This window comes from Sebastes fasciatus, chromosome 5 (genome assembly GCF_043250625.1).
Source record: "Sebastes fasciatus isolate fSebFas1 chromosome 5, fSebFas1.pri, whole genome shotgun sequence".
Lineage (NCBI taxonomy): Eukaryota > Metazoa > Chordata > Actinopteri > Perciformes > Sebastidae > Sebastes > Sebastes fasciatus.
In genome coordinates, this window is record NC_133799.1 from 28,335,038 (window position 1) to 28,405,208 (window position 70,171).

The 70,171-nt window shown below is 42.6% G+C and overlaps 2 protein-coding genes across 3 annotated transcripts; one reads left to right on the forward strand and one right to left on the reverse strand.

Moving 5' to 3' along the window:
- The first annotated feature begins 15,531 nt into the window (after positions 1-15,531).
- Positions 15,532-18,977, forward strand: igfbp1a (insulin-like growth factor binding protein 1a). The gene is made up of 4 exons (XM_074636291.1): positions 15,532-16,165; positions 16,677-16,849; positions 17,384-17,512; positions 17,820-18,977. The coding sequence occupies exons 1-4, from the start codon at positions 15,586-15,588 to the stop codon at positions 17,928-17,930; spliced, it is 993 nt and encodes a 330-aa protein (XP_074492392.1). The 5' UTR covers positions 15,532-15,585; the 3' UTR covers positions 17,931-18,977.
- A 565-nt stretch (positions 18,978-19,542) lies between these two features.
- igfbp3 (insulin-like growth factor binding protein 3) lies at positions 19,543-46,219 on the reverse strand. Of its 2 annotated transcripts, XM_074636292.1 has the most exons (5): positions 45,564-46,219; positions 40,999-41,252; positions 36,763-36,882; positions 28,902-28,980; positions 19,543-23,785 (listed from the first exon to the last, which is right to left on the reverse strand). In XM_074636292.1, exons 1-5 carry the CDS (start codon positions 45,925-45,927, stop codon positions 23,379-23,381), a joined length of 1,224 nt encoding a protein of 407 aa, XP_074492393.1. In that variant the 5' UTR covers positions 45,928-46,219; the 3' UTR covers positions 19,543-23,378. The 2 variants fall into 2 exon arrangements, with proteins under 2 accessions (XP_074492393.1, XP_074492394.1); XM_074636293.1 differs by lacking the exon at positions 28,902-28,980 and having other exon boundaries at positions 23,518-23,785; positions 45,564-46,117.
- Between the last annotated feature and the right edge of the window lie 23,952 nt (positions 46,220-70,171).

Here is a 70,171-nt window from a genome sequence, read left to right on the forward strand (position 1 = left end):
AAAAGACACGGGTGTGATCAATAACATGAATCATGGCTTCAGTTGGCTCACTGGCTCATTGGGACAATAAATCGACCCATCGTTCATGTAATTAATTACACATATGGATTTCTTTCTTTGCTCCCCCAGTTAATCGACGTCACCTATCACATCACTGCAGTGCTTGAAGTGGAAAACAATATGTGGCAGTACTCTCTTATTGACATGTTGGCGTGTGTATCGGCTGCTATCAGCAATCTCCTATTTGTTCATTATTTCTTTAGGCATGTTATACTGTGTCATCAATCAGCTGTGGTTTTATTGCTATTATTATACGTGAGCTATGCATCTTCTATAGCAGGCCTATAATACTCCAATACTATTCTAACTGGAACATTATAGGGTTAAAGTGATGTGTTTGTATGTTTACCCAGAGTGTTAAAGTGCTTTCCTGTGTTATTTGTAGCCTATAGTAGGGTATCATTCAGGTTTCAGGAGCAGTGTCAGGATGTAAACATTCCAAATGTGTCCCAGTTCATTTCCGTTTGCAGTGTATGTGAATGACATACGCTGACAGGAAGTAAACATGGACCCGAGCTGTTGCCTAGCAATGCAATTAGAACACATACACAAAACTTAACAAGAAAAAACATGGGCGCCTGTCACTCTCACTATCTAATAAAGGCAAAATGGCCAAAGAAATAATCTTAAAATACCCCCCCAAAAAACAAGAAAAAACATAAAAAAAAAAAAAAACAACGATATAATAAAATGACCATAAACCTCAACGAGAAGCACCAGATCATTCATGACTACGTCTTTAAAAGACGAGGAAATACGTCAGCTCCTTCCAGAACAACTTTTCTGATCTGCCACCTCACAATGACTGTTGGTAGAACGCAAACTGAACTCTGGTGTCAAATTCTTTAATTTTTCTGATGAGGACAGTCTTTCTATCTATGGGACACTGCAGGAGTGTGAGAAAGGTGTCAGGAGCTCAGTGGGTTTTTTCTGTCTCTCTCCTCACCCCCCAAGAGAGGAATCCAACAAACGAGGGGGGGGGGGGAGTAAAAGGAAAAAGAAAGCAAAACAAACGGCCTGTATGTAGGGCTTTATCATTGTGTCTGTTTGTGTGTCGAGTTGAGTGCGAAGGGATGTTTCAAGTCCTGTCGCAGGAAGAACCGACTTCCAAACATTCATCAGCGATGTGAAAATGTGTGTGTTTGCTGCAGATGTGTGTGTGTGTGTGTGTAGAGTAAAGCAGCTGGAAGTACTGTGGCATGCAGAGCATCCTGAGTGACAGGTTGTCATGGCAACACAATAAGATCATGCCCTGACATGAAACCATCGGGGTTGTGTTTTCCAACGAGTAAATAATAAACCAGTCGACCAACCTCCTTCTTCTTCTTCTTCTGTTAGCTTTGTGATTCATGCTGAATGTGTGCAATCACTTCAGAGGACGTCAATACTCCACTTTATGTTGATAACCCCAGAAATGCACAGCCAGTGTGTGTGTGTGTGTGTGTGTGTGTGTGTGTGTGTGTGCGTGCGTGCGTGCGTGTGTGTGTGTGTGCGCGTGTGTGTGCGTGTGTTTACCACCTGCTGGACTCTCAGATATGATCAAACAACATATACACACTCACACACTCTGAGATAAGCGAGCGGAAATGGACCTTTTTAGGCCTCGTTTGCAGCTGTGGTGGTGGAGCGGAACGTTCGTCTATCAGCAGCCTGAGTCATGGCGAGGGGAGAACGGGGTAGTGACGCAGCCGAGCGGGACGCTCTGCAGGGTTAACGATAGTTTTACTGCCCCCGCCCATCCCTCGCACTGCTTACCCAATGACCCTGTGTGTCATAACATCCCTTACTGTAAACCCTACTGACATCTGGACAGTGGAGCGTGGGAGGAAAAACACCCCCCCCCTCATTGCGTAAGTGTGTGCGCATGAGTATAACTTTGTATATGTTCATTTTTCAGTAGCATGCGTGTTTGTATATCTCCGTTGTTTAAGTGAGGTGCGTTTTTGTGTGTGAGTGAGGCCAAACAGGAGGTGAACTTTCAGTTCAACAGCAAACATGTATTACGTCTGCAGCGTGTACCTGAGAACAAACAGGACTTTCTCGCCATGGAAATAGGAGAAAGAAACCCTGGTCTCCTGGATCAGTAGTTCCTAAATTGGGGGGTCAAGACCCCTAAATGGGTTGCAAGATAAATCTGATGGCTCGTGAGATATTAACAAGATAGGAAAGCGGAGGAAAAGACATTTCTGCAACTCAAAAATTAGCTTTATGGTACCATTTTCAAAACAGACAACATTTATAAAGGGTTGATAAGCTGTGGGCTAATTAATGGCTTTATTAAAGGTTAATAAATCATTTGCTAATGCTTTTTATTACACGGCTGATGTTGGACTCCGGCGGACCGTTTGTCTGCTATATGAATGTGATTTAAAGTTACAGTATAAGCCAGTAATAAAATAATTTTTTTGGTCGCCAGGTTGGCTGGTGTTTATCCTACTCCAGTATTGTTTTTATAGTGCTTTAACTCATCAAGTTTGACCACTCGCCATAAATCTATCACTCAAGTTTGTGTGTAAAATCCTTCCTAAGTTCGTACAGTAGTAATTACCGGCTAGTTTCAAACTAATGATTTACTAAATAAGGCTACAGTATTAACACTTAAACCTGCAGTAGGCAGAATGTTTTTGGCATCATTGGGCAAAAATGCCATAATAATGCTGCTTTAAGTAATGTCTTAAGCCAATTTATAGTACCCAACTTTCAAAGTCGTCAGATCGCTGTTCTGTTCGCACTACACATCTGTCTTGTAATCAGGAGTCTTGAAGTTGGTGTGGTTTTCACACTACATGATAGACCGGCGACAGGGGTCACACACTACAAGATCTTTCACTGGGAGGAATCCCCGATGAGTATGTCGCGTCTCCAAACTACATTTTGTCACAAAAACACACGCGACAAGTGACACGGGAAATTATGTAATACCATGTGCGAGACAGGATTTTTTCTTCAAGCAATCCGCGCAACTTTCCTTGTAATTGTGCGTATTGATGTTGTCGTTAGCACTTGTTCAAAAAATAGCTTGTTTCCACACGTCTTTACTATTTATAGATCCAATCCCAATGTCCCCCCTAAGGCCTGAAGTCCTGAACCCTCAGGCCGTAAGGCTTGAAATGGTATAAATATGAATGGGACAGCACTTTGTGGTGACATATCACGTTACCTTGACGATGCCAATTGTGAGTTTTTATTTTACGTTTTTTACTACCTATTTGAACGTCTTCCAGGTTCTTCCCTTATGAGAGGTAACTGTCAACAAATCTATTTATTTATTTTTGTCAAACTTCATTAAGCAAAATTAAAAGAAATGTTTGATGAATAAACCAGGTGTGTAATATAGTCTAATGCTGCATTCCTCTGATTCCAGGTGTTCATGTACCAACTTAAATCCTTAATGTTAATGTTTCTGTGTACATTTAAATATGTTTGGCTGAACTCCCATGTGCTGTCCCTCTTTTTTTTTTAATCCTCCAGGCTTCCCCTGGTAACCGTGGTAACCTTGTGTTTTGTCACAATGCTATGAATTGTGGGTAATTCCCTCAGGCAAAGTCTGCTGAAATGCGCATTTACGGAAATTGTTCATAAAGGGCTCAAAATGTCAGCGAGGGAGCCCTCAAGGAGTTGAAGATTTGACAGCGGGACGGCCCTAAACCCTCACGGACATTGCAGGAACACCTCAAAGTCTACGAGTCTGTGACTGTGGACATTGGGATTGGGTCTTTAGTCAAAGTAGGTCTGTGTTGCAAATGCAACACATACAGTAAATTTCCTATTGCTAGAGGGACCCTTCCACCAGATTTTCCGAAATCTTTGTAGAGTTTTAATGGTTACAAGCCCAAAAGTCTGATCACCAGTGTACTGGATCATCCAGCGCCAGCAGCAAGTTCAGACGTACAGACTATTTACTCTACTTTTAGTCTCCCAAGGCTATCACACTGTCAGGCGCGGAGCACAGTTTAGGGTTAAAGCACATGATTCACCCTGAAGGATTGCTTTTTAGATTTTATCAAGTCCATATGCAGGGATTAAGCGCTCAAACGCTTTCAGCGTACAGAACTGAAAATCCAAGAAGACTTCCAAGACTTCCAAGAAATTTTGTGTCACAACAGAGTTTCTTTAAAAGTGAGAAACAAAACATCTCCTGGAGGCCTCCAACGAAAAGCCCAAAACAAAAAAACTGATTAGTTGAGAAAAAACATCCTCCCACGAGATTGTTCCTCATCAAGGATTTCCCCAGCGCAAGAGTGTTATTCTCTGTCATGTACGTTATGTTTTCCCCGCGAGTACATCAGCACAGATACACACAGGGTCAATGAACTCCATGTTGTGTAAGAACAGCAGTGACCCTTACTAACCCTCTGCAACAGCTCCTGCATGTTTGGTCTCTTCTGAACGTCCACGCAGATGGAATGTGACGTGCTGAGAGAAAACACCTCAAAACACGCAAAAAATTTCATAATAACCTCCGAAACAGAGCGGATCACGGTGTCCTGAGGTAAACTGATAAACCCTGTGGAAAACAGATCTAGAGAACAATACTTTGACCTACAGACTGACAAGGGACGTCCCATTGCTAACATTACATAAGAACATATTTTTCCTTTCCTCCTATTTTCTACCCAGATAGTTTGGGGGGGGGGTTTGTCCCAATTTTGAGATATCTGCTTCCCAAATACAATGGTTGTAATTGGAAGTTGTGATACTCAAAGTATTGAAAAAATATATTATAATATATATAGTATTGCCATTTAATTTTGACAAAACTTCAATGCTCTGAGGAGTGCAAATTAAATTATTATTATTATCCACCTCCTTCGCTCTCAGATGCACTTCATAAACTGCAGTATGCCTTTAATATTTTGCAGTCTCAGCTCACTCGTCTCAAGCTTGTGTTGAATTCAGACTGAACAAAGGTGATGTGATCTTATAATGCAAGGAGGAAGCCTTCAGACATTGTGGATATTATTACAACTCAGGGGCCAGCTCGTTCACACGGAAAGCTGTATGTAAGACACGATAATGCGCAAGGTATTTAGCGTGCAATAAATAAGCCTTTCTTGATTTCCGCGTGTCATTTGTACGCCATGTATCCTGTACTGACTGCAATGTAAATGCATCCACGTATAAATGCTAAGGCAAGAGCTAGTGATGTAGAATAAAAAGTTAGAAAGACCACTTATGGTGGATGGGAGAGGAGGAGCATGGGTCCAACAAACACAGGACTTTTAACCAGAGGCCGGTGTTCGAGACCAGTGTTTTGTTTTATAAGTTACGTTAGCGACGTTTGTCACGTGACGATTGTCACGTTTTTTATTGACGTTTGTGACGTGTTTTCCGTAGATGTGTTACGTTGTTTCCGTGTGTATTTTACTCTGTTTACGTACTTATAGTTTACGGGGCAGCTGTAGCTCAGTGGGTTGAGCGGGTCGTCCTTTAACCACAAGGTTGGCGGTTTGATCCTCGGCTTCTACTGTCTGCGTGTTGACGTGTCCTTGTCCTTTACAACCGCCAATTTCTCCTAGGTATGGGTTAAATGCAGAGGTCAAATTTCATGTATGTACCTGTATGTATATGACGATTGTAATAACGTTTGAGTATAAGTTTTATTTTAAGCCCAAACATGACGTTTTCCCTTAATCTAATTAAGTCATTTTGTTGCCTGAACCTAACTGCTGACGTTTGCCAGGTGTACTGCTATGTAAAGATATAGAGGAGTAATGTCTACCTGAGCAGAGAATGAAGTCTCTCTCCTTCTGTGTGTGTTCTGAGTTCACGGGCGCCGCTCTGCACTGCTCTCATACGGCGGTTACAGCTGATAACGCAGTCCCAACCCACAGCAACTAAAATTGATTACGGTGATTTATTGCGCATGAACACATGTATGAATTAGCATAATGTACCCACGTGTTCAACTCTGTTTAACACAGGGAACCAAATTAAAACCACTCACTCGTCATTGTGCTTTGTATTCTGGACTTGGCTGGCCATCTCTGCCCATAAATCAACTGGGGTTGTTGGTATAATCTGTGCAAACTTCCATCATGTTTCTAAAAAACTTATTTTATCTTACAAATGTCATCTCAGATCACAATACACATGTCTGCTGTCTGTCCCTGAAGAACAGACACAACAGTCTGAAACTGATTAATCTGGCAGAGTTAAAGACTAAATTCTACTTCTAGTCTTGATATTGTTGTTTGATTTTATTATTGTTTTTTAATGTCGCCAGATTATATTTTATTTTGTAATATTTTGTCTGCAACTTTTTATGACGCTGTCTTGGCCAAGTCTCGCTTGCAGAAGAGATTTGACGTAAAAAATAACATATTTAGGAAGGCATCAGAAGTCTCAAGTTTTAGCACATAAAACCGAAACTATCCCCACAGCCAGACACCATTAGAAGAAAGGGGAAATCTTTTTGGAAACTGCCTATTATACGAGAGATACTTTTTTTTTTTTTACCTTCGTGGTGCCTCAAAACGCTCATCTGAAGCTCATTATGTGCATGTTATGATCTGTGAAAAAATTTACTCTTCAGTGCAAAACTACACTCCTCCTGCCTGTACTGTCATTCCATGCTGCACAATTATCTGCTCCCCTTGGGTACAATGAAGTTGAAAGTGAAGTGAAGTGGAGCCAAAGAGAGTCAATCCAGTCAACATCACAAAGAGTGGCGTCTGTAGCTGTTCCTCGCTGTAGATGATCTTTCAGTCTTTATTCACTGCAGAACACTCTTTGATGTGGATGTTCTGGACAGACTGTTCTATTGTAAATTCAGACTCACATTTGATGAAAGGAAAGGGGAGGAGGACAGAGAGTAAAGTAACAGCGAGCTTGAATGGAAAACTCAAACTTTTTCCTGCATGGGGACAAAATAATGGTAAATCCTACCAACACAGCTCCCCTGACCCATTCATGAGATTGTTTCCAGTCAACTTTGCCAAGTGCAATCCTCTGGCTCGGACTTCCTCCTACTTCTCATTAGAGCTACCACGAGAGAGGGAAGCACTGCAGCTAAACACACACACACACACACACACACACACAAACACACACTCAGAGAGAGAGAGAGAGAAGGAAACTAAACACAATGGCTGCTGGCGCATGGGAGCCTGGATTTCCTGGGTTTCCCACACACAAGTGTACAATCACAAGCTCGCAAACATATACACTTATTCGAAAACACACAGAAACACACACACACAAATGCGAACTATCTTACAACATGCCAAGACGCTGCGGTCTAACGAATAAATCCATCTCCCAATTCACCATATTAAAGCAGCGAGAGTGTCCCGAGACCTCTCCGCCGTGAATGACCCCGGCTCTGTTTCAGTGTTTTTCTCCCAGACCTCAATCTGTGATCTGCGTTGCCTGTTTAATAAGACATGGATTATCCGATTAAGGAAATCTTGTGAGAAGGAGAGGAGAAGAAAAAGAACAACTTTGCCGGGGATTAGCGTCATTGTGCCCGCTCACATCACATTCCTGGCCGCTGATTCTCAGCCCTGGGAGAGGACACTGGTTAACCAGACCACGCCACTGACGTGTCCTGGGACCGACAGAGCTCCCATCTGCACCAGTACAGCAGCTTTAAATATTCATCGCTCTCATCTACGTGGTGTGTTTTAATGAAAAAACATTTTGGGGGGCCAATGTCCTATCAATCCTTGCTTTAACCCATAAACCCTCCTAACCCTAATACACCTTGTGATGCAAACCTTTGTACCACTGTCTGATAATTTAGACTTTAAAAAAGGCTCTTTAATTCATACGTAACACCCCATTAATGGGTCGTTCAATCACTTAGCCCAATTATTGACAACTAATTCCCAATTAGAAAATGGATTATAACTGCTGACCTGATGGCTTATAATCAGTGGGCAACCTCCGGCTCTGAAAAGTGAGGCCAGTGCGGAAGTGCCTTAAACTTGCATTCTTTCTTATAGCCAGCAGGGGGCGACTCCTCTGGTTGCAAAAAGAAGTCTGATTGTATAGAAGTCTATGAGAAAATGAGCCTACTTCTCACTTGATTTATTACCTCAGTAAACATTGTAAACATGAGTTTATGGTCTCAATCGTTAGTTTCAAGTCTTCTTCAATACAGCATGATGTTCATTTAGTAAATCATAGTCCCATTTAGAGTCAAATACACCATAAAGCAGGGTATGCTTTAGGGCGTAGCTACCTTGTGATTGACAGGTCGATACCACGGCATTGTCTGGTCTGGGAGTTGTCCACATTTTCGTCTTAGGACTTTAACCCTTTCTTTCACAGTGTGTTTTCAGTTCATGAAAGATAATTGTAACATTTTGGTTGCCTAAAAATGTCTTATTCAGAGTTGGGTTGTACTTAGCTCCTTCCTCTTGTGTCACTTCTGGTTACAAAAACCCAAGATGGTGACGGACAAAAATGCTGAACTCGAGGCTTTAAAACAGAAGTCCACAAACCAATGGGTGACGTCACAGTGACTAAATCCCCTTCTTATATACAATCTATGCTTATGGAATGAGAAACCTCTGAACTTTTATTTGTGCACTGTTTACATTCATGTTAACTTGCTAACAGTCTTCTTCTTCACTGCCCTTGTTGGTGCTTTGCTACATTTACTGCCACAAACTGTGGATCAGCAGAATAGCATGTAACCAAATGTGACTTGTGCATGTGCGTCCTAATGTGTGTGCTGAATACAAACAAATTTGGGACCCACAATTAAAAGCCCAGTGGTAACACCGCCAGTGGTCACAAACACCACAGGGTACCTTTAAAATCATTTTTTGAATGAATGTTTTTCCTTCAAGATGAATGGCTGAGCATGATTTGTCTGAAGTTGTCTTTTTGTCTGAAGTTGTACCTCCAGCAACATTCCCTCTTCCCCAGGTCATTCTCTACCTGTCTACCAGATGCTCTCAGACTTTTCCACCTGTCCCAGTCACCTGACTTAGTGGGCTCTTCTAAAGGTTAGAGAAGCAAGCTTGAGACCGAAAGGTTTACGGTTCGATCCCCTGGACCGGCAGGATAAATCTGGGTGGGGAAAGTGAAAAGCAGCGCTCGCACCGCCCTCATTACCACCACTGAGGTGCCCTTGAGCAAGGCACTTAACCCCAACTGCTCCAGTGGATGTGCTCAGTGGCCAGCAAATCAGACTGTGGTTGTACTGGGCAGCTTCCAGGTGTGAATGTGTAACGGTGTGAATGTGATCAGGCGTTCCTGAAAAAAACTCCTCCTGAATAAATACAGGTTTTAAAAACCTGTCTCGGACATCCAGCCACTCCCTGCTGTGGCACTCCCATCACCTGGTCCTCCACCTGCTCACCTGTTCTCCATTTCCCTTACTAGTCAGTCAGTACAGTACATGCCAGCCCATTTTCCCCAGTCATATTGTCATTATTGTTTCATGCCGCATTTGCTTTCGAGCCACCCGTACCTGCAACCTGAACCTGAACCTGTACCTGTACCCACTGTGGAATAAAAACACAGCAAAAGTGCCCTCTTGGATGCCCCTATGGTAGAAAAAACATGATGCAGTGCCTTTTAGGGTGCCCTACATGCTAGAAAACTTTCTGTGCTCTGGTGCCCCTTTAATTTTTTTTCCCCCTGCCCCTCAGACAGCCTGAGTCCGCCACTGCCTGTACCTGAACCTGAACCCTTGACCCTGGAACTTGTACCTGCCTGCCTGTACGTTTCCATACGTTCACTTAACTCAATAACTCCCGGAACTGTTCCCGTCTTGTCTGATTGTGTATGTTTATGTCCTCCTTGTTGCCATTGTTACCGGCTGTTACACGTGTTTAACCACCTGTCTCGTATTACACCTGACCCCTCCTCACGAGTGACGGAGGTACATAATAATTTATATATACGTTCACCTCAGAGAGCCTCTGGGTGTCAGCCTGTGTAGTATTCACGCAGGTGTGCATTCTTTCTGTGGGCGTGATTTCAAACAACCCTGTTTTTCTGAGCTCATCTGTCGTAGATACCCCCCTTTTGACGCCCTCCAAAGGGCAAGGTTTAAATGGGACCCGGAGGGTGTGTATTTGCGTGTGCATGCGTGTGAGTGTGTGTGTGTGTGTGTGTGTGGGTGTGTGTGGTGGGGGGGTGAGCAGCTCCTGAGACAACAAGACTGTTTTTCCCGGTGCTCTTGTCAAAGGTAAACATTCCAGTCTTGGGACGTTCAATGCCAAGCGCCGTTTGATCTCCATCATGTGACATCTGAAAGAGATGGGAAAACCCTACCCCTCCTCCCCCCCCACACACACACACCTCCAAACCCCCCCTTATCATCGCTCTCCCAAACACAAACCCTGCAGCAGCCATACATGGGCTTTGTGCTTTTCCTGTCGGGGTCTCGGGGCTCCGATTGATCCCGCTGTGTACATGTGTTTTTGAAAAAGTAGGTCTGTCCCTGACCTGAGATAACTGTGCTCTGTTTGACCCCTCCGCCTCTCTGATCTGACAGCACAAAAAAGTCAGCTACCACATGTGGCTCCTCCATGAGAACACTCCACATGTTCTAATCCCTCATGCCTCTCCGTCTTTACATCAACCTGCTAATTCCACAGACAATCTCAAGCTGTGCTTTACATCAGCCGGGCATATGAGGCCACATATCATAAAATATCACAGACAGACAGACAGGGTTTACACTAGAGCGGAACCCTTCTCAAGGAGAGTTAAGGACATGAAAATAAATGACCCGTCCATACCACATTTCAGCTCGCAGCGGCCCCGGAGTCCACATTCCCTCGCAAGGACGCCGAGTGCTCAAAACACAGTTCAACTGAGGACAGACTGAGATAAATATACTGCAAGTACATCATGAAACACGTAAATGGAGTCGTAAAGTTTAGCACTTCAGTGACAGTGTTTTATTTGAGCAGATGTGTTAGCAGTAGTGGAACAAAGTATTCCGATTCTTCACTTAAGAAAAGTAGCAGTACCGTAATACAAAAATGATCCTTTACTGTCCTCTAGTAAGTAAGTAAGTAAGTACTGTATTAAGAGCTATATACTTTTCACTACTACGTAAAAGTAAAAGTACGCAGACTTCTAAACTACTACTACTTTACTCAAGTACTGTTCCTATCCTAAGTAAGACTTAAAGGTACTTGTACTTTAATTGAGTATTTCCATTGAATGGCTACTTTATACTTCTACTTCACCATATTTCAGGGGAAAAATAAAACACTTTTTACTCAACTACACTTATCTGACAGTAGTTACTCGCTGATTCATATTTTATAAAAAAAAATGTATGATCTATAACAATTAAACCCTATTGTACAACAATGCTATACACATTATCAGTAATGATATAATAATATCATATGTAATATTATAACACTCACATGGGCATTGTTCTGCTGCATTTCGAGTACTTTTATTTTGAAATCTTGACATTTATGTGATAATACTTCCATACTTTCACTGAAGAAATATTTGGAATGCAGTCTTTGGCCGACTTTAGCTTTTAATGAAGTATTTTTACACTGTTGTACTGCTACTTTTACTCAAGTAAAAAATCTAAATACCTCCTCCACCACTGTCGGCGTGTTATATCATTATACATACATATGATACTACAACGTAAGTATGTGCAACTGTCAAAATAAATGTAGTGGAGTTAAAAGTGCATCCTTTTTGAAACGCAATGGAGTATTTAGGTGAAATACAAGTATACCTCTTCCTCCCGCTGTAAACTAGTGTTTTCATGATGAGAATTGGGCCGTTGAGTTATGCATTAAAGGACTTCCTGTTCAGTGAGAGTGAGAGAAAACAAACATTTGGACATCCTGTAGGACATGCTGCATTGGCCGCACATCTGCACACATCACATGAATTATTGATAGAATGGACTAAATAAAACCCTTAAACCTCAGTGTCCCGCCAGTAGACCAGTCATTATGAACTATGCATGCCGTGCAGCCAAACTTTGTTCCAACCCACAAAACTTTATTCTATGTTTTAGTGGCAAACGGGTTACGTCAGCCTGGTACAATGGAATGGTACAGCCATAAAGACATTATCCAAAAGTTAGTAATGTTTCCCACACACTTTTTTTAATTTACACCAGAAACGTTTGTAACTGATCTGTAATTGCTATGGTAAAAAAAGAAGCCATTTTCAAAGGGGTCCTTTGACCTCTGACCTCAAGATATGTGAATGAAAATGGGTTCTATGGGTATCCACAACTCTCCCCTTTACAGACATGCCCACTTTATGATAATCACATGCAGTTTGGGGCAAGTCATAGTCAAGTCAGCACACTGACACACTGACAGCTGTTGTTGCCTGTTGGGCTGCAGTTTGCCATGTTATGATTTGAACATATTTGTTATGCTAAATGCAGTACCTGTGAGGGTTTCTGGATGATATTTGCCATTGTTTTGTGTTGTTAATTGATTTCCAATAATAAGTATATGCATACATTTGCATAAAGCAAGCATATTTATATATATTTGCCCACTCCCATGTTGATAAGAGTATTAAATACTTGACAAATCTCCTTTTAAGGTACATGTAGAAGCAGTAATACCACGATGTTCAAATACTCCATTACAAGTCCTGCATTCAAAATGTAATTAGGTTAAAGTACAAAAGTATTAATATGAGTAATATGTTAATGAATAGTACCCAAACTAGACTAGCCCCTTTCACAGTGTAATGGTAAAATGTAACTAAGTAAGTACTGCACTTGAGGCCAATTTTACTTTGTTTGAGCATTTCCATTTTATGCATCCCTGTACTTCTGTTTTAGATGTGTACACTACATTGTACTTTCTACTGTACATTCACCTGAAAGCTGTACTATAAGTACTCATTATGCAGACTAGCAGCCAAGTTTAAGGTACTTTACTTGATTACATCCATTTTATGCTACTTTACACTTCTACTTCACCACATTTCAAAGGGAAATGTTGCAGTTTTTACTCCACTTAGGCTATAATTATTGATGCATTAAGATGTAAGCAACATTTCAATGTTTTCTTTGATACAGGTGGAGCTCATTTTAACTACTTTATATATTGTTGGGTAGTGAAATCTATAATGAGGGAAATGTTGAGGTACTTTCACTTTACTTGAGCATTTCCATTTTATGCATCCCTATACTTCTATGTTAAAGGTGTAAACTACATTGTACTTTCTACTGTACATTTACCTGAGAGCTGTACTATAAGTATTCATTATGCAGACTAGTGGACAAGTTTATGGTACCTCTACTTCCATTTTATGCTACTTTGCACTTCTACTCCACTACATTTCAGAGGGAAATATTGCCGTTTTTACTCCACTTGGGTTATTATTATTGATGCAGTAAACCTGCAGGAGGCAGAATGTTTTTGGCATAATCGGGCACCTCCTCATGGCTCTGTTTTCAGGCTTTAAAAATTCTAGCCTGGAAGACTTTGGCCAATCACAGGTCATTTCAGAGAGAGAGCATTCTTATTGGCTGTTCATTCAACGGAGGCAGCTGTCAATCACTCGCGAACTCCGATCAAAGGGTCAAACTAGGCAGCCCTGATAGAATATGAATCAATATTCTGTTACTGTAATGCCTATTTCTCTCCTCAAATGTTTTCAGAAACATCTTGTAGTGTACCGTTTAGCTGTAAAATGAGAAAGTTTGCTCCGGCTGGTGGGCGGTGCTTGGTATTTCCTCAACTGATCTCAACATGGCTGTCAGGTCACAAACTTTCTCATTTTACAGCTAAACCGTACACTACAAGATGTTTCTGAAAACATTTTATGCAACGAATAGGCATGAAAGTAACAGAATATTGATTCATATTTGATCAGCGCTGCCTAGTTTGACCATTTGATCGGAGTTTGTGAGTGACGGCAAGGCTCCAGCTCTGCTCTGATTGGTTGTTTTACTCCGGTCTTGCAGATGCCATTAGGAGCACTGGAGGACACAGAGGCACATGATTTTTTTTCATATTACCTGTCTCATGCACTACTGTAAGGTTAAAGTGACCGTATTATAAAAATAACTTTTTTTTAGTCGTATTTGCTCTATTTCTACCCACTGCAGCTTAAGCAACGTTTTAATGGTGTCTTTCATACAGGTGGAGCTCATTTGAACTATTGTTGGGTAGTCAAATCTATAATAATGTATAATATTTTATGAACTGATCAAATCTTTTCAGATGGAAATCATAAATCTATGCATTATTTCCCTCTGAATTGCTATGAAATAGAAGTGCAAAGTGGCAAATGGGAATACTCAAGTTAATTAAGTACCTGTACTTGAGTCAATGTACTTCATGTACTACTCTCCCCCATAAACCTGAGCTGAACTGAATACACCTTAACACAGAGATGAAGATGTTATAGCATGTGGGTATAATAAAACGCTCTCACGCCACATCAGATTATAACACTATAAACCTCATTAGCCCGGGGGCTTTGAGGAATACAAATCTGAGCATCACGTGAGAGTGACTGTTGTTAACACCAGTTAACAGATGATGCAACACTTTAAAGCAATTGCATGGATCACACAGTAGCTGCTACAGCCAGTTGCATCAGAAAAAAAGTCGAGGTCATTAATAAAAATGAGGAAAAATTAGAGATCAGGGTCTCTTTTTTACAAACAGAGGGAACAACATTATCACATGTCAGTGACAGGACAACAAATGCTTTTTTGCATCAAGCCGTGAAAACGTGCAGGTTGTCCAGTGTGGGACCATCAGAGCCTCCACAGAGACCTCCACAGAGACCGCGGAGAGGCAGAGGGGTACGTGTCTGTGGCCATGTCAGCGCAGCAGTCCACCATCCAGAGCTTTTGGTCTATTATTATCTCAGGAAACGGGGTAATTACACCGGGACATCTCCTGGAAATGACCCAAAAGCTTCAGCTTCAGTGCGCGCCAGAGGGACCGCGAGGACTCTGACTCACTGCGCGTAAACGGTGACCCCTCATTTGCGCATGCTATTCCTTAAAAAAAAAAAAAAAAAAAGTTTATTATCCCTCTGCTGAATGCTGAATGATGCTGGATGCTTTCTTTCCCATCATGGAGCATTATAGAGCCGGTGGTTCGAAGCCCACGCGCTCTCTCTCTCTCTGCGCGCGGCGTGGGCGTGCGTAATCTGCGCCTCATTAATAGTTTTCCCCAAAAGTTGTGTAAGGACAATTAATGGAGGAACCTGTGCATGAATAGACCACGTTGTTCTTGTGTCAGGAAACAAGGAAAGTGTTTCACAGATCCATTCAATCAGCTCTGATGTCTCATTTCAAACTCGTGGAAACAAGCACAAAAGAAAATAAAACTCTCTTTCTCTGTTGTTTTAGTGTAGCACGAGGGTGAGAACAGGTTGTGGTGGGGTGGGGGGTGGGGGTCCTCGGTTGCAACATCAGACCCTTGGTGTCGTCACAAAACCGGCGATACGTGCAAGCGCCGCCTGTTTCCAAAATAAATATTGACGTGATCGTTGTATTCAAATGAGCTCGCATGACCGGACACCGGCCGGCCAATCAGAGCCCATCGTATCATCACACCTTCTTTTCACAAATCATTCATAACGCCGATGATGCGTCAAACACTCACACAGACACAGAGAGAGAGAGACCCGGCTATAAATACGGCTGCGCGCAACGGACAGTTAGACATTTTACCCAAAATCAAAACGAAAGACACAACTGAGCAAGAAACCAGCCTGCTTCTATCTACACATTTACCGTTAGATCCTCTCTCTATACCTTTTGCTCTTATACATTTCCAGCTCTCTACTATGTTGGGTGGATTACATCTGCAGCACGTCGTGGTGGTGGTGGTGGTGCTGACAGGGACTCTGGGGTCCCCGGTGGTCTCGGGTCCAGAACCGATCCGCTGCGCCCCGTGCTCCCCGGAGAAGCTGCTCCTGTGTCCCGCGGTGGCGCCCGGATGCGCCGAGGTGCTGCGGGAGCCCGGCTGCGGATGCTGCCTCGCCTGCGCGCTGCTGGCCGAAGAGCTGTGCGGAATCTACACGGCGCCGTGCGGATCCGGGCTGAAGTGCAGCCCGAGACCCGGAGACCCCCGGCCGCTGCACTCACTCACCCGGGGACAAGCCGTGTGCAGCCCGGAGACCAGCACGGAGCCAGAGACCACCACAGAGACCCAGACGCAAGGTAAGGCCTCCACATTTAGACCACATCTTGCAAAAATTCTCTTGCAATCCCCCCCTAAAAGAGACTTGGCTTGTCTGATCATCAGTTACATCCAGTCAGCTCCTGCTTCACATTCTTCTTCTTCTTCTTCTTCTTCTTCTTCAAAGGTCTTTTTATTAATTGTCAATAATCAATAGAACAGTCACTATACAAGGAAAGTTCATTTTTGTTTTTCCAGAACAACACTCACACAATCATACCTGATAACAACAAACACACAGACAACCACAGCTGGCCACAAAAGACCTAACTGATTCTCAATCCTGGATACATAACATTTAAATTGTAGAGAATACAACACAGGGAGAGTATCCACAAATAAGTCATGAAATAAGAAGAAGAAGAAGAAGAAGAAGAGAAAAAATAAATAAAAAACATTTAAAATATATACCTACATACACATATATAGACATATATACACATATACACATCCACATTCATTCATTTATTTGTCCCTTCATCTCTTCTCCAGACCAGGGAGAGCCAGAGGTGGAGATGGAGAACGCAGCCGTCGTGCCATCGGAGCCCGGCTCCAGCCTCTACCTGCCCGGCCACACTAAGCCCTACGACCCGAGGGCTGCTGCCGACGCTCAGGAGAGCATGAAAGCCAAACTCAACGCCATCCGCAGGAAACTGGTCGAACAGGTGAGATCCAAAACAAAAAAACTGTGTGTGAAATGTGTGAAATCCCCCCTGTGTGTGTAAATATGTTACTATAAGTTTTTTGGGGGGAGGTTTTTAAGGGAAGAGGGCTCGTGCACCACAAGGGGGAGCTCGTGTGCTGTTTGAGGAGAGATGGATGGGGGGATGCTTGTTATTACACGTTTTAAATTGATGTCAGTCCCACGTGCTTGCTGATAGATAATAAAGCATTATTATTATTTCAGTGTGTTGGCACCCTGTGCAGGTACAGAGCTCAGTTTTCCGGCAATATTTGCACTATCTGTTTATATCATGTTTATTTTTGTTTATATCTTATTTTGTATATTGTATATTGGTAGATTTTTTATTTTTTTTTATTCTTATCTTATTCTAACGTTTTTATCTATTCTTTTGTTATTATATTGTTTAATTGCACCAACAAAACCAAAGCAAATTCCTAGTGTATACCTCTTACACCTGGCAATACCAGATTCTGATTCTGATTTAACCCTTCTTTCACCTTTCTCCTCTCCACAGGGGCCGTGTCACGTTGAGCTGCAGAGAGCCATGGACAAGATTGCCAAATCCCAGCAGAAATTGGGAGACAAGTTAACCAGATTCTACCTCCCCAACTGTGACAAACACGGGCTCTACAAACCCAAACAGGTTGGTGTCTTCTTCAGCATGATGTGTGTTGGATTCATGGTCTCCACTGAGCATGAAAACTGAAAGTTGTGTGTGTGTGTGTGTGTGAGCCAAGATTATGTCAACCACAATGATTGTGTGTGTGTGTGTGTGTGTGTGTGTGTGTGTGTTGCAGGCAGGGATCTGTTCAGCACTGTTTGCTCATCCAGAGTGTGTTTTGTTTGAGTGTGATGTCACCCAGTTGGTGCTGCATGCATGACCGTACCTGTGTGAATGAAAAATGAAAGCAGTTTGAATAACAAAATGTTTGTTTCTGTTTCTCCTGCAGTGTGAGTCCTCTCTGGACGGACAGAGGGGTCGATGTTGGTGCGTGAACTCCTGGAACGGCAAGAAGATTTTAGGGTCGACCGACCTGCCTGCAGACGCCGAGTGCCCTTAAAAAGAGTTCAACCACTGATGCAGATCTCACAAAAAAAAAGAAGAAGCAAGCCACTGATTTTTCCTTTTTTGATATAGCTGTTTATTTATTGATCTTTGTCCATGGTGGTGTTTAATTCAGGTACACTGTCATTACGGAGCCTTTTGAGGTCCCAGCCACCCTGAACCCCTCACCTTCCTCCCTCCTCTTCAAACACCCGTCCCAAAGAGAAAAAAAAATCTATTTTTGTTTTTCCTGAAAAGATTTTAATATTGATGCATTTCCTTCTACTCTTCAGCCTTATTTATTTTCATTTTATTTGTAATTATTTTATGAGTATTTATATCATTTTTTTGCCTTAATGTTATTATTATATTATTATTTTTATGGGTGTATAAAGTGTATATATGTATCTTGGCCCTGAGTAACTCCACCGCTGAGTTGAGCTCGCTCTACCCTTAAAGGAGTTGTCTGGCGGTTTGGTTTTTGAGGCAAAAAAAACAAGCAAGAACAAAAGCACTGAGTGACCAAATGTCATTTAGAAGTATTTCTAAATGTTTTTATGATTGATTTTCACATTGTTGCCATTGTTATATGTCTTTTTTTTGTTGTCTTTTATTTTCTGATGTGACACATGATCAGCTCTTGTCAGTGAATGCAAAACTCTCAGTCAGGAATCCTCAAACAGTACTCAGAAAACATTTCCCATGGTTCCATGGGGTTGCAGATGAGCATGACGGGCGGCGCCTCCCTGCGCCGCCTCTCAGACGGGTATTTCTACATTTACCTACCTCCGATATTTATGTGTCTGCTGTCAGTTGTGTTGATGTATTTGTCGAAAAAAGAAGATTTTACTTTACATGTCTCTCTGACCAAGAACACATGACCACAAAGAGCCCACGGTGCGCCACGACACCTCTGCTCTGTATCTACATGCTGCTGTTGGAGAGAGAATTATTGTGTGTGTGTGAGTCTATTCCAAAGTGCTCACACGTGTGTATGTACACTTTTGTAATTGTAATGTAAGATGAAAAAAAGGTGATATATTTAATAAAAACATTAACCTCAGCTCTGCGCTCCTGGCCTCTCTTTCACCTCAGGCACTTTGTGCACAAACATCCATAGGTGGCAAAACATGAGCATCACAACAGCTCCATCAGGACGTGATTATGAAAGTCTGCGTGTGGATGCACTCCTGCACCGCATTTTTCTATATTGGGTGTGTTTGTGTGCAGTGTTATCGCGGTGCTCTAAAGTGGAGGTCCTTGTCTAACTTTAGGCGGTTCGCGGGGACATGCAGCTCCGCGCTGCCTTTTGACCCGCTCTCTGTTTGCCTTGGTCGGGCACAGGAATTCGCCTCAACCTCTCGTGCCCACTGCCAGCCTGCCTGGCACCACCAGATTTATTTTTATTCTTTACAAATTGAACCTTTGCTTTATCCTTATTGACACATTCCAAAGACTGAGGGGAGCCTGATTGCATTCAAAGACTTCAACAGGAGCAAATTTTGTGTCCTGATTTCCTGCAGAAATGAAGCCTAGATGATCGGCCTATTAGTTGCTGATGACAACACAGGCCTGTTTCTTTCTAATAAAAAAAAACCCAAAACAAGTCAAGGAAGAGAAAACAGCAGAGCTCTTAAAATGTGTTCACTTTTTATTTAAAAAAAAAAAAAGACATTAAATACAACTTATATTTTGAATCATTTCTTTTCTCAGAGAAAATAATAGCTGTGTGATTTCCTAGTTTAGTATCATGAAAAGCTTGAATCAAAATAACTCTTTGAAGGATAAAACAAAAATACATTTACCCGTGAACAGAGAGATTCTTAACGTGACCAGCAGGGAAAAATAATAATAAAAAGAAGTGAAGAAGTGACATAACAGAAGTGTGACCCTGGCTCTGCACTAAGAGGCGGGATGGCTGGGTGTGCATGGAGAGAAGTGACCTACTGAGAGGTGAGACGTTCACTGGCCTTTAAGAAGAAGCAGTGAACTACTGTAAGATGACCAGAGACCTGAGTGCCTGACTGACACAGATTTTTACCCGAGGCTGAAACTCGCCTGCCGGGCACGGAGCTTACAAATGACCCTGCTGAGCGACAGAAGGAAAAAGGTTCATTCAAAAATAAAAACATTCATTAGTGATTATATTCCCCAAAATACACTGAATCAAATAGACTTTGCTGTGCAATCGGTGAGTCACTGAATTGTTCATAAGAAAACCTAGTTTGGATCAGCTTATAATTCTTTCTTAGATAAATAATTTTTATTTTTAAGTACTGTACATGATGTCTAGTCAGACACATAGCTGGCCAGGAAATAATAATAATAATAATAATATATATAAAAAGACACACTTACAAATATTAGGGAGGGAATAGCTTAAACATATTTGTATGTATGTTCCTCCCCGTATATCAAGTCTTTGAGTAGGTGGGATATAGCACCAACAGGTTGGTTGTAGGTTGCTGCTCTCTATTAAAGGAAGTGTAGAGCCGATTTCATGCTACCAAGCTACTGGGCAAGCATTCTTTGTCGGCGCTCTCTCCACTTTTCAAGTCTTTACACAGGATGTAGGAGAGCATCGGGCAGGAAGCTCCTCGGGGAGGACCCCGCCTCCTCCCTCAGACCCCCTACCACTTGTGTGAATGCATATTTGGTGCTGCGTCCACCTTGTGGAGATTTGTTGGCATACGATCATACAAGCATTTTTTTTTTCAAAGAAACAAAAACAACAACAACAAAAAAAAAGAAGAAAAATAGTTGCATTGAATGGAAAATTTTCTGAGGGGTGTTCGCTAAGTTTGCTGTCAGAAGTCCTGGTGTAGCTTTTTTTTTTCTTCTTTTTTACAGCCCCTCCTCCCTGGGTTATTATTGTTTTCTTACAGTATCACACTGTTTCATCTGACATTACCTCGAAGGAAAGGCATGCAGATGCAGATAGGTCCAATTGTCTTTTAACTGCATGCATTGACGAGTACCGGCGCAGCTAAAGTGCTTTAAGTGCTTGTGCTTGGGCTTGAAGCATAGGGGCAGCTGGCACCTGCGGCGGGCTGGGCCGGTCACAACGGGCTCCTCCCGTTCAAACAAGCCTACACCAGGTTTGCACCACTGACAGGAAGAGGACCGGAGGTGGGGCGGGGGTGCTGGAGCGGGGACTAACAGCTCCGATTAGTGGGTTGGAGACGGGGGACGGGATCTGGCACACAGACGAGGACAAAGTTTTAGACAGGGGGGGTTAAAGATGTGGGATTGGAAGACCGGAGCTGCATTACGGACACGGGACACAGGAGAGCAGGTTAGAGGTGGGACAGAGACAGAAGTCAGACTAAACTGATCCCTAAGACTGCAGGGCGGCATGTGAGCACCTCATGACAATACTCCACCATCAATCTCTCCTTTGAGTTTCAAATACTCGCCATTCACAGCCGTTACAGTGGACTCCACTTGCAACCCAGAGTAACACAAAAGCATCAAACGTCCAAGGAAACTTCTCAAACCACCTCTCCACTTTCAGTTTGTATGAGCGCTATGTTCCGTACATTCATATCGTTGCCAAATTATGGCTAAATACACAAGTTCTCTTTGTCGCTAGCGCCGTTAGCTATTCAGCTGTCCGTCAATCGCTACTATGCGGCAAACATAAACAGCTAACTGTGCTAGCCTAGCGACGACGAGAGCTGTCCCCTCAGCCGTACTTGGTGGCTTGATAGACTGAAGCACCGTTTTGTGTTTGCTTCATCATTCAATCTGATGTTAGCTGTTATTTGGGGTCAGCGTTGCCAAATGGGAAATGTTAAACTATCGCACCAGAGGCTTAAAATTATCGTATTTTGAGGAATTATCATACGCGAGTCATAACCACGAGAACAAATAGGCGTAAATGTGTTATTTAAACGGTGGTTAGCACTGCCGCCTCACAGTTCAAACCCGGCTTGGGGCCCCTTCTGTGTGGAGTTTGCATGTTCTCCCCGTGTTAGCGTGGGTTTTCTCCGGGTTCTCCGGAAAAGGATAAAAAGATAGATGCACATATTTGAACAACTTTTGACACACCTATAAATCTACCCACATCGTTTTTTCAAGCTGACATAGTTATGATGCGTGGACGGGAGTATGTGTCCATAAGTCTGACAATTTTTGTAATAGCCTACTATTACAAAATTAAGAGAACGACAGCCGTGCTTGTGGGTCACGTTCATCCACATCATAGCCTACACCAAGCATGATTGGCTGGAAAGAGGTCGCGTGAGAAAAGATGTGTAAACACAGACGTAGGAGCCATATTTTCTATGCGGAAATTAATTACAATGAGAATAAGCGTCACAAAATGGTAAAATTATCGTACTTTATGGCACTTTTGGCATTATTGATCGTACACAGGGCAAAAATATCGTACAAATACGATAGTTATTGTACATCTGGCAACGCTGTTTGGGGTCATTTTGCGCTAACCAATGAGTAGCGAGCAATGTAATCCATCAGCGTCTTTCATTTTGTTGACATGAAAGCTGTGGGTAGCAGATGCTAAGACAGTAACGCAACCTTCTTTTCGGATTAAAGAGCTTTTATTACAGCTGTAACCAAGCTAATATTTTGGCACATTTTGCATCTTAATCCACAGTTGATCCGTTCCTTCAGTATGTTCCAAACACTCATAGTCGGAAGTAGCGTTCTTAGAAACCTGCTGGAGGCGTGGTTTCAGAAGTTTCTATGGATGTTTTCATGCTGCTTTTGCAGCGTAGCAGCCGCTATCCTTCAAACGAAGGTGTAAGCAACCAATTTTTCAGAGCCACAGTTGAAGCCTGCAGAGGACGAGTATTTGATACTCAACAGGTAGATTTGTAGTGAAGTATTCCTTTATTGGAGGACTACAGGGGGTGAAGGGGAGGGGAGGCATGGAAAGGTCTGGTTTTAAGGCACTGTAACTGCATGGTTTGCCTCTTTTCCCTTCCCACTAACAGGGGCGAGGGACAAGCAAGAGGCGGCGAGGAGGGGCCCTCGGTGCTGGTTAACAAGCCAAAGCCCTGCAATCCCATAATCCTTCACTTCAAAATTGACCCTGAGCCAGTAAGCGTTATTATTCTTCTGCATTGTTTAATGGTAGCAAGGGCCGGGGATCTCTAAACTGAGCTTTAGTGACATACAGTATTTACACAAAGAAACACTTTTGGGAACTCGCACGCCATCTTGCACCGATATGCAGCTGTGCGCGCGTATGTTATGCGGGTGCTCACACATTAAGACACACACACATACAGACTCACGGTTACACGCTCACAGACGGTCACGCACAATAGAAAACGGTGGTGGTGTGTTTTTTTTTTCCGGGTCACAGTCACAAACGAGTCCTCTTTAAAGTGAGTGGAAAAGTCCCTCCTTCCTCTCTCTCTAAAAGAATAGTGCAGATGGTAGGATTCTCTTTTTCTACATCTTCTCTCTCAGCTTTCAGCTTAATTGTTTGTTTGTTTTAAAGAAAGGATAAAGGTTCCCTAAGCACAGGACAGATAGCTGTGATGGACAGGAGGCTTGGCCGGGTCGCCGAGGCCGTGCTCCACCCCTCCCCCTCTAACTCTCCGACAGAAATGGGACCTGAAATCAAAAGGTCCAGAGCCCCCTTCAAATGTTTACATAAAACTACATGCAAGAGCAAAGTAGGCTCTTTCTCTCTCTGTCTCCCCCCCTCCCCTCCAACCCACCCCCTTATTCTCTGTCTTCCTCTCTCCGTCCACTCGACGTCCCTCCGTCCTCTCATTTGCTCTCCAGGTTGTAGCACTGAGTCTCGCCCCGCTCCCTGCCGTCGAAGCCCGGCAGAGGCTGCCCGTATTTGTCCACGCACCAGCAGTAGCCCCGCCTCCTGCCTTTGGATGGACGGCACTGCAAAAAGAGGTAGAGAAAAACAATTAGTATACTGCTTGGTTGCTTTTACTAAATGCAAAGATTAAAGCAGCAGTAGGTAGAATCAAATACGATTTTTAAAAAAGTTATTTTTAAAAAAAACGTCACTTTATCCTGACAGCATGAGACAGGTAATCCGAAACAAATCATGTGCCTCTGTGTCCTCTGGTGCTCCTAATGACATCTGCAAGATTTCACAGAGCAGAGGAAAACAACCAATCAGAGCCGAGCTGGAGCCTGCCGTCTCTGAGCAGCTGTCAATCACTCGCAAACTCCCATCAAACGGTCAAACTAGGCAGCGCTGATCAAATATGAATTAATATTCTGTTTCCCTAATGCCTATTTCTAGCCTCAAATGTTTTCAGAAACATCTTGTAGTGTACTGTTTCCTCAACTGATCTCAACATGGCTGCCGGGCCACAAACTTTCTCATTTTACAGCTAAACAGTACACTACAAGATGTTTCTGAAAACATTTGAGGCGAGAAATAGGCATTAGAAAAACAGAATATTGATTCATATTTGATCAGCACTGCCTAGTTTGACCGTTTGATCGGTGTGAGTGATTGACAGCTGCCTCCGTTGAATGAACAGCCAATAGGAACGCTCTCTCTCTGAAATGACCTGTGATTGGCTAAAGTCTCCCTAGATTCTCTGAAGACTGAAAACAGAGCCATGAGGAGGGGCAGAAGTCTAGTTTTCTCTCAGAACACTTGAATTACGAAATGATGACCCATGATGCCAAAAACATTCTGCCTTCTGCAGGTTTAACATGTACAGCCTTCAGCAAGAAGATTTGCACAGACAGGAGGCACCAGCAGGGTGTGGACAAACATCACTCAACTTGCTTCCAACTTTAGTTTCGAGGCCGCAGGAAGAAAAGTCTGGCGGACTTATCACTTTGAGACACGTTGTGAAAACAGATTAGCGTTTCCAAGGTGAGGAACCCCGACACAGCTTTATCAACACCACCTTCAACCTGCATGCGTGTATTATAATAAGACTCTATCTCTCTCTCTCTGTTGGCTTTTTTAGATTTTGGATGCTTGTGAGGAGGCCAAGTCATGCCTCAGCAGAACTCTTAATAAGACAAACATCTCATCGATCACGGAGAGGAATGCCCCGCTGTCTGGAGCTGCCTCCCAGCTTTCATGTGCAGAAACTACCGGAGATTAACCACCGCAGATGATGCAGCTGCTCGCCTTGTGAAAGACGATAATAAATGCATCAAGATCAGAGCGATGAAAGAGTCTCGCTCGGGTGTCCACGTGCAGCCAGCATGCCGTTGAGTTTGTCCCCTCTGTGAGCTGTTTATTTACAGTATTAAGCTTATGTGCTCCTGACCAGTGGGGGTAAATGATGAAAAAGCAGATTATTTTCGATAGAGAGGGGGCGGAGGGGGTGGGAGTGGGGGTGGGGGGGGGAGGGGTGAGGAACGCACTGAGTGAGTGAGAGTGAAGGAGTGTGAAGGTAAACATGGAGTTGCTAAAATATTTGCCAAGGCCAGTTGGAGGGCTGCAAGGAAACCAGCGCTGCTATTCTGGGAAACTGGCAGACGCTCAAAATCATCTGGAGCTGATTATGGCCCGCACGTACACGAGCGCACGTGCGTGTACGCACATAAACACGCATCAGTAAACACACACAAACAAGAGTTGTATCTACTGTAGGTATGCATACCCCCCACCTGCACACGCACGCACACACACGTACGCAGTAATACCAGATATCCCACAGGGGGCAGTCCATACAGTGTATATATGTGACTCTGTTCACCAGAACACTGGGTTTCAATTGAAACAATGGCTCTGAGGTTTAACTGCTTACTTTGAGCATCAAAGGACCAAACCAGTGGTTTAGCATTTTTTAGATCATTTACTACGAACCACTTGCCTTACCAGGCCGCCATTGGTTGCCATCCATTTCTGTACAGTATGAAAATGTATTAGCACACTCTTGAAACTTGCTTGAGTTCTACAATCCATAAAACATTCACAGTCTACATTTATTACTGTCTGAGTTACAGAGTTAATGCAGGCTTTGCAAATTAATCTTAACTTAATCTACACTACCTTGTATTATTACACGACCCTCTTGATTCTGATTGGTCAATCACAGCGTTCATGGGTCTATTATTTCTTTATAGCAGACCGTTGCTATGTATAACAGACCGTTACTAAGGGCACAGTTCTGATGTCGGACTCTTGCGGACCGTTTTTGTGTCAAATTATTGATTTCTTAAGTAGCCGTGTAACAAGCGGGATAAAGCACAGCTATTGGGTCATTGTTGTGAAATAAACCCCTTCAGGGCGATGCAAGACCCTGTCGGGGTTTATTTCACAACAATGACCAGCTCGCTGTACATTATCCCTTACATGACAATCTAATCCTGACAAAACTATGTTCTGTAAACTGTTCAATGTGATTGATCAGCTCAAGCAAATTTCATGAGCGGACATTTTCATATGCTACAGAAATGAAGGGAAACCAATGGTTGCCAGGGACGGTGGGGAAAATGATTTTCAGGTGAGGATCTAAAACCTGCAAACACAGTACTATTTAACAGTGTTTCCCATTAATATTTTATGGAGACTGTCGGGTGTTAACCATCAACATTGGTCCTTTGTTAAAAGCTTAAAACAACCAATATTCACGTTTTCCTGACAAGCAACCCCTTGCGGTTTAGGGCTGTGTATTGGCAAGAATCTGGCGATACGATACATATCATGATACAGGGGTAACGATTCAATATATTGCGATACATTGCAAACCTAATTTTAGGAAATTTGTCAAAGCATAAAGAACACACAAGAAATACAACATTTTAGAATAGGCACAAATAACTCATACTGCATGCAAAATACTGCATGTGATTATCATAAAGTGGGCATGTCTGTAAAGGGGAGACTCGTGGGTACCCATAGAACCCATTTTCATTCACATATCTTGAGGTCAGAGGTCATGGGACCCCTTTGAAAAAAAATTTAGCCTAACTTTGGAGCGTTATTTAGTCTCCTTCACAACGGTTTTCTAGTTTCACATGTTGCCCGTAACTTAACTTAACTTAACTTAACTTAACGCTACAACCTCCAAAATATCGAATAGCGGCTGTCAGATTTTTAAGAGATTCATTAAAAATCAATACATATTCTTGGAGAATCGATACAGTATCACAACACATGATATCGCGATACTCATGTGTATCGATATTTTCTTACATTAGGGGGCTATTGCGGTTGAATAATGATTACGATTATGATAACGATTACATTGATTTGGAAGATGCTTTTGTCCACAATGCATTCATATTTTCCCATTTACATACTGTACATTGGGAGCAATTTGGTTGAGTGTCATGCTCAAGGAGGAATCAGACCACAAACCAGCTCAGAAGTAGCACGACAGAGTTTGCACAAGTGCAAAACAAACAGACAGCGTTGCATCATTTAGCACACTGGATAGCCAAGATATAATGAGTTGAGGAGCAAATGTGATATAATAGCTGCTTTTCTGAAAAGCTGATGAACACTGACACTGGGAAATAAAACAGTGGTTTATAGCCGACACGCGGCAACTTGCGGCGCCGTGTCAAGACGCCGCTGGCGTGTTGGCTTACATTGATAACATTGATGACTTCAACATAAGAGACTGCACAGAGAAAGTGGTCGTTGACTGTGGTGACGTAGTTTAAAGAGCAAAAAAACATATAGGGCTGGCGGGAGGGGAAGTGGATGGGTCCAACGACCACAAGGCTTTTTGTCCAGGGGACCATTGTTTGTGTCCCGTGCGTTACGTTTCACTTTCGCGTTACATTCAGCTGTTCACAAAGTTAAATTTAATTTTTACTTGAAAAATGTGGTAATTTCAAGCCCAACCATGATGTTTTTTCCTAAACCTAACTAAGTGGTGTTGTTGCCTCAACCTAAGCAAGTGTTTTTGTTTGAATTCACAACATTAAGCATATGTTTACTGCGACCGTAAAGTGAGGCCAAGGGGTCATGACAAAGTGTCAGTATATGATGAGTCAGGATGAGAATGTGTTGGCAACTTGTGTCGCATGTTCTACCAAAGAGTCAACATCGGTTTATATAGGTTGTTCACGTTCTTTCCAAGAGTTGCATAAGAAGATCGATACCACTCTCCTGTCTGTACGTTAAGTATGGAGCTGTAGCCGGGAGATTACTAGCCTAGCTTAGCATAAAGTATGGAAATCAAGGGGAAACGGCTCGCATGGCTGTTTCCAAATTTTAAAAACACACCTACTAACATCTCTAAAGCTCAATGCACTCGATTGCTTAAATGTAAAAACAACAATTTGTGGTTTTACGGTGAGTTGCGTGCTGCAACGGTTTCTTGGCGAACAACAGAGCAACGACTTCCCAGAGTGCAGCTTATCCACCACACAGAAGTGCCGGGCAGTGTTGTTCGTTAAGAAATCAGTCACTGTAACTCTCTTGGGAGATATTTTCCCAAAATGCCAAAAACAAAACTCTCCTAATACTTACGGACTGCATTGTAGGCGGTTGTGCAGCGGCCCGGAGATAGACAGACAGACGGGCTTTAGAGTGTGACCAGGTGTCTGTTTCCGGCGTAGTCAACATCCAGCCTGAGTGCATGATCAAAGGCAGCTTTATAGAGACAGAGGCCTATTAAAATACCTCGCCAACAACTACTGCAGCAGTCTGGGGGCAAGTACGCAGCCCAACACGCCCCATTCTCACACACTAACATCATCAAGAGATTCTTTTCAGTTTTCCTCCTACCTCTCTTCCTCCTCCTCCTCCTCTACTGTCTTACTCTTTTTTCTGTCTCTCCTCCCTCCGTTCTCCCTCACGGTACCATCGTCTGAGTCTGCGGCCAACTTCTATTTTAGCCCTGACCCAGTGGACGAGTCTGCGGAGAGGAGCTTAACATTGTGTTCCTCTGCTCTGGTTAATGATGATGGAGTCCTGTATGTGCCTGGTGTGTGTGTGTGTGTATGTGTGTGTGTGTGTGTGTGTGTGTGTGTGTATAGGAGGGTTGAAAAGCCAAAGGAGAAGCGGAAGGGAGAGGAAGAGCAAAATGTGCATGTGTGCATTCCCCTGTTGCTTGGCTACCTTTGAATTTCCGCTCAGTCTCTTTCATCTGTGAACTATTAGCAGTCATCTCAAGCGATCCTTTCTTTACTGCTTCAATCTACACACATGCACACACACACACACACACACACACACACACACACACACACACACACACACACACACACATATGTTGTAGGAGAATGCCAAATGTCCGTTGAGAACTGGATGTCACTTTACAACTGAGACAGATAGATTTTCAGTTTTTTACAAAACGTTATGTAAACATTATGTTTGCACTGGTTTCCTGTTAAAATACAAACTAATCCTGGTACCTCAAAGGAATACTCCACCAAAAGGCTCGAAAGGTGGCTCGGATAAGTTTGTAGCCTTATTTGATTCATGACGGTGACAATAGATTCCAACAGTGATCCAATTTCACATAAAAAATTATAAAAACATTCAACTTTTAAAAACAACCATGCAGCATATTCCACTTCTCCTTTGTCCATTTGTTTATTCACTGTGTCCCAAACATTCATATTTTCTACAAAACATAATATGGGTTAATACGCAACTGTCATTTGTCGCTAGCATGTTTAGCTGTTTATGTTTGTTATTTGTGCAAAAGTAGGCTGTATTCAAAACCGACTATACTAGTACCACATACTGATTTGGCCAAAATGTAGCATGTAGTATGCAGCATGAAAACAAAAGCAAAATCTCCAGTATGCCAAAATACCCGGATGTCGTACTGATTTGGAAAAAATCTCCAGTATGCATTGGACCAGTCTACCTCGCCTACTGTATCCCACAATGCAAGCCAAAAACGGCACATTTTTTAAAACATTTTGCGTAACTATTTCGTCACTAGATTCACTTCTAAGAACTTTTGAGGCGAGAAATCACCTATGTAAATTTTGAAGTCAGTTTTACGAAAATTGATTTTGAATCGAAAAATTGCTCCGATGTATTCAGAGCTGAGAAGCGCCACAAACTGCTGTGACAGCAAGCGCCTGTATATTTTTGTCCAGTGCTTTAAGAGCTAGTTTAAAGGCTAAAGCATGGCTGCAAAATAAATCAATTTAACAGTTTAATCTGCATACTACTGACAAACGCAATATGTAGTATTTACTGTAAACTGTATACTACTGTATACCACTAACACATTTTGTCAGTAGTATGTTGTAGGCGATTTTGAGCTTAAAGAAAAGAGAACTTAAAAAAATATAATATTGAAGCCATTTTTTTTTTTTACGTAAACATAAAACATATATGCATATTTTTGTAAGGATCTCTGAAATTATTTTTTTTCTAAGAATTTTGACCAACATATGTAGTGAGGAGGGTATCCGAATAAAAAGTGACCTTAGACATATTTTTGGAATTTCTTTACTACATTTCCTGTGAAGGCTCTATTTGAAACACAAGCATAAATGGACAGAGGAGAAGTGAATTATGCTGCAGTAACATTAATCGCAGTAAAAGCTTTAAAAGTCTTTTTTTTTATGGACATTTTGATCTCTTTTTTTGCTATGAAACTGGGTTGCTTTTGGAATTTGCTGTATCCATCTTGAATCCAAGCTGACTGCAGTCAGTGTCCTTCATAAAGAAGCAAGCTACAAAACGTTCAGAGCACAGTGAGCAGTATATACTCAACACATACATATGTTGGAGGGATATTCCTTTAAGGTGCTCACTAGTCCAAGCATCTTGAACCACAGAGTCTGAATCTCGGCTCAGGGGTCAGCTCAGTTCTCGTGTCCCATATTCTCAGCCTTACGGCCCCGACGCCGGCCCTGCGTGGTCCACATGACCGTCAGTAAAAAAGGCCATTTCATCCGCCCCGCACGTTCATAATGCTACCTTTATGAGGCGTGTATGCGTGTGTGTGTTGTGCGTATGAATGCGTGCTCTTGTGATGCTGGTCTTTATAGCTAATAGCAGCGCCGCTGGGCTTCACAGACATTAAAAAGAGCCTGGTCTGACCACAGGATAAACACAAGCTCATAAAATGCAATGTGTGTGTGTGAGTATAGGGGCGCACATATATGTATTTGTGTAAAAGAGGGTGCATCTGTGTTTGTAAGTGCATTGGGAGTAGCTGCAGGATATTGCTTTTTCTAAAAAATAGTTTAATGAGAGTCGCAGTGAATTCAACACCAGAATAATTTGTGTTTGTTTTAGAAGAATGAAGCCACACAAACTTTAAAATAGGAGCCTAAATAATCAATGCAAGTTATGACTGGATGTGGTGACTTTGGAAAGAGAGATTGTACGACATGAAGGACACTTTTTAAATGGGACATATTTAGTCGATTCTCTCTTAAAGGAACAGTGTTTAACACTTAGGGGGTCCTCTTCACAAAGCCGGCCGCCATGTTTTCTAAAGTAGTCCAGAATGGACAAACCAAACACTGGCTCTAGATAGGGTCATTTGTGTTTTCGCGTCCGCCACCGTAGTTTTCCTACACGCTTGGCACACAGGAGTTTCAGTTGGTTGCAATCTGAAACCTCACTGCTAGCTGCCGCGAAATCCTACACACTGCACCTTTAACGGAAAATGAATCAACGGCAAATATGATTACCAACTAAGTCATTTATCTACTAAAACTACCAACTACCAATTATTTGCATTTCTAATGTAAGTTATTTTGCTCCGTTTCAAATTATTCTAAAGCGTACACCTTGAAGTTAAATGATTGTAAGAAAAAAACAACAATAGATTAATCAATAATGAAAGTGATTATAGCTGAAGCCTTACACATATCACGATGCGCCATCAAACCTCAAAAATGTTGAATATACACTGAAATATGTCCATAAAATCAAGTAACGAACAGTATCAAGAGTTGACATCGATTGCTTGGCCATAACTTATTCTTTGATAAGACATTTCCTGATATAAATCATAACTTTTTAAGTCCTTGCACAGTTGCCTGTCTTAAGACATTATACACTGATGCATTGCTATTTGCAAACCACGGTATTGATTATCGGTACCGAAACTCAGTTACCTTATTGGCACCGGTATTGAAAAATATTACTCTAGATATTATGCAACAGCCACGGTAAAAAAACGTCATGTCCCCAAGTGAGAAGGAAGGCGAGGTGGATTAGAAATCCAGGGAGGGAACCGAACGAAGGGAGAGAGACAGAGTGAAAATAGCTGTCTGGGTCCCCGGAGGTTGGCCAGTTATTATAAAGCCATTGTGGTCGGTGTGTACGTTTCCACAGATCCTTCTGAGTCACGCTCAATAAGTCAGTCCTTATGGGCCTGGCACTGTCAGGACCCAGTGGGGGAGGAGGGATAAGAGTACGCAGGCAGGCACCTGGCTCACATCCTTAACCCACTGCCTCTTCCTCCTCCTCCTCCTCCTCCTCCTCTTCCTCTCAACACACACACTAAACTCTGAATGAGTACACAGAGAGAGACGCAGACACTGTCGTCCCATTCACAACCCTCTGTGGGGTGATTCCTGGCCAAACAAGGAAGGAAAAGCCAGGTGGGCGGAAGGGCAGGATGGACAGAATGATGGAGCGGGCAGGCCGAACAAAAGATGGGTGGACGACTGTAGGCAGGGCACAATGGGGGTAATGATGGGTGGGTGAAATGATGAATAAGAGAGAGAGAGCCTGAGAGAGAGAGAAAGAGAGAGAGAGAGAGAGAGAGAGGAAAAGTGAGAGTGAGACTTTGACGGGTGTAATGAGTGGGTCAGTGTTGGGCATGCATGGCCTGTACTGGGATACTGGGCCAATTCATATAACTGCTGCTAAAAATAGGTTTCTCTGTAGCCGAGGTAGGGCTAACACTGTTCAACCTTCTCCTACGGTGCTGGGGCACTCATATTACCAGCAACATATACACTGACAACCACACACAGACATGCTTTTGACTTTTTCCTCATGATAGTTGACCCTTAAAACAATATTTCTACCCCCTGATCAATCCTTCTAGCATCAAAACTCACCCACCGTAGTCTTAAAAAAGTGCAAAGTTGGTACTTTTGTCCTTAATTTAGATTACAATGGATTCCAATAGTCACAAGTATTCTGAGTGGAAAAGCATCAGACTATTTCTACAACTTTCCAAAACCAACATTCACGTCACAAAGCAGCACATTCTCACTTCCACCTCGTCAAATACTGCCGTTCGGTCGGTGCCCATCGGCATCGGAGACCAACGCTCGGAGGTGCCCTTTAGCGACTGTAAGCAGCGAACCGGGCTTTCAATGAACGCCAATGTAAACCCACCCTGGGCGTTACTCAACAGTCCGAGCACACGACGTAGAGACCAACGCACGGGGTGCCCCTCTTGCATTACTTTTGGACGGACCAGGGACGGCGTGTCAATATATCTGCTTGTTACATGCATAGTGTCCTTTCAAAGTCATCTTCCTTTTTCACGGGAAGTTAGATTTATGCAACATAATCCATTACAGTTAGGGTTAGGAAACGTTCGTGGTTGACGTTAACTTCACCGACGTATGACTCACTTGACTACCGAGTGACTAACCGCTCACAGGACTAGCGATCCCGTGACTCACAGGACTATGTGACAAAATAAGTCACCGGTATCCTGGGTGTTAGTCCTGTGTTTGTTTGACCCATCTACCTCCCAACCACCCTGAGCAGACTCTCACGCTCCTGATACTACACCATGTGCTCGGACCATTAAATAACGCCGCGGGTGGTTTTACATTGGAGTTAGTTGAAAGCCCGGTTCGTTGTCAGTTCGTTCGTCAGTATCCGATGCCGAGGGCACTTACCAAACGGTGGTATTTGACGAGTTGGGAGTGAGAACGGGTTGCTAAAAGCGATTGATCAAGTGTGCAGAGTTGAGAAAGTCTGCAGGATTTCACAGCAGAGCTTCTCAACCCATCTTTGAGTGAGGCCGCTCTGAACAGCTGTAAACACTTTTCCTTCAGACACGGTCAGACGACACATCGTACAAACTACATTGCGTTTTGAGCGTACCCCACACTTCTCCACAATCCATCCCAGTATATTTAAATAGTCATTGTTTCCCAGAACATGGCTGAATAAAAGCGTGCAGTTAGCGGCTTAACAACCCCACTAGGCCAACGTAGTCACAACAAGTGCCAAATGTGAAGAGCTACAAATGACGCATGTTGTTGCAACATACTGAACAGTAGACAGTAAGGAGGCAAATTATGCTGCCGGAGGGGTTTCAAAAGTTTCCGATCCTTTTCTTCTGCTGTGAAAACTTATCACCGCTGGATTCCATAGTAACCGACATGAATCTAATTCTACCACAGTTGCTTTTCTCTTCCAGAAACCCAGAAACCTTTTCAGGAACTTAGGACTCTTTTATGTTTTTCAACCAGATGAAACTGTTTCCAGTGTCTGTCCCTGCCCATCAAAAGTCCTCTCTCTGGAGTTAGCACTTCCTGGTGGCCCTGCAACTGTCGGTACAGAGTACTGCAGTACTTAATATCACATAGTGGTCTCCCTGATCAAACACAAACACGCCTCAAAACTGCTTCAACATCTGTATTCATTCAAAGCAACAGCAACAAGTGGCTGTTGCTAATATCCCCATGTGGAGTAGGGATGGGATTAAAACAATGTAATGCAGCTGTACTATAGCCAGTGGGCTACCTCCGGTTCTGAAAAGTGAAGCCAATGCTGAAGTGCCTTAAACTTACATTCTTTCTAAAAGCCAGCAGGGGGCGACTCCTCTGGTTGCAAAAAGAAGTCTGATTGTATAGAAGTCTATGAGAAAATGAGCCTACTTCTCACTTGATTTATTACCTCGGTAAACATTATAAACATGAGTTTATGGTCTCAATTGCTAGTTTCAAGTCTTCTTCAATACAGCATGATGTTCATTTAGTAAATTATGGTCCCATTTAGAGTCAAATAGACCATAAAGCAGGGTATGTTTTAGGGCATAGCTACCTTGTGATTGACAGGTCTCTACCACGGCGTTGTCCGGTCTGGGAATTGTCCGTGTTTTCGTCTTGCAACTTTAACCCTTTCACAGTGTGTTTTCAGTATATGAAAGTTAATTGTAACATTTTGGTCGCCTAAAAATGCCTTATTCAGCATTCAGTTGTATTTAGCTCCACCCTCTCATGTCACTTCTGGTTGCAAAAAAACATGATGGCGATGGACAAAATGCTGAACTCGAGGCTTCAAAACAGCAACCCACAAACCAATGTGTGGAGTCACTGTGACTACGTCCACTTCTTATATACAGTCTATGACACCAGCCTAAAAACGAGTGAAAGGTTGTCCACGTCTGCAGATCCCACACAATGATTCTATGTTATTGTTTCTTTGTGTGTGAAAACCGTTGCCGTTATCTACTGTTATCTAATCCGTTATCAGGAATGCACAAAAGGGACTTATGTAAAGTTCTTATTTTACTTCTTATTGATCCATCCTTCCTGGAACTGTGTTAGTGCCTAGTTTAATTCCTGGTACTATTTGGTTAAAAAGGTCGATATGAAAGATGAAACTACCAGCATTTAGCAGCCACCTTTCAACAGTTAGTATTTGACATCAAAAGATTTCGGGGTGGGGTGTCACTTTCAGATACTAAGCCAGCTTGTGTATCATGTGTATAGTTATGCCCCTTTTTTCCTCTGCTCAGTCCTTCACCCATCCACCCCCTCACCCCTCCCTCTAACCCCCCCCACCCCCCTTTGCTCCCTTCTTTTCACAGTATTGTCACCCTAGACGGTTCACACGGTCTCCTCTTCGCTCTGTTTCCGGTCATAAATCTCTGCAACACACCGTGAAGGCACATCCCCTCGGATGGATTTAACACAACACCCTGCACCCCACCGGCCCTCTGAGAAAAGGGCGACAAGGCCTGGCACGCTGCTGCACACACACATTTACACACACACACACACACACACACACACGCTTAGACCAGAACTGACACTTTCCTGGTAGGTATTTGTTGATGAAATCCAGGAAAAGAACAAGGAAGAGTCTGATTTTAATAAAAGTAACAATGAAACCGCACCTTGGAGACTTTAGGGAAAGAGTGAGGTTGATTTTAGTGTGTGCTTGTGTGTGTGCGTGTGTGTGTGTGTTATGGCTCGACTTGGTCTCTGACTCATGGTGCTTTTTTTTTTGGTGACTCATGCGTTTCTCAGAACGGGCTTTAGCTGTGTGGAATCCCTCCGATAAGACTCCCAACCTCAGGAAATGGGATGATGACGGTATTTACTTGACAAGCCGTATGTCTCAGAAATGCCCCCACCACACCTCCCATCCATCATCTACCTTCCCCGCCTCACCCTTCCTCCCCTAAGGTCAGCACATCACCCACCGGACTACTCCAAATGAAGTTCAGCTTCCTCGTTCCCCCCCACCCCCTTCTTACAAATGAGCAGGCCATGGGTGGCCCGAGTCTGCTGTACCACAGACAAGAAAAACTAAACCAGTGACGGCCTGTTTGTTTTCTTTACCTCACCAACAGCACCCCACACCTACACACCCTCACCAAAACTACCGCCATCAAACAAGCGCCATACATACACTCCCCTGCCGCCACATCTACCGTGCCACACACACTCCCAGACCACATTCTTACATCCCTACCCCCCACACTCTCCCACACCGCACACCCACAAACACACCTGACCGACTTCATTTCCTGTGAGGCATGAGTCAGACGGCTGCAGTGCATTTACCGGAGTAATACATGGTTATTAGCCATTCTGATAATATAGTGTTGATGTGGCTGTCAAGGCAACCCGAGCTGCAAAAAAAAAGGGGGGATTGTGCATGTGTGGGTGGGTGGGATGAGTCGGTGAGGATTCTTTGGAAGTGTTCAGGCATGCGGTGGGTCTTTTTGCATGTCCGCCGGTGTGTGTGTGTGTTTAAGTGTGTGAGAGAAAAAGAGAGATGTAACATTCACCTGTTTTTTCTTGTAGAAGCCCTTTCTGTCACAGTTGGGTATGCGGAAGCCTCTCGGGTTGAGCACGTTGCTGATTTTAAGACTGCTCAGGATGCTCTCCATCTCCCGCCGACACGGCCCCTAGCAACACGGCAAACACACCCCGGCGACGCCAGCGTTAGACACTCATCCTTACACAATCACAAATATGAAGAACATGCAATTATAGAAGTTCACGGTGAACACCTATAAAAGTTAACCTTCTGAACCCTAAATGTCCCATCAATCTAACCCTCTCAGTACTTTTAAAGTAAGAAAACGCTGTATGATAACATATTTTTGGTATCTGCTTGTTCAAAGAAATCCTTTGAGCTATATGATGCTTATTTTAAGAGATATATTAAAACGGTGGATTGCCATCATTTTCATGGCTAGCAACATCACATACAAATTAAATAATCTTAATGTCTCGAACATCTTTTTTATGCAAAAGTCCACACAATTGAGTCGTTATTTTTGGAAAATGTAAATGTTTTTCTGTAACTTGTCTGAACAACATCGAGTTGCGATGATGATCTCACTGTTAGGCTCAGGGTGAAGAGTCCTAAAATGAGAGGTCAACTTTCTGGAAAATGTGGTAACGTCTCTTACAAAATGTTGAACACAACCAAAATTATGTTGTTTAAATTATAGTGCATAACTTAAAGGTACCCTGTGGAGTGTTTGACCACAAATTCCTCTGCAGAGCAATGTTTGTGTGTGTTGAGAGATTCCCCATACTGTTTGCATCTTGTGTTTTTTTCCTGCACATGCACGAGGCTGCACGCACACCGCCTACCACATGTTGACAGCGATGTGCGTTCTTGCCAACTGCATCTATGTGCCATGGAGAGCCAGTAGTCTGTAGGGTTTAATTCCAACATATAGGCCTTTTGTCACAGCAGACATGTTGACTTGTCATAGTAGGAAAAGTTACTGATAACACTAACAATGGCTCCGTTCTATACAAGTGTTCCAGTGAGAGACAGTGAGCCAGAATGAACGATACCAGGAGCCTGAAATTAAAGCAGCTTTTTAATTGTATTATTTACACCTGCGCTTTTCCTACTGTGACATGTCAAAATGTCTTCTGTGAAAAAGGCCTACAGCAGGTGGGTTTCAGTGTCAGAGTTCTCCAACTTTACTAGCAGTGCTAATCAGTGAGTGAAGTCTTGAAATACAAAAAATGTGCACACTCATTTGCCCTGGTGGCATTGGAGTTAAGGCGCTGACCAAGAACTGCTTTCTAGCAAAGGCACCGGATGAAAAAGTTGCAGACGGCTGCCTCTCCTTGGCATATGGTGATGATGATGAGGTTGGAGGTAATTAATGAAAAAATTTAATTGATTCAATGTTCATAGGGTGCAGCTATAGTTTTAAGACAGCCTTGAAAAATTGTGAACATTGGTGTCAATTACACAACGGTTAAAATACCACCGGGTACCTTTAAGTAGGTGTATGATAACACTAGTAAAACTTCCAACTTCAATATTAGAGGTTCATAGACAGTTTAATGTGGTTTACTTGGAATACAAATAACTGTCACACAGTCAGTGTTGTGAAGGTTACTTTAGAAATGTAATAGATCACAGATTACTACTTACCCTGTTAAAAATGTAATAAGTAATGTAACTATTTTAATTATTTTAATTAAAAGTTCTTCATTATAACAAAGCTGCATAATGAATTACACCCTACATAAAACGTTTTTTTTACAGAAAAGAATATATTCAGATGTAATCACTGTAATCAACAACATTTTGATTAGTAACTGTAATGTAATTACATATTTTTCTCAGTAACTGTAACTGATTACTATTACATTTATTTTGTAATTTAATTAGGTAACTTCATCAAATAGTGTCAGTTCAGTTGCTGGTGTCTGTCAAAAGTATCCTGATATACTGATATCCTGATTCTGCGAATCACATCCTGAAACTTGCTCTCATTTATTCTGGTCCTGTAAATTTACATGTGAATTGTGGAAAGATGTCGATAATTTATACTTGTTAACGTTTTCTCAGATGTTGCACTGTACTATAGAAATATTGTATTTGGTTGCTATGATTATAATGACAAAGACAGTAATGCATTCTTTCTTATTAATCTAATTTTAATTCTCGCGAAGTTCCACATTCACAAGTGTAAATTGACCAAAAAAAAGCCAAACTTCTTTGTATTTATGAAAGAAATGGATCTATATCTGTCAACGATTTCTTCCTCACAAAACAAAAAAGCAATGAAAACAATGAATGTATGCAATATCTTAAAGTTTTTAAGTGAACTTATTCTCATACTCTTGCATGGTCTTTTTTTATTTTATTTTTTTATTTGATGTTGGTTTTGTTTCATTTCTGTTGTCCTTTTATGTTTGGCACAGCTCTTTGTTTATGTTTTCACTGTGCTTCTTATGTATGTAAATTATTTTAATGTTTTTCTGCTGTTACTATGTTTACTGTCATTTTGAAATAATAAAAAATAAAAATAAATAAATAAATTAAAGTACCCTGACAGAACAGAGGACACATGACGCTGCACTGCCCAGCAGGTACACCTGAACGTGTCTGTAAAGGTAAATACTGTACACAAGGTACATGTTAGCAAACTAGCCAGCAGTTGAATAAGCAAGCTTACAAGCTGGCTTGCAGTTTTCAGTCTCTCGGTGTGAAACTTGATTATTTTCACCCTTAAGTGTGGTTTAAATTTGACAACAGACGTGTCAAAATACAAATACACGGTAGCTGGAGCTGCTTTCAGCCTCTCAGCGACTCTCTTCTCTCTGGGTAACGTTATGCGAATTGTATTATTTCTGTTTTCAAATGGCCAACTTCATTAATCATTATTAAATGTTGTGTACAAGAAGACAACGTAGGAGGAGAGCTAACCGGTTACCTAGTTAGATAGCAAAATAACTAGCAAGCTAACGGTTTTGAGCTGCTCAGTGACGGACTGTTCTTTTCACTATTTGTGTTTAATAACGTTAAATTTAACGTAAATATTGTGAAGCTAGTTAGCTAGTAAGCTAACGGTTTTCAGCCAAGACAAACTCTCTTCCGGTTGTCATGGTTTCAAAGCTTAAAACGTTCCTGTTTGCTGCTGCTGCCTTTTATTAAACCAGATAATGATCTTATATACTGCACTACAGCTTTTACTCTTGTGTGTTATACTCTATTTTAGCTTCTATCCTAGCTTTTATTTTTTAGCTTGTTTTTTATTTTCTAATCTTTAATATTTTTATAACTGTTTTAAAGGGACTATTTGTAACTTTCAGAAATGCTTCTTAACAGCGACACCCGTGAAATCAACGAAAGTCAGCGTCGGGCTCAATATACCTGAACGAGCATCACTCAAAACAGTGAGGCGACACACGTCAGCTAAAACCACAGTATCACTCTATATTTCAGCTGCTTGGCAGTAATGTTAGCTGACCAGACGAAGGTCTCTCCATGAACATGATTTAGATCTGATCCTAGTGTTGGCTTTTCCTGCCTAAGTGCAGGCTGAGGCAGCGGAGCTCTGCAGCGTATCTCCCTGCTCTCTCCGCCCGCAGCCGGAGAGAGCAGAGGAGACACCGGCACCCGGTCGGTAACGAGAAGACAACGTAAATCTCTGTAGAGCTCCGTCACTTCACAAGACACGGAAAACCTCTGTTGGTCTGGAGGAGCTGCAGCAGTTATTTCTGCACAAACGTCCCCTGTACATTCACTAGATATTCTCAGAGCTAAACTAACTCTTCTGCAGTGTGGAGTGAGCGCGCGTTCACGTCTAGAGGTGGAGCGAGCTGAGCTGTCTGAGTGAAGGCGAGCAGGCAGAGGAGGAGGGTACAGCGGCTACACGCGAACGCGCATATGCGAGCGCGCATGTGTGACGACCCGCTACATTTATGCGCGTACAAAGTTACAAATAGTCCCTTTAATTATGTCTTAATGTTCTTTTGCAATTTGTAGCAATGTTCTTGAATGTTTATGTAAAGCACTTTGAATTGCCCTGTTGCTGAAATCCGCTATACAAATAAAGCTGCCTTGCATTGCCTTTCATGACATTCAACAATATGAATATGCATTCATAACAGCATTTATTTATAGAAAGCTGGGCATTTATTTTATTGCAGTCAACAACTGTCTTTATGAACCTCCAACATTATCTTTTATCCTCCACATAACTATACTATATAACATGTTTAACATCTATATGTCATTGCCTCTGGGTGTGACTTACATACTCGGTCTCCCTCTTGTTCTCCAGGGAGAAGTTGTGCATGTCCATGTTGGCTCCTCCTGAGACCGACTCCACCTTGTAGCTCTGAGTCTTCCTGTTCTGATCCTTCTGGATCAGCTTGTTGTGCAGCGGAGGCCTGGTGTCCATCGACCCCCGGCTGTGACCTCCACCCTTCACGGTCGCCACGCCGGGCAACACCGTCACCGTCACCATCACCGTCACATTGGCTTCTTCTACCTGATTTCCAGCGTTGTCTGCAGGAGTAAAGGTAAGTCATCAGTTTACAGATGTTTCATACTTATTGAACTTAGCATCCAGATTTGTAGAAGATAAAGATAAATGATGAAATTTGGTGTCTGATTCTCTGATTTTGCACCACTCCAGGTGTTTTATATCAAAGTAAAAGCCTCAAGGCAAAAATGGCCAGTTTCGCCACTTTTTCTGCATTGAGAGACTAGAGAAGAACAGCTGTAGATCAAAAACCACTATGCTTACACTTGTCAAATCTGGACTAGGTTAGACTCCAGGGACTGCTTAAAATACTCTTATTTGTCTCGTGTGATCTGAATGCAAAAAGAATAAAGGTTTTACAAATCTGAAGCTGTGTTTATAACAGTCTCTAGAGGCTTATCTAGTCCAGGTTTGACAAGTGTAAGTATAGTAGTTTTTAAGTTCGACCTAATCTTATGTGGTCTTGATGTAGAAAATCAGTAAAATTGCACCTCTATTTGTTTTCTTACATAAAATAAAGGTTTTGCAAATACTAAAATGTTTTTTAAACGACCTTAAAGGGAAAATTTTCCACCTTTTATGTGGATGTCCCATCAGTGTTGATGGTAAATTATAGTCAATTGAAGCAATAAACTCTACAGTGCATGCTATATTGACCGAGAAAGCTGAGTTCTCTGGCAGTGCCTACATGTACCAGGATGCATTGCACGTGAGCTTCCGATGCCCGGAGCCTCGGCCTCTCTGCTGCATTTCTTACGCCGTATACTCTGGTTTGAATAAATACGGATGAATATCTGAGTCAGCGAAAACACTGTAGTTCTTCCTTGCCTCCAACTCAGGGCTGGATGCAGGAATAATAACAGATTTTGCAGTTGCAAACTCAACTTTCTCTGTCAATATAGCATGCACTGAGGAATTCATTGCTTCATTCGACTACATTTACCATCAACACTGATTGGACATCCACATAAAAGGTGGTGAGTTTTCCCTTTAAGGCTTTTATTAGGAGATCTTACGATAAAACTCCATGTGGTGCAAAAACAGGGGACTCAGCTCCTAAATATCATCAATTTTTCCCCTAACTTACTTCTCAGCCATGATTTTACTTTACTATTCTGATAAAACATTTTAATGCCAGCAGTGTCTGCTTTTCTGGACCGCCTAAGAGAGGCCTGTTTAAAAGAGACGAAATAAAGTTAGCTCATTGCCTTGTGGGTTGTTTTGGAGCCAGAGCTGAAGCCAAGTAATAAACAGAAACATGACGATTTCATATCCACAAATTTCCACAGCATGCAGACCAAGAGATAGAGTCACAGAGAGGAACTGAGTGTAAACAAGACTTTTTAAGGACGCTGTGAAGAAGAAAATGTTGTGTATGTGTTTATGTGTGTAGCGTGGGGGGAGTAGGGGTTTGGGGCTAAAAGAGTAGGCGGAGCTTAGGGCAGTAAGAGGTAAAGTGGGCGATGATGGAGCAGATATATTAATAGCTTGTGGTGCTGGCAAAGATTCCTGTCAAATCGTTAAAGACAGAGTGGGGACCATCTGACTGAGACGAAGACATGAGGGGGGCTCCAAACACTCCTCCCTAATATAGGAGAGGACCAAACTACCCGCCATGTGCCACCCGGTCGGCCACACCACCACAAAGCCACAGTCGGAGGAGCTAACTGAGCTTGGAGACATCCCGAGAGAGGCAGAGGGACGATGGGAACACACGTGCGGCGGCTCATACACACACACACACACACACACACACCCAGACACAGTTTTAAACCGTTAACTCGAAGCAGATTTTGTGTTCGAGAGCTGCGGTGAGGGCGGCGGACGGGCATGTAGGGGTGTAGCTCGTGTGGGCAGGCAGGCTGGCAGCCCACCCTTTCTCCGTGACCACCTGATCAATTAGTGACGCAATGGGGCTCCACAGTCTCCCAGGCTATCCAGAACTTCCAGAATAACAACATTGATGTCAACAACAGCATCAGCTGGAACCAACAGATGCTCTTTGACCTGATACAGCCTCTGCATGTTTTTTTTCCTGAACTCTGCATGCAAAAATGTCTGTAAATATCCATAACCAAGGACAGAAATATGGAGCCCTTTTTAAAGATTCCTGCAAGCATTAGTTTTTATTGTCAATATAAACTTTTATATAAACCTTTCTAGGAAGTCTGGGGCATTTTATATAAACACATTACGCAATATGTTTGTATAATGGCACAGGGGTAAACAGTACAAACTGCGGTGAGGATAGCTTGTTAATGTCTGGGAGGAGAGGCTGCTCCGGAGCTGCGGACTGATGGTGGTGGAAACCACTGGCCTGCTTTTACGCACTCTGTCCAACAGGGGCGCTTGGAATCATTTCCCACAAAGTGGAGATACTGGAAATAAGCATGCATTGATAACCTGTCTCAGTGCTGTTATTTATTGTGTTCTGCTTTACTAGCCTGAGGAGTGCTATAAGATAGGATCTCTTTGCTCCCACATTGCAAATAATGTTGTTTTGTCTTAAATCAGAGACTGCAAATAGAGATAAACAGATATAAAATGACACAGGAAGAGAAGTAAAGAGAGAAATATACAGGCCAAGTGACAGGAAGTGAAAAAGTAAGACGACGAGTGTGTGTGTGTGTGTGCACGCTGGTGGATGCATAAGCGTGTGTGTGTGTGTGTGTGTGTGTGTGTATGACAATGTGACTGCTGAGTGCTTGCACACCACACATTACTGTGGCCAAAACCAAATAACCAGGAAGAAGAAAACACACACAGAGGCTCCTGGAGGCCTGACGTCAGCAGTGCTCTAAACGCACAACAGTGTGTATTCACATGTAGGTGGCATGTGTGCCGTTTCAACAGTGTGAGCAGCATGCATGCATCCATTCACACAAAACACCATGCAGATGTAAGGTCTCTCAGTATTAGCACAGGCACTTGCATGCAACAGGGAAATATGCAGTTTGGGCTCATTGATAATGACTTGTGAGTGAGTGTAGGGAATTTAGAGAGAAATGATTTCCCCCCCCTTTGCCACACACCCAAGATGTTTTGGCCCACATCCTGGACCAGGAAAGCAGCAGTGCATATTTTCATGCTGTGTACAAAAATCCATGAGCTTTACTTGAGGGAAAATAAGGACATTACAGAAGACAAGGACATGGTCTGCGCTCAGCCTCAGCTAAATACTGTATACTTACAGCATGTATGTGGCATTCCTTAACTATTGGTTTGAGGGAGCCAGGCTGTGTGTGTGTGTGTGATTGTGGGTGTATGTGTGTGTGTTTGGGAGAAAGAGAGAAGGAGCAGTGTTGTGCTTTCCTTAAAAACAAACAATCAAAACCACCAAACGGACAATCTTTTAATTCCTTAAATTGAATTTTGCATTTTTACGCACGGACGGTCCAAAGCTGTGCGCGCATGGAAAAAAAAGTGGCCGCCTGGTGAGAAAGCGAGGATTAATTGCTGCGTAAAGCTCCAACCCCATAGCTGGTGTTATCCACTCAAACTTTCAGGAAAGCCTATATGGGATTTGTTTAACCCAGGCGAACACATACATCACTGCGCAATGTCAAAAAAAAAAACACGACTAAAATGTGTTTTACATTGTGGCAGGCTGCAAAAACAGCCCACAGAATACATTTTATAGAATAGAATACATGCCTTATATATTCAGTAGATCATAATTTTCTCATCCACTATCAATACCAAGCACTTGATCGTTTTTTTTCCACGAGCAGGGAACTCCCAGCAGCACAGAGCAGCACCTCATGGAGGAGAGCGCCTGTCAAAGCCACTAAATAACAACAACAACACGCACGCATACATTTCAGACCGTCTGCTATGTTATGAACCATCCAGACCTCTCAGGTTCATCTAGATCAGGTCTGCTTTAGTGTCCCCATGCAGAGTCAGAACTAAACATGCAGAAGAAGCAGCGTTGAGTTTTTATGCACCAAATATCTGGAACAAGCTCCCAGAAACCTGCAGGACCAACTCCAACTCTGAGTTCTTTTAAATCAAAGCTTAAAACTTTCCTGTTTGCTGCTGCAGATAATGATCTTATACTGCACTAGAGCTTTTACTCCTGTGTGTTATATTCTATTTTAGCTTCTATCCTATAGCTTTTATTTTTAGCTTGTTTTTATTTTCTAATCTTTAATGTTTTTATAACTATTTTAATTATGTCTTAATGTTCTTTTGCACTTGTTCTTGGATGTTTATGTAAAGCACTTTGAATTGCCCTGTTGCTGAAATGTGCTCTACAAATAAAGCTGCCTTGCCTTGCACCAAAAAAAAAAGCAATTGATGGTCCACAAATGAGAAACCACTAGCGTCTTTACCTTGTTTTTGCGCCGGTATGAGAATGCTGTGGAGCTTTTTGGCCACGGCGCTGGAGCACACTCCCCGTCCCTCCAGCAGAGCCTGCAGCGGTCGGCTCTCCGCCGGCTGGTGCTGGCAGGTCAAGCCGGAGCCGCAGCGCGCCGTGTACACTCCACACGCCAGTCCTTCACCGAGGGCGCACGTCATGCAGCAGCCGCAGCCCGGCTCCCTCACCCGCTCGGCGCAGTCCTTGGGCAGCGGCTTGCACTGCAGCAGCGCTCCGGCGTCGCACGGCTCGCATCGGACCACCGGCCCCACGGTGCCGGCGAGCCGGGCGAACGCAGCCAGCGCGGCGGCGAGACAAAGCACGCAGAGACCGGGCATTCTGCCTGATTTAAGCTGGTCACACAAAAGGGACAGTATGTGAGTTGTCACGTAGGTTTAAAGGGGACTCTCTGTGACACAGCGAGCCGGCTAGCCTTCTCCATCTGTATTTTCTTTTACGCGAACTTCTCGTTTTATACAGGCGGAAAAAAAAGAGAGCCAACAAGTCACACCCTCCTCCGTATGAATAATGTAAACGGAGAGCCCCGATATGAGGGGACCGCTACATCCAGTCTGAAAGAGAGAGAGAGAGAGAGCTGCCCAAACCTTCAACGCTTTTAATCCCTTATAATAATTTACTGAAGGGCTGTTCATCTTTCATGCTCACCCTGTTCTGACAAAAAGGTGTTTATTTCCACCTGGAAATTTGGCCTCTTGTCAAAATGACAGGCAAGTAAAGTAAGCTGCAGATGGCATGTATAGCATGAATGTGTTGGTTATATTTCACTTCACTTTCAGTAATATTTAATTTATATGTTATACAGATAAGATGCACAGATTTGCCACCAGAAGAGAAATATGCTGCACCAGGGAAGATTTCCTCTGTGTTGACTGTTCCCAAACCTGTGGAGGTTTCCACACCACTGGCCACATCCCCTGCTGACATCAAAGGTATGTGAGCTGAATGCCATTGGTGGTACCCCCCACATGCAATACTGATAAAACATTCCTCATGGGCAGGTGTGTAGGTGGCCTTCATATTAACCCACTAAAACAATAATTTCTTTGCATATAACTTGTGCATGTGTGTGTGCGACCACATGCTTGGTTGGTGGGTGCAGCCAGAGAGGTATTGCTTTACAGTTGTAGAAGCTGCAGTTTTTTGGATGCACATGTCAAGTCAGAGCACTAGCCGCAGCTACCCCTCGCACGTGCAGGCCATGGCTGCATACCTGACCCTTTCGCCCAAGTAGTTTCAGCAGCGGTGCTCACCTTTCACACACCCTGAGCAGACCTGGTGATCTGGCACTTTGCATTGCCCACCCCTCCTCTCCGCCTTCCCTCCCACGAGTCCCACAGGCAAGCATCCAGACCCCCTGCACCTTCCCTCCTGTATGCCCCCCTCGACCCCACAGGATTTTCAAATTATTAGAAAGAAAATGTTCAGATTCTGCAGGCTCAGCATCGCCCCCCTGTCCAGCATATCCTCCTGTTCTGCAATAACAAACGCGAGAGGGGGGTACACACTGAGAAAATAAAGCAATCAGTATCGGCCATTGTGTGATTTCCACCACAGAAGCAGAAAAAGTGTTGAGACTGCATTATGAAAAACAAGCAGAGGGTAAGGAAACACCCCCGGAATAGCAAGAAAACGTCTCCAGCTAAGATTAGTTTTCTTATTACTTGACTTTTTTTTTCTCCTTCTGCATTTTTTCACGTCTGAAATATTCAGCTTCTGACCTTTGGCTTGTTTATTGTCTGCCCTTCCGTCCAGGTTATGATTTACCTAAAGCGTCCTTACCGTTAACACTAATCCAGCAAAAAGACACTTTTGGGAAATTGTGCACCCCTTTGTGTGAATATACAGTGCGATCACAGTTTGTTTTGTCATACCGTAAAGGTGGCAGGGTTCATCCTGATGTGCTGTGATTGTTTTCCTGGCTGAAGATAGCTGCTAAACCGGTCCTCAGACAATATATAAACAGCCTAAATGGATATGGCATTCTCAAGTTCATTTTTGCTTGATCAGATTTCATGCAATGCAGAAGAGATAGCATGTGGTAAAAGTCAACCACTGGGGACAAAACATGACAATAATCACCTTGTCCTGCACATCCATAGTTTCACATGGGACATGAACCTCCTGGGTGAAAGTCCTGTGTTTGTTTGACCCATCCGCCCTAAGCGGACTATCAAGCACATTATATTACGTCAGTTGCTCTGACCGTCTAATAATGACGGAATGGAGATAGTTGAAAGCCTGGTGCATCGCATACAGATGCTAAAGGGTGCATCCGTGCGTCTGTATCAGACGCAGAGGGGGAGTGAGTACGGGTTGTCAGGACAGTTTGGGTATGATAAAAAGATGAAATGAAATCTGCTGGCACATGTTCAACCCGTCTGTGTTGCAGTCTCAGCGAACCGCAATAAGAGATACTATTCGTCTTACTCAACGATCTTGTCTTCATCTTGCGTGTGCACCTTTGTCTTTCACCCCCTCTGTCTTCTTCCCATCGAGGAAACTGATATTCTCCAGTTATTAATCTCCTCTTCGTTGCAGCGTCTCTCTCCCAGTCAACATTCCTCTGCATTACATTCCCACAATGCAGCACATTTCAGGCCATAAATCATTAATTGGAAACCCAAAGTCGGTGACGGTCCTCAGTAACACTGGCACAATGCACTTTATAATTTGAGGTTTTGTGGGAACGAAAGGATCTGTACAGATTTATTTGTTTCCTTCCGCCGCAAGCGATTCGAGCTGCAAATTTTCTTGCTGTCAACATATGCTGTATTCATATGTGAGCTATACCATCAGCACGCGCCGCTCTCACTGACCACATTATGACCCGCATTATCCCTTCATACAGAAAACAGGCCTTTTACATGCTGCGCGCCATGCATCATGTTGACAGCACTGTTATTTAGTGTTTTGCTAGTTGGACAACTTTCAAGTTTACCACAATGCGCTACAGTTGGTCTACAGTGTGCTTAAAGTAGACATTGTTTTGGTGTGACGTGTGATAGACTAAGCACTTAAATGACAATTAAAGTTTATCACAATTTGGATCTTGTTTTTGTTGTTTTGGGCATCATTACTATTTTTGAGCCCAAAATATCTTAACTCAAGGTCTTCTAGCATTTTACAGAGCTTTCAACTACATCTTACGGTCTTCATCCATGGACAAAGCTTGCACTGTTGTCATGGAAATGGCTTAATTATAATCTTGTCGCCTAAGTGAAGCCGCCCACACATGATCAGCGGTAAAATCGCTCTGCTCTGGTTGTGCCGTTATTTTCCTGTGGGGAGAGCAGTGCCGCCCGACTAGGCAGAAGCGCTACCCTTGGCGTGGCGCACCGCTCCAAATTGCCACCGACCACTGCGCTAAAAGTTCATTATTTCAACTTTGACCTTGGTTGCCACTGACCTTTCAAAGTGCAACCAATGAGATAACAGCTGAAACTGTTGTTGTTGCCTAGAAACAGTGAATGGCATTCTTTGTGCTCTTTTTGGTGACATATTATACCTTTACATTCTCTGCGGCCTACCTTGCGGTGAGTGACGAGCAAATTTCTTATCACGTGAAGGCAGCTTAAGACCCAGACATCTAAGCAAACTCCATCTGCTGACAAACACTGTGACGTGAGGTTGTAAACACAAGAAAAAAGCCAGTAAGTGGACATTGAGTTAAGATTCTTGGTCCAATTTTCATCAATGATACGTAATTATGACAGTGATGTCGGAACATGGTGTTACGACTAAAAGGACGTTTTATGAAACCTCTTTATTTGGAGGTAAAACTGAAAAGTGTGTGCAACCAACAAGTCAACAAAATTCCTCAGTGCACAGGAAAACTGTTTGCACAACTACGCTAGACGACAAAGTTGAAGCAGGAAGTGGCTTTGTAAACTTTGATGGATATTTACAATGAACAAGGTTTTTGAAAAATCGTCGACTGCTCCCTCGCATGTTTTTTAAAAAAAATATTTCCGTACAGGATCCAGCACATTCCAGCCGGGCTGACAGATTTGAAATTAATTAAACATTCCTTTAAGCAGCCAAACGAAGGCCTTTCTTATCAATCCATTCCAGCTTGGTAAACATCCTCATAACACAGCCTAAATTTTTCAAGATAGTCTGCTTTATGTCTCGCTGCTATATTGTACACAGTTGGGTTGCTTTTTCCTATCAGGAGAATGATTAAAATGTAATTTAGTTGAATGATGTTGACTGTGGCTTACGGGGGGAAAAACGCATAAATAATGTGTACTGCCAGCTTCGTGTTGAGGAAAATCATTTGGAGCTCCTTAACTCAGCCGGGCTGCTGACAGCGAGGACAGGCCTCGTCCGTCATGGGGGAACATGATGATCGGCTAATGAAGCTGACTTATTTCTGAAGGCTGATACAGTAATTGCATCTGGGATGTATTGAGGCATTTAAATGGCAAGACTGTGCGGCATGTAGTAAAATCTGGTAAAATTGCAGTACAAAAATATAGAGATAAGTTGATGGACATCTGCTAGGTCCATCATAATCAGAATTGACATATAGCATTACCACCTAATGTTTTAAACTGCTTTTTGACTTTAGTAGAGCAACGAAGATGGGATATAACCATATGTAGGATGCCAACTTGGGTGGTAGACATCTGCCATGTTAACCACCATCCTCAGACCCCATTAATTTGGCTGTTTTGAGGTTAGGACTGACAGTTGAATCATTTTCCAGAAAGTTCAAGGCCTGTAGTTGTTGTTGTTGTAACTGTGTCTGAAATGGTTAGAATTCCCCTTTAGGTTTTCTGTGGATATGAAGCAGGTAAACAACTGTGTCAATACAGTCCTGTTTAGTTTTTATGTGTTTTCCGAACTTGGGTAAACCTGAAAGTTTCCACATTTTCCACGACCATCATAGTGACTTGGGGTATGCACTTTCTTGGAAAGCACAGGACTGACTTTTGAGTAAAAGTTCCAGAGAGTATAAATGTTCTCATTATGACATTTGAGACAGCACAAGCTCACAGTTGTCGCCCTTTTTCGAGAGATAATGGTGCAGCTTTTATTGAAATCTATTAAATGCCACACACACTTTTAAAACCAGCCGCTCTTTATTGATTGCTGTAATGGGGGGGGGGGGTGGGGGGGGGGGGGCTGCTCTACAGGAATGAACTCATCCTGTTATATCTGTTTTCAATAAATTGATGGAATGAACATGGCCTGACCGCTCCCCGTCACTGTCTGCATGACATGGTTATAGAGAAACATCTGGAGGCAGGCGGAGGAAGATCGAGAGAGGAATGCGTAGAGCTAAAAAGGTGAAGAGAGATAAAACAAGTTAACTAGGTTTTTAATCAAGACAGCTGCATGTGGGAGCAAAGAGAAGCGAAGAGGTTAGGGTTCGAGCATGTGTTATGATGTGTTTGTGGTGAAGTCTGTGCCGTTTGTTTGGGCTGCAGTTAGATATGCCTGGCGGCTCTCGGCAGGAGGTCTGAGTCCTGCCAAGCAGAGGCTCCCTCTAATTGGTCAAACAGGCAGTGTGGCACCGTGGATTGAACTCGTGCCCAGAGGCCAGGTACGGCATACTTAGCAGCATACCGAGGAAAGATCACAGTCATGTGCTTTCAGTCGCTTCACTGTCTTTAGGTCAGCAGTCCTCCCACGGCTGGCCCGGGCATAGGAGGAGGAGGCTGCTTCGGGAAGGAGATACAAGGCTAGACAATCTCGCCCGGCGCTCTCAGGTTGACCAACTCAAGTGACACTTTCCTGAGAGTGGGCCAATTCCAGGCTGCTAAGAGGATCAGTTTCCCCTTCCTGTCCTGACACACATACTCAGCTAGCGCCACTCAGTACTCTTCAGGCTCGCTGCTCACCAGGCACAGGCACAGCCGCTTCAGACTCTCTTCCGCGCTTTCTAAAAGACATGTGGCCCCGCAGCGTGGACGGGATCAGAGAGTGTTTCGCTGCAAAGACAAAGTCCTCACTAAGAGGATTGAGATCTTAAACCTGACTCTCACAAAGTCTAACTGTAACCACAGGTGTGCAGCAGGAAAAAGGTCAGAATAGATCCATCGATCCAAGGCCGGGTCATGGTGGCTATATGACTAGAATAGAGTTGTATAGAAATGACTATCCAAGGAATGCATTGAGATTGAAATAAAAAAAAAACTGAAGGAAGAAGAGCAGACAGAGAAAAAAGCATGACACAGTGGGGGGAGAGAGACACAGAGAGGTGTCTAATCTTGGATCTTGGAGTGGCAAGGCTTGCACCCAGCATGTCACATGTATTGATGTTACCTTCGGAGAGCTGGGTGTGTGATCGAAGTCTCAATAGATCCGGTATTGGTGATTTAAAGGGGTGTTAACAGGGAGTTTCTTCTTGCCACTGTCACAGAAGAATGCATGCTCATGGGGGATCTCTTGTTGGATACGGTATAGACCTACTCTATATGAAAAGCGTCATGAGATAACTTCTCTCATGATTTGACACTATATATAATAAAATGAATTGAATAGTGCATAGACTGTATATAAGAAGTGGATGTAGTCACCGTAACGTCACCCATTGGTTTGTGGACTGCCGTTTTGAAGCCTCGAGTTCAGCATTTTGTCCGTCACCATCTTGGTCTTTTGCAACCAGAAGTGACATGAGAGGGTGGAGCTTAGTACAACCGAACTCTGATTAAGACATTTTCAGGCAACCAAAATGTTACAATTATCTTTCATGAACTGAAAACACACTGTGAAAGGGTTAAAGTTCTAAGACGAAAATGTGGACATCTGCCTTGTCAATCACAAGGTAGCCACGCCATAATCAAATGTTTTCGCCGCAACACTGGATCTGGTTTGAATGTAGCCTAAGTCTAAGAGATACCTGGTTAACTTCTGGAATAATACAAAATACAGACAGCAGCAGCCAGACCTGGCATATCTACACACCTTGAGTATTTAATTATCGGGTCTATGTACTGAAAGGACTTGAACTCAGTTAGAAAACACTAATAACACACAAAAGAAAAATGTTCAAATGTTGCTTCATTTTAATGGTCAGCATTCAAAGACCTGAAAGATGTTTGATGGTGAAGACTTATTTTTGACTTGCCCACCAAGGACTTGTGACTTGACATTGACTTGCTTCAAAACGCCTAAAAACATCTCTGCAATTACATATCTCAATATCAATATGTTATTTTGGCATTTGGATGTGACCCTTTGATATGCACTTGCATGATTCTTGCAATTTTGGTTTGTCTCCACATGGTTCAATGCACGTATTTGTGAGTTGCTTTGGATAAAAGCGTCAGCTAAATAAATGTAATGTAATGTAAAAAAAATGTATTACAGGGAGATGATGAAAAGCAAAGGGAGCTTATGGATTTGAAATCAAAAGATGAAAGCTAGAATAAAACAACCTCTCTCTTTCTCCCTGATAAAGGGACAGGTGTGAGCGCTGCAGAGGGCTCTGCCAAAAAGGCCAGAGTACAGCCCATTATGTATGAATGTAAGCCCTGTATATTTTGACACATGTTGGAGTCTGACCTGACACTGAGCAGGTGTGTGCCAGAATGGGCTAAAAGGCAGCATGTCCTGCACACCAGCTGCAGAGTGGCTCTGGCTGAACCCTGCCGCCTCCTCAACCTGCGCGCCTGACATGCTGTTTGGATTGCGGGTGACTGATTAGGTCGTGATGTGGAGCCCTTCAACCACAGCGCGTCTTAGCTGCTGCACTCAGGCGGCTAACAGCTGCTCCGAGCGGCACCTCGCCGTGGCCTAATGGATGGCTTCTGTGGCGTACATGTGCAGCGACTGACAGGCTGTATAGGAAAATTTAGGTGTGGCCGTGATGTTCGACATGTAAGATGGAGCCCAATTTATCAGATCCTGCTGTTAAAGCAATACGTTATGAACATGGCTGCAGCAGCCAACATTTTCCTTAATCGGTTCATCTATAAATTGTGAATAGTGGGTGCCCATAACAAGTAACAAGAGCCTGAGATTGTTTGTTTTACCCAACTAACTACAAAACTCAAAGCATATTATTCTCTGTACAATGGTGCAAAACAGACTAATGTCTAGTTCACACTACACGACTTTCATAGTCGTCAGATCACTGTACTGTTCACACTACACGACTTTAAAAGTCATCAGATCGCTGTTGCTGTGTTGTAATCGGGAGTCTTGAAATCGTTTTACGTTTTCATACTACAAGACTGACTGGCGACAGGGGGTCACACACTACAAGATCTTTCACCAGGAGGAATCCTGAAGAGGTCAACAAACTACTTTTTGTGACGAAAACACACAAGAAATACACAGTGAATGACGTGATACCACGCGCGAGACACATTGCAAATGTTGACGTTAGCACGTGTGCACAAAATAGCCTGTTTCCACCGGTGTCCACATGTCTTTTTACTATTTAATCCTCTAGGTGCAACAACAACTTTGCTCTGTGTTGCAAATGCAACACATACAGTAAGTTCCTATTGTTACAGGCGACACCTCCTCCCTCAGGTCTCCCCTTAACCTGTGTCTTACGCTCTCATTGGCTGTGGCTTGTGGCCGGAGTCCCGACAGATCCAGATATTTAGCATGCTAGGTATCTGGAATGTGTGTGCGAGGCATCAGCTCGCGTCTTTGAGCAGTTCACAAATGACACTCGAACGCCTATGTGCGAGCGGCAAGCCAACGCCGATTTGCCTCCGATCTGGGACTTTTGTCGGGGGGCTCCAAAAACGTATAAAATCGTTTAGTTTTCTGTTGATCAACCAATTCATGAATCAACAAATAGCCTCAGCGCTAGTTTTGAGCATTCAATTCTCAAGCCTTATGGATTTGAAAAGTGTGTAGCCTTAGTCTCAGAGTCATGTAATAAAAAAAAAAAAAAAAGAAAATAATCCAAAGAAATTTTTCAAATTACTCCTGCAACTAATCAAATCAAATCAATTTATTTTTGTATAGCGTCAAATCACAACAGAAGTTATCTCAAGACGCTTTATATATAGAGCAGGTCTATGACCGTACACAATAGTTTAGAGACCCAACAGGATCCACCAAGCGCACTGTGGCCAGGAAAAACTCCCCGATTACTGGGAAGAAACCTGGAGCAGAACCGGGCGCAGGGCGGGCGGCCATCTGCCGAGACCGGCTGGGGGGATAGATAGATAGAGAGAGAGTGAGAGAGAGCGAGAGAGAGAGAGAGAGGGAGAGAGAGAGAGAGAGAGAAGCAGCCACAATAGTAGCCTAGCAGCTGTAATAGCTAATACAAGAAGTGTTATTCTCCAGGCTGCCACATTGTCACTAGGTGTTGGAAATCCCTCGTTAGCATTGGTAGTCCCTCGTACAGACGTAGTTAATTAAGGATGGTAGCAGTTGGTGTCGAGCAGGCACCGACGCGGCAGCAGATGCAGCCACAATACCGGAGACCACCAAGATCCAGGTGAAACCCTGCTCCAAGTGTACCCCTGCTCCAGGTACAACCTCGCTCCCGGTGTGATCCCGCTCCAGGTATGACCTCGCTCCAGGTGTGACCCCGCTCCACGGTTAGCTGCGAGACAAGGAGGCACAAGGACTCCCGGGAAGGAATGAAGTTAGTAACAACATGGACATGGGACATGAGTATATACAGAAGGAGAGGGGAGCTCAGTGTGTCATAGGAAGTTCCTTATGACAGTGTGTCATAGGAAGTCCCCCGGCAGTCTATGCCTATAGCAGCTTAAGTATAAGCGTTATCAAAGAGGAAAGTCTTTAGCCTACTCTTAAATGTAGAGACGGTGTCTGCCTCCCGGACTGAAACTGGGAGCTGGTTCCAGAGAAGAGGAGCTTGATAGCTGAAGGCTCTCGCTCCCATTCTACTTTTGGAGACTCTAGGAACCTCAAGTAACCCTGCATTCTGTGAGCGCAGTGCTCTAGTGGGGTAGTAGGGTACTATGAGCTCTTTAAGATATGATGGGGCCTGACCGTTTAGCGCTTTGTAGGTGAGGAGGACGATTTTAAAATCTATTCTGGATTTTACAGGCAGCCAGTGCAGAGAAGCTAATACAGGCGTAATATGATCTCTTTTTCTAGTTCTAGTCAGTACACGTGCTGCAGCATTCTGGATCAACTGGAGAGTCTTAAGAGACTTATTGGAGCAGCCTGATAATAAGGAATTGCAGTAATCGAGTCTAGAGGTAACAAATGCATGGACTAATTTTTCTGCATCATTTTGACACAGGATGTGCCTGATCTTTGCAATGTTACGTAGATGAAAGAAGGCAGTCCGTGAGGTTTGTTTTATGTGAGAGTTAAAGGACATATCCTGGTCGAAGACAACTCCCAGGTTCCTTACGGTGGTGCTGGAGGCCAGGGCAATGCCATCTAAAGTAACTATATCATTAGATAATTTGTTTCGGAGGTGCTCAGGGCCTAGTACAATAACTTCAGTTTTGTCTGAGTTTAACATCAGGAAATTGCAGGTCATCCAGGTTTTTATGTCCTTAAGGCATGCTTGAAGTTTAGTTAACTGGTTTGTTTCGTCTGGCTTGATTGATAGATATAATTGGGTATCATCTGCATAACAATGGAAGTTTATGGAGTGTTTTCTAATAACATTGCCTAAGGGAAGCATATATAAGGTAAATAGAATTGGTCCAAGTACAGAACCCTGTGGAACTCCGTGACTAACTTTGGCGTACATGGAGGACTCATCGTTGACATGTACAAACTGAGATCGATCTGATAAATAGGACTTAAACCAACTTAGTGCAGTTCCTTTAATGCCAATTAAATGTTCCAGTCTTTGTAATAGGATGTCATGGTCAATGGTGTCGAAAGCAGCACTGAGATCTAGCAAGACAAGTACAGAGACAAGTCCTTTGTCCGATGCCATTAGAAGGTCATTTGTAATTTTCACTAATGCTGTCTCTGTGCTATGGTGCACTCTAAATCCTGACTGATAATCTTCGAATAAATGATTGTTCTGTAGGAAGTCACACAGCTGACTGGCAACTACTTTCTCGAGTATTTTGGAGGTAAAGGGAAGGTTAGATATAGGTCTATAGTTGGCTAGGACCTCTGGATCGAGAGTGGGCTTTTTAAGAAGAGGTTTAATTACAGCTACTTTAAAGGACTGTGGTACATAGCCTGTTAGTAAAGACACATTGATCATATCCAGTAAAGAGGTGCTAACTAAAGGTAAAACTCCTTTAAGCAGTCTAGTTGGAATAGGGTCTAGGAGACAGGTAGATGATTTAGATGAAGAGATCAGTGAAGTCAGTTTGTGGAGATCAATAGGAGAAAAGCAGTCTAAATATATATCAGGTTGTACAGCTGTTTCTAAGGTTCCTAAGTTTGAGGATAAATTGGTACCAGTTGACGGTAGGAGGTGATTAATTTTGTCTCTAATAGTTATGATTTTATCATTAAAGAAACTCATGAAGTCACTACTACTGAGGGTTGTAGGAATACATGGCTCAATAGAGCTGTGGCTCTCTGTCAGCCTGGCTACAGTGCTGAATAGAAACCTAGGGTTGTTCTTATTTTTCTCTATTAATGATGAGTAATGGGCTGCTCTGGCATCACAGAGAGCCTTCCTATATGTTTTAAGACTATCTTGCCAGACTAAATGAGATTCTTCCTGTTTGGTGGAACGCCATATCCTTTCCAGTTTCCTCGATGCTTGCTTTAATTTGCGTGTTTGAGGGTTATACCATGGAGCTGACTTCCTTTGTTTTATTAACTTCTTTTTTAGAGGGGCAACAGAATCAAGTGTAACTCGCAGTGAGTCTGTAGCACTATCTACAAGATGATCAATTTGGGTAGGGCTAAAATTAACATACGGGTCCTCTGTTATATTGAGACATGGTATTGAATTTAATGCTGATGGAATCGCTTCCTTAAATTTAGCTACAACACTATCGGATAGACATCTAGTGTACACACTTTTGTCTGATGGTGTATAGTCTAGTAATAAGAATTCAAAAGTGATTAAATAATGGTCTGATAAAAGAGAGTTCTGTGGAAAAACAATTAAATGTTCAATTTCAACGCCATATGACATAACAAGGTCGAGGGTGTGGTTAAAGCGGTGAGTGGGTTTATGCACGTTCTGCGAGAAACCAATTGAATCTAATAAAGAGATAAACGCAGTACTGAGGCTATCATTATTAACGTCCACATGAATATTAAAATCACCTACTATAATGACTTTATCTGTTTTCAGGACTAAGCTTGATAGAAACTCTGAGAATTCAGATAGAAATTCAGAATATGGGCCTGGAGCGCGGTACACTATAACAAATAAAATTGGCTGTAGTGTTTTCCAGGTTGGGTGTGAAAGACTAAGAACAAGGCTTTCAAATGAGTTATAATTTAGTTTAGTTTTTGGGTTTATAAATAGGCTTGAGTCGAAGATGGCTGCAACTCCACCTCCTCGGCCGGTGTCTCGAGGAATGTGAGTATTAATATGACTCGGGGGAGTCGATTCGTTTAGGCTGACATATTCTTCCTGACACAGCCAGGTTTCAGTAAGACAAAATAAATCCAGTTCTTCACTGTCTCTTTATATGTCCAGTTTATTCCAAACACTTATATTTTTGCCTAAAATGACTAAACACACAGCTTCTGCTTTGTCACTAGCAAGGTTAGTCATTTATCTCTGTTGATCACGGCTATGCTTGATAACTTTGGTCGAGCTTTATTTTGGCAGTATATTGTACATGTTTGGAACATACTGCTTTTAATCACAGTAAACAGCTAACCAAGCCAGTGATAAATTGGGAGCTCTCTATTTAGCTTTATTTTGTCAACAATCAAAGCATTTGGAACATACTGAACATGCAACATGGATAAAAGATAAGTAGAAACTTTTCAAAGTCGCCATTTGGGTGAGTGTTTGACACCCAAAAAATTGGTTTTCAGTTGATCATTCCTTTAAATTACCCAATGTATGTGTGTGCTTCCCGTATGTGCAAACAAATGTGACTGTGCTCCTCACATCAGTGATTCTGTAAAGGGCATGTTGAGCTCTGCAGATTGTTTAAGTGAAGGGAGAGGGTGAGGGTGTGTGGGGGAAGAAATTAATGGCTCCCCCCTGCTTATCGCTTAGCAGAGAAGCTGAGTGAGGCGGCAGTGGTGTGGCGGCGGCGGCGGCGGCGGTGGGGGGGAGTGGCAGTAAAGTAGGTTGGTAAAGTAAATACACAGTGCTCCTCTTTCAGCAGTGGAAAAAGAGAGAAGAATGAAAATGTAATCTCACTCCATGCTTTTAAATCTGTCTCCCCAGCGAGACCTTGAGAACAACACGTTTCCCATCAAGCGGCAGATTAATCTTGTGTAACTCATGCGCAGTCACATCCCGGTCCTCTCACAGTGCCGGGAAGGCTGTGTGGGAGTCCGGCGGAGCAGGGATGACAGGGGGGAGACGGGAGGAAGGGCTCCGTGCGTGCATCATATCATCTGATTTGTGGGGAGTATAGGGGGGTGGGGGTGGAGAGCAATAATAAAGATGCCGGGAGTGAAAGCAATATCAGCGTCTGCTTGAGCCAACATCTCTCTGAAGCGCTGCCTTCTATAGGTCATGTTTCCATACCACCTGCTCTGCATTACAAGGCTGCAGAATTGCTGACAACGAAATCTCTCGGCTGGTGTTCACTAGGGGTGGGAAAAAAAATCGATTCACCTATGTATCGCAATATTTTTTTTTTTTTTTACGATTTTGAAAACGATTTTTTAAGTCCAGAATCGATATATTTTCTTAATTTGAGTCTATGCGGAGGTAAAAGGAAGTTACCGCTTTTATTGTTGTAGTCAGAGTAACGTGACGTCATATCCGTTCTGTATCCGTCAACCAAAACAAACAGTAGCCGGCTGGCCGGCCGTAGCGAGCAGAAACTGGCAGATACGACAGCAGACAGCAGAAAACAGCGGAGGGGTCGGTGTGGATATGACCTGCACCCTCCCATTTTAAATCTAAAGTGGTAAACACTACACATACAGTAAAGCATGGAAACACTTTGGGTTTCACACATTGCCAGGAAAAGCAGGGCTAGACATCATGGCTAAAGCTGCATGCTAACTCTGTCATGGACAGGAAACGTTATCGTATTGCGGTAACGTGCGGTCAAGCCAGCCGTCACTCATCTCCGTGGTCAAATCAGCCGATGCTACAACTGTAGAGCACCCATAAACTGGTATTTCTGTTAAATACATTAAAATGGCCCCGATGGAGCTGACCATTGATGTATAAAGAGAATGGAGCTGACGGTAAGAGCTAATGAACGGACTTGGCAAAGTTAGCGCAAGTATGCACATGTGACTATGTCCAGTTTTCAAAACAAAGGAAACTGTATTTACAAAATACATATATGGAAAAAAGATTGATTTAATTATATTCACCAGAAGTATAAAACATTACATGTCCCTTATAAATTAACATGAAAATACCACTAAATCATGAGGGAAATGTCTTTATTCTTTCATTTTTGGGTTGCTGGAAAAAATTATTTAAAAAAATGTCTGACAATGACTGATATATTTGACTTCAGGACATCCCTGACTACATGCTGAAAATCAAACATTTTTACTGTATTAATTTAGATATCTTCCAAAGTAAAAGTCCCTAGAAGTGTATGATTACATTTTTTCCCATGGTCTAGTGTTAAAAGAGAAAAACGCAATAAATTGTTATATCGAATCGCAATACATATCGAATCTGCACCCAAGTATCGTGATAGTATTGAATTGGGAGATAAATGTATCGTCCCAGCCCTAGTGTTCACACAAACCTTGTGGAAACTGAAGACATTTCTGATGGAGATATCGATGCATACAGATCAAACTAACTTGTGCAGATGATAAAACGACTAGATTTTAGTAGCAAAACTATCAGTACGACTGCGTGACAATGAATTGTATTACCAAAAGAAAACAGTTGAGATTAATGTTCTAGTAAAAAATACCCCGTACATATTGAAGTCTCAACAATGCTGAAGTGCTGGTGTTGACATTTCAATCCTCCTAAATCATCACGTGGGAGAAGATACTGCATCTGACACCACAAAAACGTCCAGCTTATCCTGTTTGTAATTGCCACGAAGACATTTTTTTTCCCCACTTGGCAGTTTGTAGTTAAAGTAAATCTGATGTCATGTTCATGTGATATCTGAATGATTGACTTTTTGTCCGGTTTGTGGTCTGCCTTTCGTGCTGTGCTGTTGAAAATGAGCTGATATAATGGACAATTCTATGCCCACTCATGCTGACATTTCAACACTAAGATCACAGTACATTAACATCCACCATCAGTACCAAAACTTCACGTTCACAAGTCCACTGGAAGGGACATTGTCATTGCAAAAAAAAAAAAATCACTTCCAAGGACCACACCATCAATGCGTTTCATGATTTATTAAAGAAAAATACGATTGATGTACGAGGGATGAACTGCTTGTAGCTCATCCTCTTTGCTGAATGCGTTGTGGGGAAGCTTCGACAGGGAATCCGTCACAGCACCTGGGCGGTCGTGTCAAGAAGGTAACCCGTAAATTGCAACATCTGATCTGAGATCTTCAAAAACTCTCACAAGACTGCCCGACGACCTATCCTAACTTTAACTATTTGAGATCAGTGCCTAACCATAACAATCTCGCGTGCGATTCCGCAGTTTGCTGGTTCCCTTCTAGACACGACCCGTCCGGGCACAACGAAACCCCTCAGGACTCTATGAGCTTCAATTAAAAGAGGATTTCTTTCGATTTTTTTTTTTATAAATCCGTATTTAATTTCAGTTAGTGTTAAATTATATATTGAATGGCATTAAATATATCACATAGTAGTTTATTGCCGAGAAAAATCTGGAAATTGGTTGTACTAAAGCTCACTTTGCAATGAGTTGTTATTCAGTTAAAAAGTATAGTTTTATAGTGTGCTTCAAACAAACAAAATTGTACGATGTGTACAACATACGTACGAATCATACACTTTGAACTTTGTGCTGTTGTGTGTCTTTGTAGTCGTACAATTGGGAATAAGGGCACGCCCTTTGGGACAGTCTCTCCTTGAAGTACTTCATGGTGTTCCCCTCAGTCATATATATGGAAATTGACAGGAGTAGTTGTATGAAGAATAAATATGAGCGACTGAGGAAAGCAGCTCAACATCTAATTTCAGCCTCATTTGAAAGAGGGCTTTTCGGCAACACCTGTGTTTACAGGTTCAAAAATGAGTGAAAATGAATTGGCCACTGGGGGCAGCAAACACACAGTCAAATGGGACAGCTGTTACCTTCCACATTATGTGAAATTAGAGCTGCAAGGGTTTATCGATTAGTTGTAAACTATTAAATTAATCGCCAACTATTTTGATAATCAGTTAATCTGTTTGAGTAATTTTTTATTTATTTTTTTAAAGTCAAAATTCTCTGATTCCAGCTTTTTAAATGTGAACATTATCTGGTTTCTCTACTCCTGGCAGTAAAGTGAATATCTTTGAGTTGTGGACAAAACAAGACACGTCATGTCGGGCTTTGGGAAACACTGATCGACATTTTCCACTATTTCAGACATTTTCCAGAAAGAATAATAATTTTATTTTATTTTATTTTAAAGAAGAGACCAAATACATTAATCAAGAAAATAATCAACATATTAATCGACAATGAAGGTAATTGTTAGTTGCATCCCTATGTGAAATGTACACATGCTCTGGTTTCTGGCTTCACGTCCAGTACGCGTGCATTAAATTTAAACGACTTACAATTGATCCGATTCAAATTGGAAATAAGACCCGATTAAAAAATAGTCTGTTGCATTAAAAAAGGCAGAATAAAATGTCGTGATTGGAGCTGAGGTGACACAAAGACAACTACTTTGCAGTATGAAAAACCTGATTTCTTATTTTCGTGCTGAACAACTGGTGCATGTCAGATTCATATTTCCTGACCATATAGTCTAATGTATTTTTGCCACGACCACCTGTGAAATTCCTCATGCGAACTTTATTTCTGACACAAAATATTTGGGAGCTACTTGACATAATGAAGAAGAGAAAGTGAGCGAGAGAGAGAGAAAAAAAACACACTGTCATGCACGCTTACACACACAGACACACACACACACACACACACACACACACACACACACACACACATATACATATCCTTTCTTGGAAAGCCACAAGTTTCTAATTATATCCTGGGTTTCAAATAAAAAGCGTTTACAGCCAATTCGTTTGCGTAAATGCCATTCCTGTCTGTGTGGAGCGATGTAACCATTTCTACCCCCGAGACAATAAATAGTTTATTGCTTTTATTTGTCATGGCTTTATGTTGTATTGCCAAGCCCTCAAAAGAATAGAAAAAAAGCATATTTTCCCACTAATGACTGTGTGTGATTTATAGAGTCTGCCTTTGACATGGGGGTGTCTGTGCTTTCAAACGGAGCATAATTAGACCTCTGGAGCTGCATGCAGCGCAAAACACATTGGACTGAAACGCTGTGCTTCCCAGAGAGAGACTCTGCAGTGCGGTTTGGGTACGATGCTGAACGGTCGGTGCATGAGAAAAAACGCCTGGAGGTTTCCCTTCCAAACGTGCGCACAGATACGCGCACAGAGGTCAATGATATCTGAAACAAACATAATGATTGGCTTTGACACACTTTCAGAATCAGATACAAGGGGAGAAGAAAGAGCATATAGATTGGCTCAGTGGGGATCCAAAGAGTTAGTCAAGCATGAGCTGTTCCCTGCCGAGCGGAGAAAGAGCGGATTCCCCTCCCTCCTTCGTCCTCGCTGACCCTGAATGCTCACTGAGTGATTTTAACAGGTCACAAAGGAGCAGGAGTTCACACTTTTTCTACACCCATCAACCCCTCTCCTCTCCCCCCTCCTTCTCCTCTTCCTCGTCTCTCCTTCTTCCTGTCTCTCTTTGCCTTTTTCTGCCTCTCTTTCCGTCTCTGTTGCGGATGAAAAAGAGTAAGAAGACGTTGCTGTTTTGGGTGTCCCAGTCAAGTGATTTCTAATGACACACTGCTCTCGTCCCCACAACATGTATTTTAGAGTAAATGAATCAGGCAGTACATGGCCTCATTAAGTTGAAAGTGCCGCTCTCTGCCCGCAAAAGTACATGGTGCTTTGGAGCCGGGCCGTTCACACCGAGAGGCAGAGCTGCAACGTCAACAGAACACACGTGCGAAAAGAGATTGTCTGTGTCTGTGTGTGTGTGTGTGTGTGTGTGTGTGTGTGTGTGTGTGTTTGGTGTTGTACTCACTGGAGATGATGGATGTGTGTGTGAGTACTGGACAAGAGGGTTAAGTAACCGAGAAGTATCTTTGGATTTTCACTTTAACACTTTAATACTTTACTCACTTTAGCTCCCCATTCTAAACCAAAGCAACTTCTTCAAGCCGACGCGAAGCAGTCGGTCCGCCGTCGAGCGTTTGTCGACCGTCACTTGAAGTTTTTGTGGTGCCTCTGACGATTTTGGTTGTAGCTGGCCCTCACCGCTTGCTGATTTACTCATTTTGTGTGGTTTCTATTTTGTTCCTCTGACGTTTCATTTCTTTTTTCCGCTGGCAAAAAGGCCTTGGGCTGAATAAACAACACAAAAAACAAAGCAAAATTTTCAAAAATGTTTTTATCAAACATATTCTTCAATCAACATTTTTAACTAATTAATAGAGTTTGTTAATGTTTCTTGGAATTCAAAGACAGACACAGTCAGCTGGCCATGGGCTGTTTTCTGTGCAGTGTCTTCAAGTGCAGCTCTTAACTTAAGACATGAGACATTTGATACTCCTTTTGGTCAACCTTTATCAGCACTTTGTCTTTGAGTTGTGTCACAGCCCGTACAGGGGTCTAACAATCGTTTCACTAGTGCTATAACCGTGACTTGAAACTTATTTTTACACTTTAAGTTAATTTTCTTCCATTGTACGCATGTAACTGCAGTGATTGTGTGTTTGGCTCTAATCGCTGCCAAAACGCAAATGACCTTCGCTCAAACAGTGGGCAACCTCTGGGTCTGTGCAATGCTGAAGTGCCTTAAACTTGCATTCTTTCTAATAGGCAGCAGGGGGCGACTCCTCTGGTTGCAATAAGAAGTCTGATTGTATAGAAATCTATGAGAAAATGAGCCTACTTCTCACTTGATTTATTACCTCAGTAAACATTGAAAACATGAGTTTATGGTCTCAATCGCTAGTTTCAAGACTTCTTCAATACAGCATGATGTTCATTTAGTAAATTATGGTCCCATTTAGAGTCAAATAGACCATAAAGCAGGGTATGCTTGTGATTGACAGGTCACTACCACTGTGTTGTCTGGTCTGGGAGTTTTCCGTGTTTTCATCATAGAACTTAAACCCTATCATAGTGTGTTTTCAGTTCATAAAAGTTAATTGTAACCTTTTTGGTCGCCTAAAAATGTCTCATTCAGCGTTCGGCTGTACTTAGCTCCTCCCTCTCGAGTCACTTCTGGTTGCAAAAAAACAAGATGGCTTTGGCCAAAATGCCGAACTCGAGGTTTCAAAACGGCAGTCCACAAACCAATGGGTGACGTCACGGTGACTACGTCCACTTCTTATATACAGTCTATGCACTCAATACTGTGTTTGAATACATCCTGCGTAGACACTTTTTCAAATAAATAAATAAATAGAATATAAATAAATAAATAATTTTCTTCATTTCATAGACTATAATTAACCTTAATCACCTATTATTATTATTATTGTCAATCAATTAAAATATTGAATCATGATGTCGCATGATTGTCCATAGTTAATCGCTATTAATCGCAAATTAATCTTATATTTTTTATCAGATCAGAATGTACCTTAAAGGGAGATTTGTCAAGTATTTAATACTCTTATCAACATTGGTGTAGGCAAATATGCTGCGTTATGCAAATGTATGTATATGTTTATTATTGGAAATCAATTAACAACACAAAACAATGACAAATATTGTCCAGAAACCCTCAAGCCGCAAGACCTCTATTCTCTAGAAGAGACGCATCTAAGACGCGCGCGTGATGCGCACGCCGAAATAAAAAACAACAGGTAACGCAGCCGCCATGCGCTCCTGACGTTCCTGGTGTGTCCGGGCTGTCACAGGTACTGCATTTAGCATAAAAAATGTGCGCAACATGTCAAACTGCAGCCCAAGATGCAACAACAGCTGTCAGTGTGTCAGTGTGCTGACTTGACTATGACTTGCCCCAAACTGCATGTGATTATCATAAAGTGGTCATGTCTGTAAAGGGGAGACTCGTGGGTACCCATAGAACCCATTTTCATTCACATATCTTGAGGTCAGAAGTTAAGGGACCCCTTTGAAAATGGCCATGCCAGTTTTTCCTCGCCAAAATTTAGTGTAAGTTTGGAGCGTTATTTAGCCTCCTTCTCGACAAGCTAGTATGACATGGTTGGTACCAATGGATTCCTTAGGTTTTCTAGTTTCATATGATACCAGTATCTTTACTCTAGCTTTACAACTGAAAATCATAAGTTGCATTATTGTGTTAAAGAAATTAGTGGCGTTAAAACAAATTTGCATTAACGCTTCAACTTTGACAGCCCCACCTAATATGAAAATACCTGTAATTGGAAAACCCTGACATGACTCAAATATTACTCATTATCAGTACATACCTGCATATAGTTTGAGTTTTATTATTTGATCATGTTATTAGAGAACTGAGGTGACAGGTTCCCCCCGACATATGGGTGCCCTTTGTGTGTGCGCGTGTGTGTGTGTGTGTGTGTGTGTGTGTGTGTGTGTGTGTGTGTGTGCGTGCGTGTGTGCCTGCCTGCCTGCCTGCGTGCCTGCCTGCGTGCCTGCCTGCGTGCGTGCGTGCGTGCGTGCGTGCGTGCCTGCCTGCGTGCATGCGTGCCTGCCTGCGTGCGTGCGTGTGAGTCAGTGCAGAAGGGGATAAACAATACATCAGGTCTGACTAACACAGATGTCTGAATGTGATAAAACATCATCTACGTTGTGCAAGAAACCACAAATTCGGCAGAATCAGGGTGTAATTAAAGACGTTTCACGTCACCCAGACGCACACGGACACAAATGAATATACCCCCCAAACAGGTGGAGAAGTCATTGTGTTCATTTCCCGTCAAGGTGTGTCGAAACAACATAATTTACAAGGTACTTTCGCTTTATTGGGCTTAATTTTGCTAACCAAAAAGACGAGAGAGAGGAGAAAGGACGTCATATGATGGCGTTTGTGAGCCAGATTGAAACCTGAGACATCACAAACCTGCAGTTTATGCCTCAGCATTGCTTTGTAATGATCCTATCTGTCCAATAATGATTCAGTGTTTATGAGGCCAAGAGTACGCAAACAGCTCATATGGCATTCGATCCTCAAACTGCCTTATGATAAATCTAATCTGCAATAAACCACAAATAAGCGAGAGGAATTATAGGAGAGAAAGAGGAACAATTTATTGCATTGCCACATTTCAACTGCCCATTAGCGGTGGTCCTGCTGATTGTGAGGACAGATTGATAACATTGATTTTGCAGCGTGTCACAGTCACCTGACTGGCGAGGACTGGTGGAGACAGATCAGGAGGTTTCAGCAGCCAATCACAGCTCAGCCGTGCAGTCTGTCAATCATCGCGCCACAACCAATGGCTTGCTCTGCAGCTGGGCTGAAGCCCTGCCTCCTGAGCTGTGCAGTCAAAGGGTTAAAAAGAAATGAATTATGGTCAAATCATCTGTTAGCTTGATTGAACAAACAGCCAGGCTTATTTTACTCCTCTGTTCCGTCCCCCACAGTGCAACGCAGAGGATGGACTAATGTTTCAACTGTCACCATGCATCTTAGATTATCTAGCTTAATATTAGGTGTTGCATTTATTTGTTAATTTGATCTTTTTTCCCTTTATTTAACCAGGATGGTCATATGAGATCCACCAGATCTCTTTCTTGAGTCCACCACCAGAGTGATGTTACCTGAACCAATACAGACACTAAATGAGGAAGAGGGAGAAGAAAAGAGGAAACAAATATTTAAAGAAGAATTAATGGCAGACAGGAATGACAGAAAAATGTATATTCAAATTTCTTTTATTTGACCATACATTTTCACCAAGATAGTCTGTTAGATGTAAATCACTTGACATGAAGTGATACAGAGACAAAATAAAGATGAGGAAGCAAAAAAAGAGGAAAAGTTCAGAAAAGAATAGAATGGAAATCAATGGCAACCCGAATGGTAGGAAAAAGGAAATTCAAGTTCTGCATTTATTTATTTGACCATAAATTTAATGGTCCAAGAACCAACACTAACTGCAAATGAAGAAAAGGAAGAAAAGGAAGAACAATGAAAAAGAAAAAAAAAGAATTAGATAAAAACCTATGGCTGCCTGGAATGGTTGGAAAGTTGCATTTGAATTTGTAAAATATATATGTATTTATTTATTAAACCATACATTTAAACTGGAAGGTCTCTTAAAATGTAGATCCCTTTTTGAGAGAGTCCTGCCAATACAGATACTATTAAGAAGAAAATAAAATAAAGAAGGAAAAAAACATAAATGCATGAAATTAATGGAAAACAATGGCTGCCTACAAGGGTAGAAAAAGTAGTTTCAAATTTCTAAAACACAGTAGCATTAATTTATGTAATCGTAAATTTAACTATGGTGGTCTCTTGAAATCTCTCTGGCTAAAATGGCAGCATGATTATATTTCACAAACTACAATACCACAATATAATAAGTAGATTAATGCATTTAAAACGTATTAAAACACACCATTTCCACAAAAAATAAAACCATAGTTGCATTGTACCAGCTTTGTACTGATACAAAGGGAAGGGCTCTCCATGCATCTCCCAGTTTGTGGCTCCAGCTCTCCCAGTGCGAGGACAATCTGATAGTATGATGCAACTCCTCAGCGCTCTTACATCAGGCGCAGGCCCCTACCTGGACTGTGTGGCCATTAAAGGGTTAACCCCCCCTCTCGCCTGAGCATATACACGTAATAATACGCAGATCATTAAACACAAGTTAGCCACTCGCGCAGTTAGTCCACATCCCCACTAATCCTGCAGCCTTCTTTGCATGTCTTTATTTTAATACCCCCCGTCCCCTCCTCTCTCCGGCTCCACCACCCCCACCTCTAACCTAAGTGGCAGGTGGGACATAAAATGTTGGGAGGTCTCGAGCTCAGGACATCAAAAGGATGCATCATGGGTGAGTCACCCCCACCGGCTCCAGATCGCTGGCCTGCATCATGAAAACAGAGGGGCTGTGCATAAAACACTCGTTGGCGGCGAGGAGAATGGAAAGTGGGACACGACGGGTCACAAAGGAATGTAATCAAAGCGCGTTTTATTATGTTCCGCAGCAGGACCACAGGACACTGCGGCCCTTACCTCACATGTCATTCCACTCAGTCACTGTACGGGTGATGCATGCCTGCTTTGATTTTGGAGTGTGTGTGTGTGTGTGTTCAGATGAGTGTGCACGCATTCCTCTCATTCGTTACATGAGTGCGCTGCATGCCTGCATGCTTTTGAGGGTTTTTCGGTGAGAGAATGCCTGGACTGTTGTTTGTAGCGTTTTTCATACCCTAAAGGACCACACCAGCGTGTTTAAACTCTTTAACTGCTAATACAGAGCCACGGTTAAAGTGAAACTTCGTGGTTCACACTAAAGATGAATGGTAAATATTTTGAAAGATACGTTTTTAGTGGCCTTTAAAGAACACCATTTCCCAAGAGCCCAAGGTTAAAGGTCGAGTTATGTTTCAGAAGAACTAGTTCGTGTGCAATATGATTGTGCGTTCGTAAGTGTCGTCCAACCACGTCTGATGGCAAACGTGTTTATACCTGTTCTGAATTGCCACACTCGAAGGTGGGGACGAGACATGATAATTGTTCCAAAGGGAATAATTGCAAACACTGTCGAACAGTCTCTACTCAAAGCGTAGACTCTATCTATAGATGGACGACGTGTCTCCACTTCCTCCCGCTGTATAAGCGAAGCCAAAATATCCCGGATACAGGAGCCATCTTCAGATTTTTACATCATTTGTAGCCAGAGTCTGCGCCAAGCACGGCCACAGCTTGCTAGCGTGAGTCACCTAGCTGCTACGTTAGCACCCCGGCAGCTGTTTGGCTAGAAAGACACAGCAACTAACCATAATGCCTCTTTTGAAGCTCACTGATTCCTGAAACATCACCATTTTGACAAACTGATGCCAGTCAAGTTGAGAATGGGTTTGTCAATCTCCCTAGTCCTTATGTCTTGATGATTGCAAACACATAATAAGAGGTGAAATTAAGCACAAGGATAAGTGAGAAACACTAATATGATGTATCATATGTGCACAGCTGTGCTGGTAAAACCTAATGCACGCTTAGAATTTGGAGAGCAAACCCCAGAAACACGTTTGCAGAAGCTGTTTGAACAGTGGCTAGGGTCTTAGCTCTTCAACTGTAAATTATGAATACTTTACATTCTTTGTATGGCACAGTATAAATATCAATTAGCAGACTCCATTTTACCAAGTTATTATTGTATTACTCAGCCCTAAAAGACATGTTTTCTTAAAACGAGTGAAAAAAGCAACAATCTGCCATTGCAGTTAGCT

What these genes read in the sequence shown, in the direction of transcription:
- igfbp3 (XM_074636292.1), bottom strand. Translation starts at nt 45,927, where the DNA reads ATGCCCGGTCTCTGCGTGCTTTGTCTCGCCGCCGCGCTGGCTGCGTTC. An exon ending in GCTTCTACAAGAAAAAACAG is followed by an intron (nt 28,981 to 36,762) that starts GTGAATGTTACA and finishes GCATGTGTGTAG; the next exon opens with ATTGAAGCAGTAAAGAAAGG. An exon ending in GACTGAGCGGAAATTCAAAG is followed by an intron (nt 23,786 to 28,901) that starts GTAGCCAAGCAA and finishes CTCTTTTTGCAG; the next exon opens with TGCCGTCCATCCAAAGGCAG.
- igfbp1a (XM_074636291.1), top strand. Translation starts at nt 15,586, where the DNA reads ATGATGCGTCAAACACTCACACAGACACAGAGAGAGAGAGACCCGGCT. An exon ending in GCAGGAAACTGGTCGAACAG is followed by an intron (nt 16,850 to 17,383) that starts GTGAGATCCAAA and finishes TCCTCTCCACAG; the next exon opens with GGGCCGTGTCACGTTGAGCT. An exon ending in GGCTCTACAAACCCAAACAG is followed by an intron (nt 17,513 to 17,819) that starts GTTGGTGTCTTC and finishes TTTCTCCTGCAG; the next exon opens with TGTGAGTCCTCTCTGGACGG.